The following is a 70,507-nucleotide window of genomic DNA, read 5'->3' as shown; positions in this document are numbered from 1 at the left end:
GAGAATTCTACCAAACATTTAATGAAAAATTAACACCAATATTATGATGCAATCTCTTCCTGAAATAGTAGAGAAGAGAATACTTCTCAAATCATTTTATGAGGCCAGTATTGCCCTGATATAAAAACCAAAGGCAGCATGAAAAAAAGAAAACTACAGACCAATATATTTCACAAACATAGAGAAATCCTCATCAAAATGTTAACAAATCAAATTTATAACAAATATAAAAAAGAATTATATACCACAATCAAGCAGAACACATTCTACGTATGCAAGGGTGTCTCAATATTCAAAAATCAATTAATGTAACCCACCATATCAATAGGCTAGAGAAGAAAAATTATACAATCATATCAATTAATGCAGAAAAAGCATTTGACAAAATCCAACATCCATTCATGATTTTAAAATAACCCAGGACTTCCCTGGTGGTCCAGTGGTTAAGAATCCGCCTTCCAACACAGGGTACCTGGGTTCAATCCCTGGTCGCGGAACTAAGATCCCACACACCACAGGGCAACTAAGCCCGAGCGCCACTACTACTGAGCCTGAAGTCTGCAACTAAGACCCGACACAGCCAAAAACAAACAAACAAACAAACAAATAAATAATTTAAAAAAATAAAATAACCAAAAACTCTCAGCAAACTGGGAATAGACGAGAATTTCTTCAACTTGATAAAGAGCATCTGCAAAATATCTATAGCTAATAGTCCCACAAATTTTGACATGTTGTGTTTTCTTTTTTAGTCAGTTCAAAATACTTTCAAATTTCTGTTTTGACTTCTTTTTTGACCCATGGGTTATTTAGAAGTGTGTTATTTTCCAAATACTTGGACATTTTCAGAGATCTTCCTTTTATTAATTTCTAATTTAATTCCACTCTGATAAGAGAGCATACTTTGTGTGACTTCAATTCTTTTAAATGCAATGAGACTTTTTTAATAGCCCAGAATATTGTCTATCTAGGTAAATGTTCTGTGTGAACTTGAGAAGGATGTGTATTCTGCTATCATTGGGAAAAGTGCTTTATAAATGTCAGGTCAAGTTAGCTGATAATGTTTTTCAAGTCTTCTAAGTACTTATGGATTTTTTGTCTAGTTGTTCTATCAATTATTGAAAGAAGGGTATTGAAATCTTCAACTATAGTTGTCAACTTGTCTATTTCTCTTTGTAGGTCTCTCAGTTTTTGCTTCAAGCATCTTGAAGCTCTGTTATTAGGTGCATAAATATTTAGGATTGTTATGTCTTCTTGATGAATTGACTCCTTTGTCATTATTATATACCTTCTTTATCCCTGGTAACATCTTTTGCTCCAAAATCTACTTTGTCTGATCTTAATATAGTCATTCCAGCTTCTAAAATTTTGATTAGTGATAGCAAGGTGTATCTTTTTCCATCCTTTTACTTTTTAATCTACTTGTGTCTTTATATTTGAAATGTGTTTCTTATAAAAAGCATATAGCTGGATCTTGCTTTTTTATCCAATCTGACAATCTCTGCCATTAAATTTGGATATATAAACCATTTATATTTAAGGTGACCATTAATATGGTTAGGTTTAAATCTACCATCTTGCTATTCATATTCTATTTGTCCTATCTGTTTTTTATTTCCCTTTTCCTCTTTTTGTGCCTTCTTTTGGCATCATTGAATATTTTTAGCATTCTATTATATCTCATTTATTGGTTTATTAGTTATAAGACTTATTATTTTAATGTTTGCTTTAGGGTTTGTAGTACAACTTCAATTAATTAGAGTTTACCTTTAAGTGATAATATACCACTTCATGGAAAGTGTAAGAACCTTACCATAGTGTGTTTCCATTTCTCCCCTCCCATCTATTAAGACACCATGAGTTCCCAGCATTGCCTGCGATTCTAGTCTAGTACTACAGGGCTCATTCTAGCTTTCCCACTTTCCATATTTGTATCTCCACTCTCTGGCCGAGAGAAACTGGGCTCCTGTTGTTTCATGCCCTCTGTTTGACACCAGTCTCCTCTCTCTGTGGGCTGCCATTCACCTTGAGTGTGGGGCCTGACACCTCCCGCCCCCCCCAACCTAATTAGGGTCTGCAGGCTCCCAGCAACCTACCTTGTTCACATCTGCCCAGTGGATTTGGATGAAAAAAGGAAGGAAAAATCCAGTAAATATTGTATAAAGATGGGAAGGGAAGAGGAAGAGCTGGAGTAGTCTGTGAAACCTTTCTAGTGTGAGCAACTGTTACAGGCTCATCTTGTCCTTTCTTTTTACCCAGATTTGGAATCAAGCAAAGAGCCCTACCTCCTTTTAGTGACAAATGGTGTTTAGAGACTGCAATCTGGGAGCTGAATACTTTGCTACTTGTTGCTTATTAGTTTCTAGGTTTTTTAGTAGACAGACCTGGGAAATACCTTTTGTTTTAAAAAGAAAATGCATAATGAGTTTATATTTATTTATATAAATATAAATGCTTATATTTCTAGCTTAAATTTAGGGTGATTGGGTTTTTACTTATCTTTTTTTGATTTTATATTTGTTTCTTTTTTCTTTCATCCTGAAAATCTTGGCTCCTAAAAACATTACCATAATTACTTATTAGTTTTATCCATATATATAATTATATGTAACATATTTTATAATATGTATTATAATATAGAATATAGTATATTTTATTTATATTATGTATTTCAGAAAAATACCAATATTATTGCTAACAATATGATTACTGGAAACAATTTAAGATTTATTTGCTCTTTTTTTTTAAATCTTTGGGGTATTTTATCTGGGATGTACGGTCAAATTACTTTCTCTTGAAATAGTTCCTGAGTGGTTAAGCCATCAACTTTATACACAGTTACATCTATTCATTTCCTTTTGCTTTTTTTAAATTTTTTTAAAAATTTTACTTATTTAGTTTTGGCTGCGTTGGGTCTTCCATGCTGCGTGTGTGCTTTCTCTAGTTGCGGCGAGCGGGGGCTACTCTTCGTTGCGGTGCGCGGGCTTCTCATTGCGGTGGCTTTTTTCTTGCGGAGCATGGGCTCTAGGCGCCCGGGCTTCAGTAGCTGTGGCTCGCGGGCTCTAGAGCACAGGCTCAGTAGTTGTGGTGCACGGGCTTCGTTGCTCCACGGCATGTGAGAACTTCCCGGACCAGGGCTTCAACCCTTGTGCCCTGCATCGGCAGGCGGATTCTTAACCAGTGCGCCACCAGGGAAGCCCATCCTTTTGCTTTTGTTTTTTTAGGGGATTCCTTTCATTTCAATTTAATTTATTTATAATTAAATAAGGCAGTTACATGGTTCCAGAGTCAAAACTACAAAACAAGGTATGTTTAGAGAGGTCCAGTTCTACCCCTATCATCTCTACACTGTTCCCTCTCTCCCACTTTGTGTGATCCCATTTTTTAGGTTTTCTTTCTTTCTTTTTTTTTTTTAAAGAGCTAGCATTTTATTTATTTATTTATTTATGGCTGCGTTGGGCCTTCGTTGCTGCATGCGGGCTTTCTCTAGTTGCGGCGAGCGGGGGCTCCTCTGTTGCAGTGCGCGGGCTTCTCATTGTGGTGGCTTCTCTTGTTGTGGAGCACGGGCTCTAGGCGTGTGGGCTTCAGTAGTCGTGGCACGTGGGCTCAGTAGTTGTAGCTCGCAGGCTGTAGAGTGCAGGTTCAGTAGTTGTGGTGCATGGGCTTAGTTGCTCTGCAGCATGTGGGATCGTCCTGTACCAGGGCTCAAACCCATGTCCCCTGCATTGGCAGGTGGATTCTTAACCACTGCACCACCAGGGAAGTCCTTGGTTGTTTTCTTCTTAAGAAGGAGAAGTTACAGTGTATTTGCACGTTTGTACACTGATGGAAATGACCCAACAGCAAGCGGGGAATGATGCAGGAGCCAGGGAGAATTTCCAAAGCAGTGGCTTGAGTTGTCAAGAAGGACAGGATACGGCCCCAGGAGAGGTCCCGGGCGGGCGTGGGCAGCGTAGGAGAGCAGAAACTTATTGAGTTCCTGCTATGTGCCAGGCATTGCGATAGTGCTGGGAACTCAGCAGGGGGTAAATGACAACTCACTGCTCTCGTGGAGCTCACGTTACAGTAAAGGGAGATGGACAGCAAACAAGGTAAAAAAAGATTAAAAAAAAGACACTGCAGTAGTGCCAAAGAAGAACACAGGCAGGGAGGGAGATGCAGCTTGGAGAAGGTGCCATTTTAGATGGGGTGGCCTGCAAAGACCTCCCTAGGAGGGGAACATTTTAGTGAAGCTGGGAAAACGGTGACAGGAGGGACTGTCATGGATATTGGTGGGGCAGGGGGGCAAGGCTCAAGGCAGAGGAATCAGCAAGTACCAAGGCTCAGAGGGGAGCGAGTTTGGCTGGAGAACCAGCAAGGAGGCCAGTGTGGTGAGTGGGTGAGCCTGAGAGAGAAGGGGAGGAGGCTGGTCAGAAAGTAACAGGTGGGGTGGCAGCAGGTCCTAGAGAGCCTGTGAGGGCTCAAGCACGCTGGCTTTGACCCCGAGTGACACGAAGGGTGTGCAGGTGTGATGCAACCCGGCTTAGCCCTCTGCCGCTGAGCACAAGCTGGGGAAGGACACGTAGGCAGAGGCGGGTGCTTGGTGGGGAGGCTCCACGGTGAACCGGGTGGGAGACAAGGGCTCGGAGGGGGCTGGTGGCGTGGAGGGGACGTGAGGGTCTGTACTGTGGGGATACTTTCAGGTGGAGGGGTGGGGTGTGAGAGGAGGCGGGGATGTGGGGATGACCCCGAGGTTTTAGTCTGAACAAGCAGAAGGATGGAGACAAGGGATCTTGAGGGATCCTGAGTTCTTTGCTGGCTGGTTCTCCTTTTCCTCAGGAAAGTACAGCAGGTGGGCGAAGCAGAGACGGGGAGGTGGGGATATTCCCCAAGGAGCGGGGGCAGGGACTGGACCAGGTGGCAGTGGGGCCCTTCAGGGTGGGCGGTCTGGATCGTGAGTGAGTGAGAGCGGTTCGTGGGGATGTGTGTTGGCCTCCAGCCACCTTGGGGAAAGTGGGCGTCTGCACAGGTGCATGGAGGGTGGGATGTAACCAGAGCCGGGCTCTCCCCAGGCAAGTAGGATGAGGGTGGAGAGGGGTGTCCAGGGGTCAGAGCGACTGTGATACTGAGTGAGGATGGGGTGAGGGTAAGATCATGGCTCGTAGGTCCTGAGGTAGGCAAGGACTGTTGGAAGCAGGAATCCAGAAGCAGGAAATGGATGGTAAGAGGTGGTGACAAAGAAGTGCTGGACGTTGAGGGGCTGAAGGATCTGGGCACAGGTGCAAGGTCTAGAGCGTGCCTTGGGTCCTTGGGCTTCGAGGAGGACAGAGCCATTGCAGGAGAGAAAGTGAAGGACTGAGAGGCCTAAGGACTATTGACACGAATTCTGGAATCCCTGAGAAGACAGGAGCAGTGGGTGAATGGGACAGTAGGCCATGCGCTAGGATCTTCAAGGACCGGGGGCGGCGTGGCCTGGAGGTCTGGGTGCCTGCCGCAAGGAGAGGTAACAGGTGACATGTAAGAAGAGCTGAGGACGGGAGGCGCAGAGGGAGGCTTTGTAAGGAAGAGGGAGGAGAATAGTCCAGAAACAGCCGCGAGAGTAAGGATGGCACAGACCCACCTGCAGGCCCAGTAGCACCAGAACTAAACAGAGCTGCTTCCACCTCCCCACCCCAGAGGGCTGCAGCGGAACATGTGGATTATACCATAAAACTCGGTTTAGTCCCAGGGGCCTTCGCTGGCCACCCTCCTCCCCACCCTGGCCTGGTCGTTCCAAGAGAAGGGAAGCAGATCTGGAGGAGGCTGAAGTGACAGCAGCCTCAGTGTGCTCCTCGGTTGGTTGACCTTTGTCATCCCTGAGCTGCGACAGGGACCCAGATCTTCCCAGACTGTGATCCTCTCCCCACCCCACCTCTGAGCAGGTCTGACTCAGAGGCCATTAGAAACCTGATGGGAACCTGGAACCCCACTCTCAGGTGTTACCCAAGGGAAATGGAAACTCATGTTCACATGAAAACCCAGACATGAATGCTTATAGCAATTTTATTCATAGTCACTGAAATCGGAGAAGAGCCCGCATCCTTCACCTGGAGGGACCAGCCACTGCAGTCATCCACACAGGAGCACACTCGGCGGAAACCCCCCCACGATACGGGGGAAGCCAAGCGACAGCATGGACGGACCTCAGAAGCGTATGTCCAGTGAAAGAATCCAGACGCGATAGGCCATGTGCTTGCGATTCCACTTCTATGAACCTCTTTTTGGAAAAGACAAAAGGAGAACAGGCCAGTGGTTGCTGAAGGCTGTGGCGGGGGTCTGACCACAAAGGGGCTGCAGGAGGGAATTTGGGAGGTGATGGACTGTTTTGTTTTGTTTTGTTAATTATCTATTTATTTTGGCTGCGCTGGGTCTTGTCTTAGCCGAGGCACACGGTAGCAGTGTGCGGGATGCTTTTTTTTAGTCGGGCAGGCAGGCTCCTTAGTTGTGGCAGGCATGCAGGATCTAGCTCCCTAACCAGGGATTGAACCCCGGCCCCCTGCATTGGGAATGTGGAGTCTCACCCACTGGGCCACCAGGGAAGTCCCTGGAATGTTCTTTATATTGACTATGGTAGTGGTTACACGACTCTATGCACTTGTCAAAACCCAGAGAATTATATACCCAAGAGAGTGAATTTTACTGTATGTAAATTTAAAAATAAATCTTTCTAAAAGTTAGAAAGAAAAAAACTTCATTGTTTCCAAATAAAGGAAGAAGAAAGTTGTGATACATCCACATTTAGGGATTTTAAAACAAACCCAATCTCATCATTTTGGAGCTTTTTATCAGAGACGGGGAGGAACCAGTATTCAACAAGCATCTTACTAAGATTTGGTGAGTAGCCAGGCACATGCTAGGACCTCGTGTGTATTTTCTTGTTTAATTCTAACAAATTTGGGAGGGCAGGATTATTATCCCCACTTTACAGATGAATACACTGAGGCTCAGAGAAGTGAATTACGTTCAAGTCAAAAGGAAGATGGAGCAGGGATTTGAACCCAGGTCTGTAGACTCCAAAGGGTATCATGGGATAACAGGAAAATGTGCTTTTCTATTTTCGAGACTTTTCATAAGGTTATGTGGCTTTACAATAAAAGGTTACCTACTTCTCTCTTACTACTGCTTGTTGTAAAAAGGTTGCTCCCAAGTGGATTCAGAGGTGTTTAAAATCCCTTGCCTGCCTCTTCTTCAGGAGAGTCATCATCCTTCCTAATGATCCCTGCTTGGTTTCTTTATTCGGTGTATTCGTTTCCTGAGGCTGCTGTGACAAAGTACCACAAACTGAGTGGCTTCAGACAACAGACATTTGTTCTGGAGGTTAGTGCTCCAAAGTCGAGATGTCGGCAAGGTCATGCTCCTGCTGAAGTTTCTGGGGGAGAATCCTTCCTTTCCTCTCCCAGCTTCTGGTGGCCCCCAGCATCCCTTGGCTTGTAACTACATCACCCCAGTCTCTGCCTCCATCTTCATGTGGACTTCCTTCCTGTGTCTCTGTGTGTCCCCTCCTCTTCTTACAAGGACACCAGCCATTGGCTTTAGGGCTGACCCTAAATCCAAGATGATTTCATCTCGAGATGAAAGGAACTAATTATATCTGCAAAGACCCTATTTCCAAATAAAGTCACATTCACAGGGGGTTAGTCTTTGAACATATCTTTTGGGTAACACAGTTCAACCGACTACATTCAGTAAGACTGTCTCAGAGAGGGCAGAGGGAAGCTGGAGTCCTGGTGCTCGCTGGTGGCCCTGTAGCCTTCGCTGTCCTCTGCTGTCACTCCCAGACCTCGGGCTGGGGCTGCGCCTCACCCTCCCCATCTCCTCTGTCCGGCAGGTGGGGGGAGGGCAGCTAGCGTTGCCACTTAGCAGCAGAAAATCACAAAGTCACCATTCCTAATAAACCCTGTTGCTTCTCCCTCCTTCCTTCTCCCAGCAATTTCCCCAGTGGTGTCCGTGGTGAAACAAGGCGACCGGGAGAAATGGGGGGGAGGGGAGTATGGATCAGAAAAGAGCCTGACGAAAACATATCCTTTTATGATGGGGGCGGTTCTGCCAGTTTTTGCTGGGCCTCCCCTGTTACCCCTGCCACCCCACCCCACCCTAGGAACAGCCTTGATTGTCCTGTGGGGATTCCTGCCCTCTCCAGGTCATTTAATCGGGCAGGGCTGTCCCCACCCGCAGCTGGCTTCTTTCAGTTCCCTGCCCTCTGCCTCTTTCCCCAGGGCCAGTCCCCCCAACCCCACCCCGGGCAGAGCAGATCAGCAGATCTTTGCTTTTCTGCAGCCTTGCCTGGCCCTCCCTCCTGATTCAGCTGACTGGCCAGGCGCAGGCTGGAGCAGCCCACACCGGCCTGCCCACCAGCCCGAAGCAAGATGCATTCAGGTGAAAAGGGCGAGGATGGCCCTACCGCAGTAAAAACCAACAAACCCAGTTCCCTGGCTGTGTGTGGCTCTGTGCTTGATTTGTTTGCAGGTCAGAAGAGTGAGGAAGATTGCAGGTGAGCCTGAGGGTGTAGACCCCTGTGGGGGAGAGGGACTGAGGGGTGGGAGGGCAGGTGTGTTGAGCTTTGTCTTTATAGATCTTTGATTATTACACTTTCTGAGCTCTGATTTCACTCTGTCCCCCAGCATCCTCACTGGGTCCTTGTTTCTGCCCTGCTCTGTTCTCCCTCCTTCCTCACCCTTGGGATTTCAGAGCTTCCATCCTGAGCCCTGGTCCAAGTTCCACTGCCACCACCCACAACCCTGCCTGCCAGGCCCCTGGCTTCCTGCCCTGATGCCCACAGCTCCCAATCAGGGTACCCCTGGCCTTTCTGTTGCTGGATCGACCTATGAGCATCCTTGACAGTAACTCATGAACTTGCCACAGCTTCTCCGATGCCTGGCTCCCTTCTCTGAAAAGTTGGGGAGTTGCTACCTTACAGGGGTCTGTACACAAGGGAAAAAAATGGTTGAAAAAATGCTTTGTAAAACTGGGATTTGCTGTCAAATGAGAAAGCTTATTACTAAAGATGTGAGATGCAGAACACTTAACCAGCACTGAAACAATCTTTTTTTTTTTTTTTTTACTGTCACGAAGGCTGAGCAGAGGGGCCATGGAATCCAGGATGTCAGGACAGAGATGCCACCTTGTTCTATGCTACCCCAACGCCCCTCCCACCCCACCCCTCCCCTCCCATCTGACCTGGGGGGGGCGGGACAGAGGATCCCCACCCAGTGAGGACACGTTCACCACCTCTCAGACCCTCTGCTAAGAGCATCCAGCTGACCCTCTGTCCCTCACGGTGGCCCTGGCAAAGGGGAGAGAGCCAGGGGCTGTGGGGGCCATGGCGGGGGCCGTGAGGGGATGAAGGGGCTGTCAGAGAGCAGGGCATCCATCCAGTATCAGCTCTGGGGCTTCATCAATATCTTGCCAGGGTGCAACACGTACAGTTCTGCAAGATTCAGAATAGCCTCAAATCACCACATTTTCGGAAAACGGATGAAAAGCTGATCAAACAGACGTTTGGTGCCAGGATGAAGGGGAGCTGGGTCCTGCACGATCGAGTTGGAGGCAAAGTGCGGGCTGGAGTTCTCTACAGCTGGAGGAGGAGCCGTCAGTCATCCATCAGGTCTGAAAGGGAAAGGAAACGAGGCGAAGCATGACTGCCGAGGTGGCCGGGTGGGCCGGTCAGAGCGCCCCCGTGTGGAGGGCAGGCCCAGGCCAGGGCGGGAGGCTGGCGCCCCGCCTGTTGAGAAACCACAGCCTAGTTGGAACTGGTTCAGAATCCTGATCAGAGACATCACCCCTTCTCCATGCCTGGGGAGACAGAGGAGCTCCCAGAACCGGGCTCCTGGGCCCCCCTGCAGAGCCCCAGACACCAGGATCCCCGGACAGAAGTGAACAGCCCTGTGCGCATCCACGGGCTCTCACTCACAGGCACTCCTATTCCTTGTGGCTATTCTTCTCATCGGCCTCACGGAGGAGGAAGGGGAGGCTCAGAGGGCCCTCATGACTTGCCCAAGTTCCCGCAGGTAGGAAGAGGTCGGGCTGGGCCTTGAACCCAGATCTCCTGCCTCCAAGTCCAGACTCAGTTTCCTATAAGGCAGAGAGGCCACCTCTACCTGCAAGGGTTATTTCCAAGGCTGTGCCTTTTGAGAGAGACAGGAAACTAGCAGGAGTTTGGCTGCTGCATCCTCTTTGGGGCACTTTCTCTGGAACAGCCAAGGAGTGGCTTGGCTCCGCCGGCCTGGATGTACCTGCTCAGTCAGTGCCATTCAGTAAAAACACAGGCTTTATTTCGGCCACTGAATTGCAATATGTAATTGCATTGCGTTCACATGACCATAGGTTTCTGTAAGGTTTGCGGATGTGAGACATTTCAACCTCAGTTAGTTAAACCTCTTTCCCCTCGATTCCCTTCCCTTCTCTCTTCCAGGCAGCTGGTGCTAGACTGGCCCTGGGTTATGTGGCTCCCAGTTACCTCCACGTGGAGGCCAGTTCTTGGTCTGTTGAGGGTCCAGATGGCTTCCAGGAATTCTCCCACCGATGAATGAAGAAGAGGGCATCCGATGAACACGATGGAATAAGATTTAAATTTCCTGGTGATTTGACATGAAATATTGACATCAATGAACATAACACATAACTCACAATAGGTCCCTGCAGAGAGGACATCACAGCCACACTGGGTATCGAGGGTCGTCCATCCAGGGAGCAGGGTAGTCCCTGCGTGAGGAAACTGGACATGCCCTGAATTCTTCCTGCTCATCTATGAAGGAAACTTGGTCGAAGTTTATATTCTCTCGATAGAATATGATGTTCCAGAATCCTTGTCCAACAAAGAGGTGATCAGTGTACAGAATCACAGGGAATGCATTATAGAGGTGGTCGGGCAGTTAATACAGAATATTCTATGTTACTGAGTTGCTTGATGTTTATGGTTTTGTCAGCCTTTTAGAACTTGTAACTTGTGAGTTCTGTTCTCACAAGAAAGGGAAGTTAATATTCACAGTCATACCTAAAATTGGCTTTGCAACTGTAGGGATTTTTTCCAGTGAAAATCCCCTTGAAACTGTAAGCCTCAGACCCCAGGTTCCTCTGTGCTGAGAGCAGGTGGTTTACAGAGAAGAGAGGGGCCTGGTCCTATCACTGCCTCGCTCTGGATCCTGGCTGGCTGGGTTCCCTGGCTCGGTTCTTTCTCTGTCAATAGGGGGATCGTGTCCCTCCTGGGGGGCTGTGACATCACGTGTGTAAAGTGCCTTCAGGCCTCCTGCGTCCGTAACAGATGCCAGTTCTTAGCCCCTTCCCTCCGTCTTTTCCTGGTGCATGTCTCACAAAGATGGTTTCAGTTCCTCCCATGGGCCCCACTGAGTGGGTGAGTATTACCTTTGCCTTTTCTCTGAACCTCCGCATAGAGAGTGGATCCCAAGAGTCTGAGAAAGCCTTTTTCTAAATCAAAATGGCCTGTGAACAATCTCAGCCAATGATGCAAGGGGTTGGGATCAGACTGTCGGGACAAGGAGGGGGTCTTCTGAGGCAGTGCCTTTCCCTTGGGGCCGCCCTGATGGGCCTCTTCAGGGAAGGGCAGGCTTTGCCACGTGAGAGGCAAACGTCAGTCAACATCCTGAGTTACTTCAAAAGAGGACCCATGTGGGGGGTGGCCTCTGCATAGAGGAGGCACAGCAGAGGGTCGACCAGCAGCTCAGGGGAAACAGGGGACCCAGAAGGAGGTAGGGGATTCTCAGGAGGCATCTGTCCAGAATGTGGGCGGGGCCATGGTCCCATTGACCTCAGCCCTGGTCAGACCCCAACTGGTCACCAGGGAGATGCAGGCTGGAGGAGCCCTCTATGGGGAAGGGTCTGGAAGCCGGGTGGGGGGAATGATCAGGACCAGGGATGTCCTGGCCTGAAGAGGGGGACGCAGGGGACCACACCCCCCTGTCCTCACCTGTGAGAAGGAAAGAGACCTGCTCGGGAAATGGAAGAAGAAGGACCTGGAAGTGAAAACTCTGAGGGAAAGGGCTTCCCTGGTGGCGCAGTGGTTAAGAATCCGCCTGCCAGTGCAGGGGACATGGGTTCGAGTCCTGGTCTGGGAAGATCCCACATGCCGCGGAGCAATTAAACCCCTGTGCCACAACTACTGAACCTGCGCTCTAGAGCCCATGAGCCACAGCTACTGAGCCTGCATGTTGCAACTACTGAAGCTGGCGTCCCTAGAGCCTGTGCTCCACAGCAAGAGAAGCCACTGCAATGAGAAGCCCACGCACCGCAACGAAGAGCAGCCCCCGCTCGCTGCAACTAGAGAAAGCCCGTGTGCAGCAACGAAGACCCGACGCAGCCAAAATTAAATAAATTAAAAGAAAAAAATAAAAAGGAGGACTTGTATCCTTCTTAAAAAAAAAAAAACTCCGAGGGAAAGACTTTTCATCCAGGGCAGGGGCAGCTGTGTGAGCCTGAGAGCCTCCCATCACAGGTGGAACACAAGCAGAGGGAGGGGTGGGGAAGGGAGGGAGCAAAGCCACAAGGGCTCCAGGGAGAGGTGGCAGGAGCCCCAGGCCACCTGCAGACCCCAGGAAGCCCACTGAACCCATCCCCCCTCACCTCCTCCTCCCCCAGTATGTTCTGCAAACAGCCAAGGCCTCCTGCTCTCACCCCTGCTCCCACCCTTCCCACCTGACCCCAAGCACAGCTGTCCCCTCAGCTGCCCGGACCCCAGCACCATTTGTTAGTCTCCTCCCCTCCCCCTCTGGGGGGGAGGGGGCAGGATGGTGTTAAGAGGGGACCCTTGCCTGGGTCCAGGCCCTGGGCCGGGTGACAAAGGGCCTCCTGCCTACTCTGAGGTCAGCTGCATCTGGCAAGGAGCCCAGCCCCGGTCCCACGGGCAGCTCAGGGATGGCCACGGCCTGCGCATGGCTCATCTTCCAGAAGGTGGTGACACAAAGATCAGCAGATAGACTCAGGGAGGGAAGAAAGGAAAAGAAGTGGCCAGCAGGGCGCAGGGATGCGGTGACTCAGGCCCAGGCTCCCGGCCAGGCTGGGCCGCTGGTTAGGAATCCTTGCCCCCAAGTCCAATGAAAGAAGCCTGAAAATACTTTCCTTTGGGCTCCGTGGGGGTGGGGGAATTTCCTGGGGAGGAGGTTTCTGGGTGAGTGAAATCTTTGGGCTCTCAGGCTGCTGCCCATCTGCTGTGACCTGGTGGAAATTTCATGGCGCAGCATCCAAAGGTCTAGACTCAGCTGACTTTTCCGTTTCTTTTTCTACCTGGACGAAGGGCAGACTGTGGTTCTTCTCGATCAGCACGCCCCATGACGATTTCTGATCCTAAAAAGCCCACAGCCTCTCCTCAGTGTTGCAGGCGGTTTTGTAAAGAACGGGATTTTCACTCCAGTGAATGCAGGAAATCTCTTTACTTCCAAATGAGCTGTCTTCTGGAGAAAGTCTTTCCACTCAGAGACCGTGTCATAAATGATGCCGGGCTTCCAGGAACAGTTAAGCAGGAATCTGCTTAACTCAGAGTGTGGCTGAAAATCTGTATATGTGAAATGAAAACCGTAGGAATCTATACTAGTTGCAATACCAGTAATTTTTTAATAGAAAAATAAATGATTTCATTCATCTGACTGCTGACACTGGAGAGAGAAAGTAGCTTCATCAGAGGATGGGGGAGGAGGGAGTCCGTCCCAGTCTGGCTCCCCTGGACCCCTCTCCTGTCTCAGCTTCTTAGCCTGGACCTGACGTCCCAGCCCCTCCTGCCAGCCCTCTCTCTTCTACTCCTGGAGCATCTTACCAAGACTCTGTGAATGCTGTAGCCTTGGTTTCCATGGCAGGCTCAGCCTGATCTGGGCTTGTGTCCCCTTCACACTGGGTTCCCACTGGGTTGTGACTTAGATGTGTGGGTGTCAAGCTCTGTCTAGATGGAAGGTGCCCAGAACAGGGCCTGGCCCAGAGCAATGCCCTGGAGATGTTTGCTGAATGAATGAATAAGCGAACCAAAGTTCTTTGTGGGTCATTGGAGGAACTTCTGGACTCCTGTAGGAACTAGAAGCGCTGGCCCACGTTCTTTTTTTTTTTTTTTTTTTTTTGCGGTACGTGGGCCTCTCACTGTTGCGGCCTCTCCAGCTGTGGAGCACAGGCTCCGGACGCACAGGCTCAGCGGCCATGGCTCACGGGCCTAGCCACTCCACGGCACGTGGGATCTTCCCGGACCAGGGCACGAACCCGTGTCCCCTGCATCAGCAGGCGGACTCTCAACCACTGCGCCACCAGGGAAGCCCTGGCCCGCGTTCTTTGATGTCTGTGGACCTAAGGCCTTCTGACCTTGACCCAGGTCTCCCCAGGCAGAGGGTATGAGGGAGTGGGCCTAGACACAGTTCGATGGGAAGAGAAGTGAGCTGAAATGTACCTCTGGGCAGGGAGGAGAGGGGAGAGCAGAGCTTTCCTGAGGGGTCAGCTGGTGGGAGAGTCACCTGATGCTGCCCAGCCCCCTGCACCCTGCTTTGGAACCTACCAGGGGCCAGCTCGAGGACTCCAGGCTGCCTGGAAGGCCTCCCGTCCTGTTCCCACTCCCCACCCTTCCCACGTGTCTCCCTGCTGCCCCCAGACCCGCCCCCCCAGGCAGAGTTCCTCATCCATAACCGCACACCTTTGGGGGCTACACCTGCCTCATCTCCTGATGCTGGACCCTTGCTGTTCTCTGCAGAACCTGCTCCCCTCCGAGCCGCCGGCCCACCTCTTGTAAAGAGACCTACGCGAGAGAGGCTCAAAGGCTTAAGGCAAAACAGCTACTTTCAACCAACATCTCATTCTCTGCCAAGCACTCTCACCTCTGTTACCACAACTTCATCCAATCCGTGCAAGGTGGGTATTTTACCCCCATAGTGTAGGTGAGGAAACTGCTCCCACTGGCTTAGGAGGTAAGGTTGGGATGCAAATGGAGGGGGCGTGTTCCAGTTCCACCACACCGGCCTTCCAAGGGGGAGGGAGAAGGGAGGGACGGCAAGTGGAGGAGAAGGAGGGAGAAGGAAGGAAGGAGGGACGACCCAGCCTCTTTGAAGGGCTCCTCCTGGCCAGTGGCCCCTTCAGAGCAGGCCCCCTGGAGAGCTGCCCATCACCCTACCCACAGCCCCTTGGAAATCTGCCTTGGGAAGCACTTCGGGCAGTTTCTCAAGTGTGAGAACCAGCATCTGTTAAAACACAGGTCCTCTGGCCTCCCAAAGCCTTGTGGAGCCGGATCGCTGGGATGGGACCAGGAATCTTTGTAAGGAGTGACTGCCACACACCCCCCTCTGCCCACAGGGAACTGAGGCCCTCTGTCCCAAAGAACCATAAAACTGTGTGAGGTGACAATGCATGAATTAGCCTCAGCGGAGGCTAATTGCTTCCTTAATTGGCTGAACTCTCTATGGGGAGCCCTGCCGGGAAAGTCCCTGGTTGTCCCTGCAAAGCCATGAACTGGTTTTCCTGGCGCCCAATAACTGGCTCCTATGAAGCTTTCCCAAGGGGAATTTCTAAGGTGTTCCCAGCCGAAGCAGCTGTTAGGACAGAGTGGGGCGGGCTCTGAAGGAGGCTCCTGTGGGTGCCCAGAAAAAGCATCAGGGAGGCAGGCGGGCTGGGGCCCTACAGCCGCGTGCCCTGCCCTCTGTTCCCACAGGCCCCCAGCACATGCCTGGTCCTGCCTGCCCTGTCCACCCCCTGCCCCCTGCGACTTTATCATGTGGCCTCTCAAGTCCTGCTCTGACCTTGCTGAGCAGTGGCCTCTGGGCAGCCCAAGACCCCAGAGAGGGAAGAAGTGACCTGGAGAGGAAAACATCACAGGTGAGAGCCACATGTGCCACCAGGTGGCGCCATCAGCACAGGACAACCCAGGGGCTGTCCTCGTGGCTGGAGGGGCTGGCAGCTTGAGTACGGGACCTTCAAGCTCTCTCTGGTCCCCGCCGCCCAAGGACCTCCAGTGATTAGCCTCCTGGTCGGTGCTTGTCTCTCCTGGTGACACAGTTGTACCAAGAGCCTAAACCTAACAAGGCCTTGGTGCATGGTGAGCATGGAATAAAGGTTGAAAAATGATGCCACCTTTGTTTTTCAGATCTTCAGGATTATTTTCAGTGTGGCAGGGGCTGGGGAGGGGGCACTAGCTCCTTGCTGCCTCCCCCCAACAGAGTTAGCAAGGAAGGTCTTATCTAACTCTGGGTATATGTCCAATAGGAAAACCCTGCACTCTGGTCCCCTCTGTGACCCCCAAGCAGGCCACTTACTCTATTTTTCTCCATCACTAAATGAGGGTTGTAATACTAGCCCCCCCTGGGAGAATCAAATGAATTGCAGAGCATAGTGATTAAAAGCGCAGCCGAGGAGCTCAAGTCCTTGTTCCACTGCTTACTAGTTTGTGGCCTTAGGTTAAGTGGCTTACAGTCTTTGAACTTCAGTTTCCTCATCTGTAAAATAGGGGCAATAATAACACCTACCCACATGAGGTTTCTGTGAGGACTGAAGTACTCAATACAGGTTAAGCCTTTAGAATGGTGTCTGGCGTGAAACAAATACTTCATAAACAGGCCAAAATCGGAGCAGCTTGAACGGAGAAGGGACTATGGAGATGGGCCAGGTCAGCATTCCAGGCCAGGCAGGCATCTTCCAGCAGCGTGCAGGGTGGATGGTTTGCACAGCTACAGTAACAGAGAGCTCATTCCCTCCTGAGAAAGTTCACAATTAGATGGGTCTCGTTCGACTGAGTTATAGCCAGTTCTCAGGCCTCCTGGGCTTGGTGGTCAGGTCCACTCTCAGAGTGAGGTCAGCAGTGGGGGGTCCGTCAGCACCACCTACCTGCAGGCTGCTACATGGTGCAGAAAGGGGGCCTCCAAGGCGAACCTGAGTATTGCTAGGAGAGGAGGGAGGCTGCCCTCCACACCACTCTCTCCAGTGCGGGGGTGCATGAGGGAGAGGATGGAAGGAAACAAGGAGCCGACTCAGCTGCCCCTGGTACCCCGGGCAGTGGGGACGTGGAGGCCTGACAGAGGGGGACATTCTCCATCTCGACCATCAGGCCAATTCAGAGGGTGTTCTCAGGGGGCCCCTCCAACTGGTGGGCTCCTCTGGTGCTGGCGTCTATACGGAGGAAGGAAGTGACTTCCTGCAGGCGGGAAAGGGAGGAGAGTGGTCCCCTCCGGCTTCCCGTGCACCCGCTGCCCGTGCACAGTGCAGCCTGGGGAGCAAATGCAGAAAAGACACAGCAGATCCTGAGCATTGGAGCCAAACGCGGCTCCAGGGGCCTCACCTCACTCGATCACTCACCCTCACTCACTTGGGGCAGTTGGGAATCCTGTCTGGGGGTTCTCTTTTCCTCCCTAGACAGGGAGCACCCTAAGGGCAAAACTATGATTTATGTTTTGTACTCCCACTGCCTGGCATACAGTAGGCACTTAATATGTGTATGGAGGCCAGCAATTGTGGTCCAGTTTGGAAAGCTTTAGTCTTTGTGTGGACAAGGCACCTTAGGACTGCAGGGGATGTGTGTGCTCCCCCATTTCCTCTTCCTTCACAGCTGCCACCTCCTCCATGAAGTCCTCCTGGGTAGCCCGTCCTCCCTCCACCCCGAGTAGTTCACTTCTTCCCCTGCCTCCCTCTTTGCTCTGTACACACTTCTGCCATTGAGGCAGGCTGGAGCAGTGGTTAGGAGCAGAGGCTGGGTCATTTCCCCTGGACACATTTCTTAGCTGTGTGACCTTGAGCAAATTTTATTTTAACCTCCTTGTGCCTCAGTGTCCTTATCTGTAAAATGGTAGTGATTATAGTACTTGCCTCGGAATTGCAGTGAGGATTAAATTGATGTGTAGATTAAAATCATTTTGGATGGTGTATGGCATTGAGTAACTGCTCTGAACTGCCATGTGATTGTATAATTGTGTTGATTATAGTTCTCCTCCTGCCCCGACACATGGGCTCCTCGAAGCTGGGGTCTTTCACTTCTGTATCCTTCTGTTGAGGCCAGTGCCTGGTGAAGAACAGGTGCTCAGCAAAATGTGAAGGGATGGATGGATGGATATGTGGACAGGCAGACAGATGACTGGACAAGAGCAGGAGCTGAGTACGCCGGCCCCAGGGCCCTCGCCTGCAGACTCAGCTGTGGAGGCCTGGCCCAAAGGCCGCGAAGCTCCTGGCTGCCCACTGGAGAGGCCAACAGAGCCTCATGTCCTCTGCTCTTCCGTTCACCCACTTATTTGAAGCTGCCACCAAGGGCAGGGGAGAGGAGAAGCCTATGGCCCAAAGTCCAGCAAGTTCATTGCTCGGTGGCCACTTCAGTGAGAGGAGGTGGAGAGTCTTGAAGAAAATGAGGTTTCTGAATGTGCTGTGGTTTCTCTTCCATCACCCTTTTTCCTGAGGCCCAGACAGTACAGCCTGGGCCCTCTGGCTCCCCACCCAAGGTCCATGCCTGCCTCTTCCCAGGAGACTGGGTGGCTTCAGAGCATCTAGGAAACTCAACAATGACCCAAGACCCCCAGCCACTTCTTTTCAAGTCACATCTGCCCGGGGAGGGCATGGCCCTCCTCCCGCCCCACCCTGGAGTCCAGCCATCCCACGGGGGCCTGAAGGGAGCCTACTATGTGCCAGGCTCGATGTTAGGCACCCACCTTCAGAGCAAGCCTGGGAGGGAGGCACTTTACCCCCATCTTATGCTCATTCATCCATCATTCATGCACCAATATTTATCGAGCACATACTAGGTGCCGGCACTGTGCTAGGCTCAGGGTGGGGTCAGAGGTAAAGAAGACAAACAGGAGGCCCCAGGCAGGCAAGAGGCCGTGGGCTGGACTTGGGCTCAGAGGTGGCAAAGCTCCTGGGGCTCCGAGCGTGCAGATCTGGAGGCGGGCTGCACCGTTAGGGGGCCCAGGGCCTTGTGTTGGTGGCCGGGGGAAGGTAGAGCAGCCCCGGAGTGGACAGGCAGGTGTGGAGGCAGAGCCCGGGTCCGTGTTGCGAGGCTGCCTGGCGCTCGGCTGCTTCCCGATGCCGACTCATGAAGAGACCCCAGAGGCACAGACTGATGCCTTTACAGTGCTCCCTGCGTGCATGGAGGCATTAACATGACGTCTATCACCATGGCATCGAGGTGCTTAGACAACCTGCTCCCCCCAGGAGCTCGGAAGCAGCGTGAAGCAGATTATCTGTGTCTCACTGTGACATATGCTATCATGTATCACTGTGATGGATCAACAGTCAATACCACTGGGGTCCCCGCCGCCCCCCCGCCAGCAGGAAATGTCTTGTGTTCATACGTCTTCCTCACCTGGTGGGCGGGCCCTGCTGCTTGCCCTCCTCCTGGCACTCCTGGAGTTGGTGGGAAACGGCTTCTGGTTTTCATTGTTTGTGTGCTAAGTGGCTGAGGGGAAAGCACTCAGACGAAGGGAGGAAACTGGACCCCGTCCTGCCATCCCTGGGGGCTGCGTCAGGGGTGGGGAGAGAGGTTCTGGCTTCACACAGCTGGGCGCTGAATGCCGGCCCCAGGTACCCGCCCTGATCTCGGCAAGTTGCTTTACCTCTCGGGGGCGTAGTTTGTCAAATTGGGATAAAAACCTTTATCTTGAAGGTTGATGGGCACTGATCGGGAAAGGAGGGGAAGCGCTCACTTTGTGCTGAAACGCGTCACCTTCCACTCAGCCCGCCTTCCTCCCGTGCCAGCTGGCTCCTCACCACCACCCCAGACCCCTTCCCTCTGCCACTCCGGACACGCGGCAGACCTCTGTCGCCCCACATTCGGCTCTGCCTGGTGCTGGGCTCCAGAAGGCCAGGCCAAGCGGCTCCCAGTCTGCGGGGAAAAGGGGCCCAGGCAGCAAAGAATTACCTGTGCTGGGGCCTGTGGAGGGGAGGACAGGGGCTGTTGTTCTGGCTGGGTGGGGAAGAAATTCACATGTCTCCTGCTGGAGAAGGGGTGGCTCAAGTTTAGGGAAGCTGCAGGGAGGGAAGACATCTCATGTGAGGTCGGTCAGAGGGGAGGCGTTGGCTGGGCCTCTGCAGGGGACCCAGGGTGGCCTTCGCTGGGCTAATGACAGGCTCTTTGGCCCCGTGGAAGGCTGGGAACTTGTGGCTCCTGCCCTCCCCCTGACGGCCTGCCCCATCTCATCCTCCCGACCGCTTCCACCCCCTGCTCCCACACCCAAAACCCTACTCTTGGAGGAGCACCTTAATCCAATGGGCTCCTGGACTATTTCCGAGGGGAACTTTCTGTGAATGGGGTTGGTTTTTTTGTTTTTTTAAAAACAGTTTTTATTTTATTTTATTATTCATTCATTCATTCGTTCATTTTGGGCTGCCTTGGGTCTTCGTTGCTGCACGCAGACTCTCTCCAGTTGCGGCTAGTGGGGGCTTCTCATTGCGGTGGCTTCTCTTGTTGCAGAGTACGGGCTCTAGGCACGCACAGGCTTCAGTAGTTGTGGCTAGCAGGCTGTAGAGCGCAGGCTCAGCAGTTGTGGCACACGGGCCCAGCTGCTCCACGGCATGTGGGATCCTCCCGGACCAGGGCTCGAACCCGTGTCCCCTGCATTGGCAGGCGGACCCTTAACCACTGCACCACCAGGGAAGTCCTGGTTTTTTTGTTTTAAAGAGTTTCAGGCGTGAGCAGCTAAACCAGCCCTGGAAATCCTGTGCCCGCCTCTGTCACCAGTGTCTTCAGGAGAGGCCACCAGCTGGAAAGGGGCTGAGGAGGGGAGAAGCCCACCACCCCGGGGGGATTGGGAGTCCTAGCCCCTCCCAGCTTTTCCCCTGGACAAGTGTGAGCCCCAGATCCTCACCTGGAGGCCAGCCACCTGGCCTGGGGCTGTTCGCACTAGTTGAGTGGAAATTCTGGGGTTATTGAGAGGACAAGGGGGCCAACTGAGTCCTTGAGGAAGTGGAAGGGCGGCCAGGGAGGAGCTTGTTGGCTACGTGAAGGGGAACTGCGGTTGCCAGCAGGCTGTCCGCTCGTGTGAGCTAAAGAGGAAGGAGAGACACTGACCCGGAGGCCCTGATGGAGAGGGGGCCTCCTTGGTGGCGGGCCCCGCCGGGCCCCATCCCAGCCCCCCGGCTCCTGGGCTTGTTCCTGCTCCCCTGGACCCTGCAGCTCGCAGGCACAGGTACGCCATTCTCCTTCTCACGTGCTCCTCTCTGGCTCGTGTTGCCCCGCGGCTAATTCCTGGGACCTGTCTCGGGGGATTTGCTGGTTGCGTTTGAACACTGCAGACTTCACAGGGGAAGCTTTCAGGGACCAGGAGATGTTTAGCTAAGGCCTTGCCAAGGTGGCTTTTGAAGAGGCGGGGGCAGCGTTCACCCCCACTCGCTGCTGGAACAGCCTCCCTCCCAGCACAGCCTGACCTCCTGGCCCTTCAAAGAGGTGGGTGGGCGTTGCTGCGGCCTGGGGGCATCCAGTTGGGTGCCCGATCCCTGGGGAGGGACAGCTCACTCCCAAGGCAGCTTACAGTGGAGCCACGGCATGGAACCTGCCCAGGTGTGGCCCCTCTTAGCCGGGGGAGGAGGGAGGCAGCTGCTGGCCATGGGAGCACAGTGCCTGGGGCACAGACTTGCCACTGTTGCCAGAAAGGAGGGCACCTCCCACTTCCTGAAATACAACCAGAGGCCACATCATTACTTTCCGGAGGTTGACACTGTGCCCCTTTCCTGGTCCCAGGTTCCCTCAGAAGCTGGGTGGCCTGGATCCAAGCCAGGCCCTGGGATGAGTGGCTTTGGGGCGAGTTCATCCAGGCCAGGGAACTCCCAGGAGCGTCCCTGGCCAGGACTGCCCACCCCGGGGTCCCTGAGCTGGTCACCTAGGCAGTGCCGACCTTCTTGTAGCCCCAGGATTCCTCCCCCCGACGCCGTGCAGGCTGGGTGCTTTCCTTCCCATTCACCTTGACTTTTTTTTTTTTTGCAGTATGTGGGCCTCTCGCTGTTGTGGCCTCTCCCGTTGCGGAGCACAGGCTCCGGACGCACAGGCTCAGCGGCCATGGTTCACAGGCCCAGCCGCTCCGCGGCATGTGGGATCTTCCCGGACCGGGGCACGAGCCCATGTCCCCTGCATCGGCAGGCGGACTCTCAACCACTGCGCCACCAGGGAAGCCCCACCTTGACTTTTCTGAGCCTTCCAGGAGCTGCTCCCCCCCTTCTACTTCATCCTCTGCCTTTCGGTTATATCATAAACAATAACAGCTATCCTTATTATCATGAATTAGCCTCTTTGAGCACATAAGCTGGGCTTCACACGCATACTCAGGCCCCCTCGAGGCTCCCTTGGGGTGCTGTCCCCACTGGCACCATTTAGGAACCGGGAAATTGAGGCCCAGGGAGGCCAGGTAGCTTGCCCACGGCCTGGAGGGTAAGTAGAGGCCAGGTTCAGCCCCGAGCCAGGACCCTTGGCAGTGGGTTCTGGGGGTCCTCTTACCTTTCTTTGTAAAGAACATTCTTCACAGAAAAATCTACCCCCCTGGGGAGGCAAGACTTGACTCTGTGGTACCTACTGCAGGCCTCGAGGCCCAGCCCCCTGCGAGGTCATCTCCTTTCATCTGGGCACCTCACACCGCCCCCACTCACCCACCCATGGACAGATGCAAAGATGGCCTGAGGAAATGGAGCTTGTTGGTGACAATGTGTTGGAACTCCTACTTTTTCATTTTTAACTTAATTTCCCCCCAATTCCCATCATTTCTCTTTGTGTGGTCCCTCCTCCCCAAAAGGGACCTGGTACATCCTAGTACCTGAGTGGAAGAGACTTTTCGGGGTGCTGCTGTGAAAAGCATTTTTGTAACTCTCTTGACTGAAAAGAAACAACAGATTTTTTCCCCGTTATTGCAGCAAACATACAAAAGAGAAACTCTGTTCTTTCGCAAGAGGTGGAAACACCTTGTGGTCTCCTAGAAACTCTCTTAGTTTGGGGCAGCGCCTTGCAGCATGCGGGATCTGGGACCTTAGTTCCTCGACCAGGGACCAAACCCGTGCCCCCTGCATTGGGAGAGTGGAGTCTTAACCACTGGACCACCAGGGAAGTCCCTTCTAGAACTTCTTGGAGCAGCAGACAGCACCCCATTATTCCTGGTCCTTCCCCTGTGGGCGCCTGGCTCTGTCGCTCTGCTGTGCCACACCCCTTCCTCACCCTCTTGTCTCTGAGCTTTGAGGGTTTGGTGGAGGGAATCCTACCTCTCCCACGTCCCCCAAACCTCCCCTGACCTCACCCATCAGCCTGGTGCAAACAGCTCCAACAACTGCCAGCACCAAGACCCAGCCTGTGGCCTCAACTGTGTCCACCGGGGGCCTTGCAGAGCCTTGTCCATGAAGCTTTGGCTCAGTGCACCGTTTCCCTGAACCGCCTGATGCAGCGTTGAGTGCAGGCCAGGGGCGTTCAGCCTGAGTTTGGGTCTGAGCTCTGCAACTCATCCTGGGCCCCTGGGCAGGTTCTTAACGTTGCTGTGCCTCGATGGCCTCATCTGTCAAGTGGGTGCGACAGTAGTGCTTGCTGGTGGCACACCCCCAGACTGAGGTTAGGGCATGTGGTTAGGGCTCAGAGAATGTCAGCCACCTGCCAGCCTAGAGGAGCCAATGGAAATGCAAGATTCAGTTGGCTGGCTCTACATCTTGGGGAGCCCACGGGTTCCTTGGGGTCACTTCGACTTTTCCAGGGGTCTCCAGCACACCCTCGGATGGCATCTCAGGACCTCTGTTGCTCCCAACCCTCCTCCTCCTGCTCTCCTCTGGTCTCTTGAGCCCTCGGCAAATTCTCCTTTTCTCAAAGGGTTTAGCAGCCACCTCTGGTCTCGTGGGTACCTGCTCTCCTCAGAGGTGAATCATCTGAGTCTGAGGTTCAGCTTTCCTGGGAGCAGCTGCACACCTGCTCTAGCCCTGCTTCCACCAAGCCTCAAGTCTCCTCCAAGGGCTCTGAGGCCAGACAGACCATGTTCAAGTCCTGCCTTCTTATATTGACTGCTGTGTGACCTCAGGCAAGTTACTTAACCTTTCTGAGCCTCAGTGTCCTCAAAAAAGTCAGTCCTCTTTCTCTCCCTGGCCTTTCCAGAGCTCTGGGCTGTATTTATGTCTCAAATATTCATTGGAGAGGACCAGTTCTAGGCACTGGGGGGACCTGGTGGTGAACAAGCCACAGCCCCCACCCCAAGCCTGGTGGAGTCCGTGAGACTCACCCGCAGAACAAGACCCAAGGCCAGAGTACCGATGCAGGCTTGCCTCCCCTCCCCTGTTTGCTCTGGGCTCAGGGTCACCGCTCCCTTTGTTGTCCACAAGATGCCTGCTGCCTCCCTTCCCGCAGCTCTGGGCCTCTGTCAGGACTGGCCTCTGCTTTTCATCTTCGTCTAATCCCAATAAAGAGCTTTCAAGGCAGGCGGACGAGAAGCACCTCTCTGCTGGAGGTGGGGCAGGGGGAGTGTTGGAAGGGGAGACAGGGAGGAGACAGAGCAGGTGGGTGGGTGGCAGGCACAGCATGAATAAAGGCTGGGAGGCCAGAAGGCAGAGCCAGGGCGAGGGAATGGTGAGAGGTTCAGTTGGACCGGGGAGGAGGGTCTCTTAGCAGAGCTGTGGGCTACAACTCCCACTGAGATACGATTCCAGGTGGATTATAAATGCTCATCAGGTAGGGGTTCAGATGCCATTCCAGTTGGTCCTGTTGTCATTGCTTTCTTTTTTAAAAGTGTGAAATAGCATACATACACAGGACAGTAAAATAAATATTATAAAACAAAATCCTGTGTGTCTACCACCCAGGTCAAGAAAGAGAACATTCTAGTGCCCCAAAGCCTCTGGACACCCCCAGGACAACGCCTCTCCCCTCAGAGGCACCACGATCCTGAATTTGGGGCAATAGCTTCCTGGCATTTCTTTATACTTTTATCCTTTACTTTGCGTCCCTGAGTATTATAGATTAGTCTGGCTTGTTTTTGAACTTTGTATAATCAGAACGATACTGTGGGTGTTCTTTGCGACCTGCATCTTTCACTCAACATTATGGGTTTTTGTTTTGTTTTTTAAAATAATTTTATTTATTTATGTTAATTAATTAATTAATTTGGCTGCTCCAGGTCTTAGTTGAGATACGTGGATCTTCATTGTGGCGTGTGGGATCTTTAGTTGTGGCATGCGGACTTCCTAGTTGTGGCATGCGTGCAGGATCTAGTTCCCTGACCAGGGATCGAACCTGGGCCTGCTGCATTGGGAGCGTGGAGCCTTAGCCACTGGACCACCAGTGAAGTCCCTCAACATTATGTTTTGCTTTTTTTGTTTTTTTGTTTTTTTGTTTTTTTTTTTTGCGGTACGCGGGCCTCTCACTGTTGTGGCCTCTCCCGTTGCAGAGCACAGGCTCTGGACGCGCAGGCTCAGCGGCCATGGCTCATGGGCCCAGCCGCTCCGCGGCATGTGGGATCTTCCCGGACCAGGGCATGAACCCGTGTCCCCTGCATCGGCAGGCGGACTCTCAATCATTGCGCCACCAGGGAAGCCCAACATTATGTTTTTTAAGATATATCCAGTTGACGGTCTATGCCACTTTATGAATCCTATGCCATTATATCATGAAAAATAATACAGACACAGAAAAGTACAATACATATTAAATAAATAGTCCTGTGTGTCTACCACCCAGCTCAAAAAAGAGAACATTCTAGTGTCCCAAAGCCCCTGTACCCCTCAACCCGCACAAGATACCCCCTCTCTCTTGAGCATCTGTGGATTTTAGTATCCATGATGGGTCCTGGAACCAATCCCCCGTGGATACCGAGTGATGACGGTATCCCTTTTTCCATGTCCATAAGTAAAGTCTTATTGGAACAGAGCCATGCGTAGCCATTCACGGCTCATCTATGGCTGCTTTTGCCCCACGGCAGCAGAGCTGAGTAGCTGTGATAGAGACCATATGGCTCGCAAAGTGTAAAGTATTTAGTACTTGGCCCTTTACAGGACATGTTTGTCAAGCCCTGCTGTGGAGCGGCCCATTGAATGAATATACTGCGATCTATTTAGTTAGGATTGACGTTCCAGGTGTTCCTGTCTGTGGCTGTGAATACTCACGTGTGGTCTCCAGGCACACGTGTATTCGGTGCCTCCAGGGGGTATATTCCCATGAAGGCTGCTTCTCTCTGCGCCGTCCGCCTCCTTGTATGGACCGTGAGCTTCGAGAGGGCAGAACACGTGTGGACTTACTTGGCTTCGAATCCTTGACTCCCAGCATGGCGCCTGGCACCCAGAGGATGCCCAGGAAATACTAACAGTAACAGGATGAATTCAACTGGCAGCCAGACAACCCCTGGAGTTCTGAGCAGGGTGGAGGTGTGATGCCACCAGGAGAGGAGTGACAAAACCCTCCTGATTCGTGAATGAGGGAGTGGATGTCGGGGTGCTGGGTAAACATAAGCCGGGAAACAGGATTTGACCCTCCACCTGAGTGCTTGCTTGTTAAGGATCTAGGTGGGGCCTCACAGTAGTGGGAGTGCGGGTGTCAGGCACTGGGGTAGGGGCCAAAGCCAGAGGAAGGGAAGGGGGTGATTGAAATGAGCCTGGAGAGGGGGAGGGAGAGGAAGTAGGTGTGATATTGGCAGATGGAGCACCTACCTGGCTTCCCGGCAAGGACAGTGTGACCTACCTGGGTTTGAGTCCTGGAAGACTTTGGCCAAGTCACCTGACCACTCTGAGCTCCTATTTCCCTGTCATGGCACTCAGTACCCTCCTATGCAGGCCTCTTGCCAGTGGCAAGGGGCGGGCACATTCAGGACCACTGATGGCCCCAGGGCTGGCACCTGGGACCCCTCAGGGAAGGTTCGTGGGTCTCCATCGTGGGGATAGGCTGCCTGGAGGAGGGGGTGGGCCTGGTGAGTATCTGGTCCCCCGTCAACACACACAGCCACCCCAAGACTGCGTGGGCTGTGGGGGAGACAGGGTAGGGCCGGAGCTGGCGCCCTCTTGAGGCTCTAGGCCTGGTCCCTGCTTGCTGCTCATGGGCAGGTTGTGGGGTAGGGGTGGGGGCAGGAAGGAGGCACCAAATGGGTGCAACCCAAGCTCAAGTGCAGGTTTGGCCTCCTCCCATCAGGCAGCCCATCCTCAGACAGTCAGGCGAGGCACTTGCTACAGCGTTGGTCATAGGGTCCAAGGGTACGTTTCCGAAGGCAAGTTCATACTTGGCAACACGTACCAAAATTTAAAACATGCATACCCTTTAAATCAGAACCTCCCCTTCTCAGACCTGTCCTATGGAGCTAGGGGCCCAAGAGAGAGTGTGTATATATAAAGACGATCACCCCTGGGTCCATGGAGCACAGCTGCAGACAGCCTCATTGCCATCAGCTGGTTCTTGCTATGGAGAATTTCGAAAGAACCCTCCCCCTCCCCTGTCCACCCCCACCCCGGCCCTGGGCTAGCCTTTCCTCCCAGGTTCCTGCGCCCCTTCCCCACACCCCACTTTGAGTCGTGCTGATGACTGTCTGCCCCTGAGCTTTCGTTCCTGCTGCTCCCTTGGCCTGGGAGGTGTCCTCTCACTTGCCTACCTGGTGACTCCAGCCTGTCGGTCAAGGTCAAACTCTGGTACTTTCTTACTTTCTCTGTGGTGCCCTTTCTGGTCGACTCTCCCAGTCACTGACAAACCAGCCTTGCTCCCCAGGGTGTTCACCTGTGGTTCTGAATGTGCCGGAGCTCAGAGGTGTGGAGCATGACTGAGCTTACCTGGGGCAGGTGAGGGTACAGACAGCCGAGGAACAAGTACCCAACCTAAGGAGGTGGCTGTGTAAGAAAGAGAGAAGGGGAAGGCTGGAGAGGAAGGGGTCTATGGGGCCAGGGTCAAGGCCAGAAAGAACAGGAGCCACAGCTTAGCCGCCAGGGTCTTTGCTGACCTCCTGGGTGGAAAGCATCAGATGTTGGGAGGGGAGGGGACGGGACAAGAGGGAAGGACCAGGCTGGCAGACTGGAGGATGTGGAAGGGGTGGGAGAGGAAGATGGAGGGCAGTTGAGTGATTTTGTGCCCAGAGGGTATAGGATCTTTGGGGAGGGGGAGATTTAAGAGAAGTCAGGATAAAAGTGTGATCTGGTGGCGCAGTGGTTGAGAGTCCGCCTGCCGATGCAGGGGACACGGGTTCGAGCCCCGGTCCGGGAAGATCCCACATGTCGCGGAGTGGCTGGGCCCATGAGCCATGGCCGCTGAGCCTGAGCGTCCGGAGCCTGTGCTCCACAACGGGAGAGGCCACAACAGTGAGAGGCCCGCGTACCGCAAAAAAAAAAAAAAAAAAAAAAAAGTGTGATCTGGCGGATGCATCCGCAGGAAGGAGTTAGTATGTTGTCAGCCAGAAGCATTTATATTTTAAAAGGAGGCTGGAGGTGGGGGCGCCGAATCCCACAGAACGAGTCACTAACGCAAGGGTTTTAGGCGGCTGAGGAAGGCTGTTTGGAGCTCTGTAGTAAGTATTTCTCTTGTCATTTCCCTAACTTCAAGTGTGATCATGTCACTTCCCGATTTTGAGGCCCACAGAGGCTCCCCAGGTTTCCAGGACAACATTCAACCCCCCACCTTCCCCCTGGCCCCCACTCAAACCCTTTCTTTCAACTCCACCACGGCTCTGGAGTCCCCCAACTCCTTGGCCTGTTTCAAGCCTTGTAGAAACTTCACCCAGGAGCTTTCCTGTGCTTAAACCCCCTCGCGCGGCCCCTCCCCTCTAAACCTGGCTGCCTCCGATGACTCTTTCTCCAAAGCTCAGCTCGGTAAAGAGATGGGAAAGAAAGACCAAAATGCTCACAGCTGTGATGTCACGGGGGGGCGGGGGGGAGAACTGCACACAAGCTTGACGTCCTTTTTGATCCTTCGCTGTGGTTTCTAGAATTTATACAGTGAGCATGTTGCGCTTTTATAATGCAGGTGTGGGGGGAGGGGGTGTGCCCTAAAGAGTTATAATTTAAAAAACAAAGTGCCAGCTCCAAGGGTCGCCTCTCCAGGAAGCCCCTGCCCCTTCTGTCGGGGCTGGGTCTCCTCCACTGGGTTTCTGCCATCCCTGAGACTCCCCTTTATCTCATCACTTTCAGCTTCGTCAGGCAGGTCCCTTCCCAGTGGCAGAGGGACTCTGGGGGGGACACACATTCCTTGCTGAAGGATGCATCCTGGTGGGGTCTATCCCCCTTGCTCCATTTCTCCCCTTTCAGAGGCAAGGAGCAGAACCTCACTCCAGCCGTTGGCTCTATCATACCTCCACCACATCCTGACCCCCTACTTTAAGGGTAAAGCTGGTTGTAAAGGGAGAAACAGAGTCCCCAGGCCACACCCTCAAACGAGCTCCAAAGTTTGAGCAACTTGCCTTTCAAAACAGGCAAAAAGGGAGGTGACTGCTATAAAAATACCAGTTAACACCGGTGAAGCTTGTACATTTCTGGGACTAAACATTTGACATTCTGCACTTGGTTTGTGTCCCCGTGTGGGCACTGTGCACCCAGGGTCCAGAGTCTGGAGGTGTGAGAACAGCATGCAGGCAGGCGTGGAAATGCCCTCCCCCCACCCCCAGGCAAGCCACATCCGTGAGCATCTTTGTCATTCGGAGGTGTTGAAAGATGTGACAGCCAGTCTGATGGCAGTGTTCCGAGGGCATCAGCGCTAAAAGCTCCAGGATACACACGCTCTGTTCAAAGATTGCCTTCCAACGCCTGCTCTGTGCTTCTCCCTAATCAGCTGCTTGGCCACGCACCGTCATGTTTGATGCATGTGTCCTGAAGGACTCACCTGTTTTTCTGTGGCATCCTGGGATTCATGCTCAGGCAAATGGCCAGAGCTCTGTGATAAAACCAGCAGCCCCGCATCTGTGTCTTCCTAGCAGCCCATCAGCAGGGCCTTGAAAAAAAGGCATGGCTCTGAGAGATGCCAGAATTAAATTGGAGGGCAAAACTCCATGCCTAAAATAAAGACCGTGGGAACTGCTTTCTTCTGTAGCTGGACAAAGCGTTTTCATTTAAAATCGACCTAAGTTGGAACTGATACCTTTGATCACCACCTCTGGGCTCTCATACCCTTGGCTCGCTGCCCTGGAAGGGATTGAGTTCCAGGCAGAGGGGGAAGCTGGGGCCAGGGCCTGGCTCTGGGGTTGGATTGTGAGAGGAACAGTGAGTGGCCCAGGACAGCTGGAGAGATGGGGAGGGAGGGGCGTGCGGGGGAGAGTGCCAGATTCCAGGGGTGAGAGGATGTCAGTGCTGCTGTGAGGGAGGGACTCTGGCTGGCCCTGCCACAGCACCAGTCTGTACAGGGCTCATGGGACCACTGGTTTCTGCTCTGGGAGCCACAGGCTCTCTTGAGCTGGGCAACAGTATCGGTCCCCCTAATGCTGCAGGGTTAGTCACCAACCTCAGACCCCCTTCAGGCTGTCAGATGTGTTTCCCTATTAGATGACCCACATTTAGGGGAAAGGCCTCTGAATTTTTGTCTCCCTTTAAAAGAGGGCAGTTCTTTCATTTGAAACGTTTTTTCTTTTGCTTGCTTTGAGATTTTAACATTGTAGCCCAGAGTAGTGGATAAGAGTGTGGGTTTATCTGCTCAAAGAGACACAGCTTAAAATCCCATTTCCTCCACTAGTAACTACTGTGCCGATTGGGCAAACCTCCTCCCTTCTCTGAGCCTCAGTTTTCTCATCTGCAAAAGGGAACACGCCCAATGGAGGTCAGTCCTTATCATCGGAGGCTTGACAGCAAAGGCTGAGGGTCTGTGCTCTACGGGCAGGGCCATGCACCCAGGAGTGGCTCAGGGAGGAGGTGAGCGAGTCCTGCAGACTGAGAGGGTGACTCCACAGCCTGGGGAGAGGAGGGGAACAGAAGGGCATTCTGAGCAGCTGGAATAGTGTGGGCAAAGGCTCAAGAGCCTGGTAGACTTGGCGTCTGTCGGGGAGCGAGTGAGTGAGGACCGAGGGCAGCTGAGTGGGGCTGCACAGGGCCTGAGGGAATGAACTGGATCCGCCAGGACAAGGACTTAAAAGAAATTTTTTTAACAGTGGTCCAAAGTTAAGGGATGCACGTTATAGCGTGACCCTGTCTGAATCCAGTTGTAGGAATATAACAAGCCAGAAGGTCACAAATAGCGTCCTTACTACAAACGAGATGCTCCATGTTCTATTTTTTTTAATTGCACGTCTTGACCCTGTAAATTGATTTCAGACTCCTTCCTGGGCCTCCTCTGGTGAGGCGTCCAGGCAGGGCCAGGCAGGGCCAGGCAGGGCAGGAGCAGGATGGCTGGTGGATCCCCCCTCGAGGGCAATGCCCGGCAAGCCTGGCTGGGGAGAAGAGAAGGATGGATGCTGGAGCTGCCAAGGTGGAAGAGGGGGCTGCTGTGCTGGGGATGGAAAGGTCTGATGGCGTGGGCACCCCTCCCACACCCAGTCAAGTTCCTTGATTACAGATCCCTCCCCCAGAGACTCAGCATGGAGTCCCTGGGCTGGAGTGGGGAGTGAGGCACCGACTGCCAGCCAGCTCTCAAACCCACAGTTCAAGCGCCCACAGATTCAAAAGAAGAACCGGAAAAGGGAGGAATCGGGCGCCAGCGGGTGGTAGATAAAGTCTTTCCCAACAGGGGCAGCAGACAAGCAGGCAGGATGGGGGAAGAGCAGCTGGAGGCTGCTGGTGGGGAGGCTCTCCCGGCTCAGAGCCCCTGCACACACACTGCTCACCCAGGCAGGCGAGCCTCGAGGGCCAGGCCAGGGTCCACGCCCCATGGTGTCGCCTACCACTGGTATCTGGCCCAGCACAGGGCCTGAGGTGTTAGACAGGCTTGGGGCAGGAGGCAGGGAGTCCTTGGGGGTCCTGTCATGCCCAGAGGCCACCCTGTGCTGCAGTGCCCTGTGCTGTGGGCTTCTCACTTACATGGGCAGAAGAGTCAGGCTGGCATTTGCCTTTCCACATTCACAGTGAGGACTTAGGATTGGTCTGGCTTCTCTGCCTCCTTGTCACTGGGGAAAGGCAGCCTGACCCTGTGGCAGGCATGCCGTATTCTTGGACCCATTTTTTCCTCATGACAACCCTGCAAGTTTGGCATTGTTTTTCTCCTCTTGCTGCAGGGAGGATACCGAGGTTCAGAGAAGTAAAGTCACTTGCCTAAGGTTGCACAGGTTTTTTTTTTTTTTTGCGGTATGCAGGCCTCTCACTGTTGTGGCCTCTCCCGCTGCCGAGCACTGGCTCCAGACGCGCAGGCTCAGCGGCCATGGCTCACGGGCCCAGCCGCTCCGCGGCATGTGGGATCCTCCCGGACCGGGGCACGAACCCGTGTCCCCTGCATCGGCAGGCGGACTCTCAACCACTGCGCCACCAGGGAAGCCCCTGCACAGTTTTTAATGGCAGAGCCAGGATCCAAACCCAGGCCTGCTACCTCCGGAAACTGGTCTTCTCCCAGGCACCCCTCCCCCACCCCACCCCTCCCCCCCCCCACCTCCCCACCCCCCACCCCCGCCATTTCTGTTCAGGCCGCAGGCTTCCTAGCAGTCCCTGGAGCTGCCAATAAGTGAGGGATGGAGGATGTACCATCCCTGAAAACACCATCTCCTGCAAAGTAGGAGTGGGCAGGGCTTGGGGTGTAGCCGTGCTGCCCAGTGCAAGCTTCTGGGTGCTTGCAGGTGTGTGGGGCTGGGGTGGTGGCCCTGGGGAGTGGAGCCCTCCCAGACGCCCTGCTGCAACTCTTTCCCAATCCTTCTCTGGCCGGCCCTGCTCCCAGCCTCCTCCCACTCGCCATGGACCTCACCCAACAGGGCTGCACCCCCTCCCGGGTCCCGAACCATCCACATTGACACAGGCTCACCGTTCTCCCACCCAGAAAAACTCCCCCTGGACTCGACCTTCAAATTCTCCCTGCGCCTCCCGCCCCCTCTTTTCCTTTCAGACCTGCATCGGGAAGAACAGCCACCTCCAGCCCCTTCTCCCTTCGGCCACCAATCCGTCCCTCCTGCAGAAAACACACCAGGTTCCTTGACGTGCTTTCCTCCCGGTGCCTGTCTGGGTCTAGGCTGCACCGGGATGCACAGAATTATCCGAAAGCAACTTTGTGATGCTCCTGCAGCCCAGATCTCTTGGTGTGCGGAGATTCCTCCGTGCCTGGAGCTGCTCCAGCCGTTCTGAGCACGGCAGAGCCCTGGGGTCATTTACTGTCGCAAATGAGTTCTTCAAGCCTCCAAACCCGGGTCACAGCCAAGATTCAGAACTGACTGACACTGAACTCATTCCTGGTGCCATGGGGTGAGAGTAAGGGGTGAGGGCCCTCTCCCCTCTTTCTCTGCTCAGATCCCCTCTTCGAGCGTCCCCACGTGTCAACCGGGTGGAGCGGGAAGGGGCGAGAAGCCCTGCCCATCAGGTATTGCAGACATGGGGCCTGTCTCTGGGTGCTGGCAGGGTGTGGAGTGGACTCTCTTGGGCACTTTCGTGGCCACTCAGGGGCCCCCAACCAGGCTCCTGTGGTTCTCCCTCCTGCTACAGCCTCAGGAATCCAAGGTCCACCCCAGTCCTCCTCCCTGGGCCGTTTGCCCCTCTTGACAGCCCATGAATCTAAGAGAATCCCCAGGCTGGCTCACTCGGCCCTGGCCCACCTTGTCCCCTGGGAGACACACTCCCTTTGCTGAACTAGGGCCAAAGCGTGATGCAGCTGATACAGGGCTTGAGACAGACGCCAGCCAGTGCGCCATCCCTGTGGCACTCAGGGGGCACACCTTAAGCTCTGTGAGCATCCCAAGGAAGCCCCTCTGCATCTAGGGTGAGGCATAGGCCCCCGCAGGACAGCTTGGGTGCCCCAGTAGCTCTGTCCAAGCCCCCTCTTCACCCACACTGTCTGGTCCGTGGTTTCCATGTGATCTTGCAGCCATGCAGCCACCTGTCAGCCTCCAACTGTGAAAAAGTATGCCTCCTACCAGGGGTCTGACAAAGCCCTCTCTTAGCATCTGATGTCTCCTGTGCTTGGTGCCACCGCGAACGCTCACAGTCTGGCACCGGTCACACTTGGCTGGGTCTGACTCCGCTGCCTGGCCTGAGTGCTAGCTTTTCTTCCTTAAGCACAGCCAGACAAACTTGGGTTCAAATCCCAGCTCTACCATTTAGGAACTCTGTGGCTTTGGACATCTAAGACCTTCTGTTTTCTTTTCTTCTGCAAAATGGGGTTGCAATCGTTGCCTCATAGGATTGTCACCGTGTTTATTTTTATTTTATTTATTTATTTATTTACTTACTTATTGCTGCATTGGGTCTTCGCTGATGCGCGCGGGCTTTCTCTAGTTGCGGCGAGCGGGGGGCTCCTCTTCGTTGCGTTGTCCAGGCTTCTCATTGTGGTGACTTCTCTGGTTGCGGAGCACAGGCTCTAGGTGCACAGGTCTCAGTAGTTGCGGCACGCGGGCTCAGTAGTTGTGGCTCACGGGCGGCATGTGGGATCTTCCTGGACCAGGGCTTGAACCCGTGTCTCCTACATTGGCAGGAGGATTCTTAACCCCTGCGCCACCAGGGAAGTCCTGTCGCGGTGTTTAGTTGACATAGGGTCTGTGTCACACTGAGCCAGAATACGTTTTCTATACGTTTTCTTTCCCCTCTTTCCTTGGGCCAGTTCTGGCCTCACTGTACACGTGTGTTCCTGCTTCCAGATCCCGAGGGCATCACCACCCCTTCGTCTCCTCCCTAGTCACAGTTAGTGGTTCCCTCCCCACCAGGCTTCCCACTCCAGGCTCCCTCCCGTCCCTGTTAGACTGGGGACATTGCCAGGGCAGGGAGCCCCTCTGGACCTCAAACGGGGCCTGTGATCTAACTGATACTCTTAAATGTTTGTTGGAGCTGCAAACAACTGGTAGCTGGAAAGCATCTGTGGACTCAGAAATTACTCTGAACCTGTCTGTAGCATGGAGCCTTAACTGGCGGATGCTTCTAGGTGGCAGCCAGTTGGAGCAGCCTGGACCCCAGAGGGGCTTCTTGGAGGCACAGGTCCAGGAGAGGAGGTGGGAGCTGCCACGGTCCAGGCTCTGGGGTGCTGACACCCAGTAAAAAGAAGGGGCCCTGGAAGCAGTTAGCTACATCATCAGGTCAGAACCCAATCGCCTTTGCTGCAAGAGCAGGCCTCCTGTCCTCCTCCTTGTTTTTGGCCTGCTGTCTCCTGATTGGCTGACCTTACTGGTCCACAGAGGTGGCCTCATCCCTTCACTTTTTGGAGACAGCAGTTTCACCTGAGGTCTGAGATTCTCTCTGTGACAGACCTGAGCCAAGACCATACACTTCCACAGTCCTGTCCCTCTGACCTTAAAATAACAAATCCCAGAAGAATACAGAACAATGGTCATCTATTTTTATAGATTTCCCCAGAAATGTAAAAGATTAGCTTAATTGCACTAGCAGATTCCTTCATTTTCTAGAAAGATACCTCAAATGGGGATAATTTTTTAAGACAGTTGGATGAATGTCTTCCTGCCAGGACAGACAGGAAGGTGGCCTGCCGTGCTGACAGCATGTCCAGCCTCCCCGGGCCTCTTAGATACTGGAGAGAAGGAGCAGGCGGCCCTGGGGGAGGGGGAGAGGCCTCGGCGTAGCCACTTTCCCGGTGGTTTTGGTTGGGTTCCAACCTGCCGACCCTCATGAGGAAACACCAGCCTGTTGCTGGCTCTTGACTGGCTGCCTCGCAGGGTCACCATGAGAACCAAATGAGAGTAGGTACGTAAGAGCTGGCAAGTGGTTCCTGAGTTGAGTTTGGGGGACTAACTAGGAGTTGGCCAGGTGAGGATGTGGCGGTCCCAGGCAGAGGGGACAGCAGAGGTGGCTGCAGAGGGGGGCGGTGGCCTGTGCGCAGGAAGGACACAGCATGGGCTGGCGAGCACTGCTCATCTCGCCTCCTGTCCTTCTTGGCCCACCTGGGACCCTGGGGGGTCATGCACAAGCCCCCTCCCGCCGGCTCTGCACCCCTATCCTGCCCCTGCCACACCTCCAACCTCAGCCCTGAATCGAGGCTCCTTGTTTTATGACAAAATGAATATATCATTCTAGCTAAACGGCAACCATTAGCAGCCCAGAGATCTACAGTGCGGTGTGAAGTCCTCTCCCCGCCACTCACCGGAGGGGCGCCCCCGGGGCTGGCTCAGTGGCGTCTCCATGCATGAGCATCACATAGGACAAAGTCAACCCACTGTGACGTCCAGACACGCCAGTCGATTCCCTGGAACTGGCTTGAGTTCTTCGGGGGAGGGGGGTGTCTCTTTAGTTGCTCCCCAGGAAGCTCAAAATATCAGTTTGGCCCAAGCTTTGTGGGATTGACGGGTGTGGAGGGCCATCTCCGCCCCTGTCCCCGAGTCTCCCAGAGGGCCTGGCCTCACCTCCCTTGAGGATCCGGCCCAGGGCTGAGCTGAAAAGACCCAAGAAGAAACCAAAGAAACCGGCCTGGCCTCTCTCCAGAGTCACAACCACCGCAGTGGGGAGGCCCACGCCCCACTTCCCCAGCCCGATAAACCGCGCTGCTCCGTGCGGGTGACTCCAACGCAGCATCTTCTCCCGATTGGCAGCCTGGCCAGCATGTCCTTGGCTGCTCGATGCCGACCTCAGTTTAGAACTGTCTGTCGTTCAGCTGGAGGAGAGGGAAGGTGCTGGGGGACAGGGCATGTTGAAGCTGGGCGTGGCTTGTGCAGCTGAAGTCCGGGGTTGCGGGGGAGTTGGCAGCTGCTGACCCAGCAGAAGATCTGACCAGCGCCTCAGAGCCTGCGGGAGGGCGGGACGCCCAGCCGGGCAGGCTGCTGCTTTGGAGGCTTTCAAACTGTTTTCCTAGGTGCCTCTGATGAGAGGGGGGTGGTACGTGGGGGTGGGGGAGAAGACAGCTCCCAGAGAACTGTTTTCGTCATGCTCATGGCCAAATGGCTGCATAGGGAACACCTCTGCGTTGTTGGAAAACTGCTTCTGGGACGTCGCTTGTTATAGTCCAGAAAAACTTGACAAATTCTTTTTTTTTTTTTTTTTTTTTTTTTTTTGCATTACGTGGGCTTCTCACTGCTGTGGCCTCTCCCGTTGCGGAGCACAGGCTCTGGACATGCAGGCCCAGCAGCCATGGCTCACGGGCCTAGCCGCTCTGCAGCATGTGGGATCTTCCCAGACTGGGGCACGAACCCGCGTCCCCTGCATCGGCAGGCGGACTCTCAACCACTGCGCCACCAGGGAAGCCCTTGACAAATTCTTGACAATTCTTCTCCAAGCTCCGATTCAGGGAAAGGTTTGTCTCTCCTGATTGTTGCCTGGCATGCCTCCCCCTCAGGCTGGGGAGAGCCCTGGGCAGACCTGCCTCCCTCTGTGTGTCTGTCTGTGCCAGCAAGTGCTTCTTCCTGCCAAGAAGGGTTTCGTTGTTTTGTTTCCTTCCTCTTTCCTCTTTACTTCTCATCCTTCACCAGCTTCGGGTTGTCTCAGACCTGTGCTTTTATCCAACATGGCTTCTTGACCTTTGGGAGGGAGAGTGGTTGGAAGCGTGGGGTCTGGGGTCATCCAGCCCGGGGTCAGGGGGCGGCAGCTCCGCTCCATACCTGCAGAGAAACTGAAAGCTAGCGGCTTGACCTCCCTGACCCCAGACTCTTCCTCTCTGTAAAATGGAGCCTTTACACACTTGTGCCTTGGATGTGTTGGGAAGTATAGAGTCATAACGTGTAAAGCACTTGGACACCCCCTGCACACACTGAAGGCGTGGGACGTGTGAGTGTGAACCACGGTCCTCAAGGGGAAGCAGGGGATGGAAGCTACCACTCTCTCCTTTTCCTTCCCCTGCAGGAGGGCAGTCAGTGACCCACACCGGCCTCCCCATTGTGGTATCTCTGGCCAACAAGGCCGTTTTCTTCAGCTGCAGGATTACCTACCCATACACCCCCGAGTTCAAGGACTTCACAGTCAGCTACTTTCATGTGGACCTCCAGGGCCAGATGAGCTCTGAGGAGAAGACCAGCTGCAAATCTGGTCCAGGCACAGAGAACCAGACCCACACTGAAGAGTGTCAGATCACCCCCAAGCTACCTGACGCATCTGCCACTGGCACCTACTACTGCTCCGTCCACTGGCCGCACTCCAGGGTGATAGGCAACGGCACTTTCATCCTGGTCAGAGGTGAGCTTCCTCCGCGTCTCTTCCCAGGGCAAAGGGCCCAGAGGTTTCACCCAGCAGACTTTGGGGCACAGGAGCCAAAGTGGGGAACGTTTGCCTCATTGTTCACCTTTGGCAAAACAGAACAGAGCAGCCTCGGGGAGCCCCTGGCCACACAGGTGTGCCGAGACGCCCATCTTTGTGTGGCAAGGGCAGAGGCCTGGGGTGTGGATCTGGTTACCTCTGGCAGGCCCTTTTCTCAGTGTCCCTTTGGCACTGTTAGTTGGGTGAGCACAGAATGGGGCATGTGCATGCGTGTTTGTAGAGACCTGTGAACAAAGGCACGGCTCGTGTATATCTTTCTGGGGGCAGATTCCTCGTTTTCATCACATTCTCAAAAGAGTAATGACTCCAAAAGGTTAAGAACAGCCCATCCTGAAGTCGAGATTCTCTGAGGCACCCCTGCGACCCCCACTGGTAGGGGCCAGGGTTACAGAATCCCACGGACCTGAGTTTGGCCCTCAGTCCTGCTGCTTGCCAGGATGTCACCTTGGACCTACTCTTCATGGCAATACCCTGCCTGTCAGAGGCTTTTCCTGGGATGAGTGAGATCCTGAATGCAAGGGCTGGCGCCCGGTAGCAGGATGTGCTAGTTAAATAACAGACGCTCATGTGCCTGGCATGTGGCTAGCACTCCGCAATTTTTGGCCAACCAGCTAGACAGAGGGGTGGACAGAGACATGGAAGGAGAAGGGGGTGGATGAAAGGCTGGATGGCTCAAGGGAAAGGGCTGGGCTATGCTCTCACCTACCCCTGCTGCTGGCAGCACCTGCTAAGCCTTGTACAAGCCCACCCCCTTCACCCACACCACTCCTGCCCGTATGATCACTGCTTCACGTGTGGAAAGGAGGAGGCCCCAGGAGGCGAAATGACTCACCCAGGTCCCATAAGCACCTCTCGGTGGAGCCAAGGCACCGAAGCAGGGGCACCTAAGAAGCAAAGGATGTAGTCCTTACTCTTAACAAGAATCAAGGCGGCAAATATAGAAACACAGCCAAGGCGAGTGTGGGAAGGAGGACCTCAGCAGAGGTGGGGTCTCGGGAGTCCTGGTGGGGGAGAGTTGTAAGTAGGGTTGGGGGGTGGGGTGTGTCTCTCCCAGGCAACTAATGTCTCTGCTTCCCTGCCCTCCACCCAGACACAGGGTACCGAGAGCCCCCGCAGGGCCCCCAGAAGCTCCTGCTTTTTTGCTTCATCGGCATCTTGACTGTCCTGAGCATCCTGGCCACGGCCCTGCTGCTCTGGAAGAAGGTAGGGGCTGCAGGCACATGGCAACGCTGCCCCCACCCCACTCACTATGGCTTAGGGATGCCACTCCATGAGGGGGTGCCTGGAATAGGTGTTCCTCGTGGCCTCTTGCACCAGGGCCCCCTCCCTTGCCCTGCCCTGTGGCTGGGCCTGTGCTGCCAACTCATCGCCACCAGGTCCTTTTTGATCTTGTTGCAAGAAATCAGGGCTCTTGAGCCTTTTCCGGGTCACGGGTCCCTCTGAGTGTCTGATGGAAGCCATGAGCCCGCGTGCTTACCATTTCTAGCCCTCCAGATTAGGAAACCTTACCTCAGATTTTCTGGATCCCCAGCAGCCCAGAAGGAAGGAAGAAGCATTTCCTCAAGGCCGCTGGGTGCCAGGCACCCTCCCAGGCGTGCTCTGGTTCGCGTCCCAGTGTCACTCGGTGAGAGAGTTTTCTTCCCATTTTACAGCTCTGAAAAGTGAGCTGGTGGTGACTGGCCCTTAATATATTTCCTCCCCACCCTGCTGCTCCTCCAAGGATGGGTACAGGCAGGACAGCTCTTGTTTGCCCTCACTGAGCAGCTCCCAGGCTTCAACCTGGGTGTGGACACAGTAACTGGGCTTCAGGCAGGGGTGCTGAGGGACTCATACTCCGTCTGTGGACACCCCCGCCCCCCGTACTTGGCTTACTGTGTGACCACACAAACGCCTCCCATGAAGTGTGAAGCACAGCCGTTGAGGGCAGAGCAGGGTCAGGGCAAGACCTTGACCCTGAGCCCTCACTTCAGCCCCTGCTCTGCAAAAAGAGGATTTTTTTTTTTTTTTTTTTTGTGGTACGCAGGCCTCTCACTGCTGTGGCCTCTCCCGTTGCGGAGCACAGGCTCCGGACGCACAGGCTCAGAGGCCATGGCTCACGGGCCCAGCCGCTCCGCGGCATGTGGGATCTTCCTGGACCGGGGCACAAACCTGTGTCCCCTGCATCGGCAAGCGGACTCAACCACTGCACCACCAGGGAAGCCCTAAAAAGAGGATTTTAATGACTGGATCTCAGTGTCCTGACAGGCCAGGGAGACAGTGGTACAGAGTAGGTGCTCAATAAAGTCTCGAAGGGAGGACAGGAGAGCGTGAACCTCGAAGCCTCAGCTTGACTTCAGATCCCAGCCCCTCCTCCTGCCACACGGCCTCGGAGACCCTGCCTCCTTCATCCCTCTCCCTCTCGCCTTCCCTCCTGTCCTTCCAGGAATAGCTGTTGAGTGTCTAGTGTGTGCCAGGCACTGGGCTAAGTGCCAGACACAGTGGAAAGCAAGACAGATGCAGCCCCTGTCCTCTTGTCAAGTTTCGACCCTCTCCGAGTCTGTTTTCTCCTCCAGAAATGGGGATAAGGATGGATCCCCACCGTTACCCGAAAAGGGTGGAGGAGACCACATTTGTGACTCACCAGCTGGTGCCTGACCCCTGGTGGGAGCACAGTGCATGGACACTTCCTGCTGTCCCTCCCTGCACTTGAGAGAGGAGGGGCTGCTGTGAGAACCTGGTCTTGAAGGAGAGAGAACTCGGGAGGCCAGAAGCTGCTGCTGGGTTTGTGTTGCCAGAGAAGCTCCCAGAGCTGCCCGGAGCTGGATCCAAATTCGGATGTGGCCCCTGTAGGTGCTGCCCCAGAACTGGATGGCCAGCGTTTGAACCAAGAGCTGAGCGCAGGAACAAAGCGTGCAGTGGGGGCCCCGGCCAGAGACAGGGCCGGCAGCCAGCCACGGGGACCGGGAGGACAGGGCCGAGGAGGGAGAGGCATGGAGGACGCCAGCAGCACATCTGATAAATGAATCAAAGCCGGAAGCCACTGACTCAGAAGAGGCAGATGATTCCTGTCCTGAGAGCAGGTTCGAGGGCTCACACTCAGCCTGGGGTCAAGGCTGGCTCCCCAGAGCAGGCAGCCTCCGATGCTAATCCGTCCTCATCCTCGCAGGGCATCAGACAAAGCAGGTCTCCCTCCCCCATGGCACACTCCTTCCTTGGTCCTAGGATCCCCCGGTGGCCCCGTGCTGGGTCACCCACATCTTCGTGGCCTCTGAACATTGGCACCTCCCAGGCCCCTTCCTCAGAGATCTCCTCGTCTGTCTACGCTCCTCCGTGACTGCTCCGCTCCCGGGATTACAGTCCCACCTGATGTGGCTGCTCAGAGCCCCTCCTATCCCCCCACCCCGAGCTCCAGGTCACGTCCACTCCGTGCGGGCACCCATGGGCGTCTGCACCCACCTGGTCAGGAACAGCACTCCTTAGTCCCCCCAGGTCGGCCCCAGCTCAGCACATGGCACCAGGCCCCCAGATGCTCAGGCCAGAAGGCGTGGTGCTGTGCTCGCCCCCTCCCTCCCCCTACGGCTGATCCCTTGGCAAGTCCTGCCCCACAGTCTGTCCAGGATCCAGCCCCTTCTCTCCTGCCCCAACCCCCAGCCCCGGCTTCCATCACCCCTTGCCCAGAATGTGGGTCTCCCTGCTTCTCGCTTGGTTCTTCTTGCTTTGCTCCCCACACCCTTGCTTCTGTGTCATTACCGTCTCCCCCACCAGAGCATAAGCCCCAGAAAGAAGGGACTTGGTGTCCCCAGTGTCTGGGGGACCCTGACACATAGTGCTTATGGAAGGAGTGATGGAGTAAATGAGAGTGAGACCTGAAAGATGAGTCAGAGGTGGCCAGGCTGTGAGGTGGGCAAGGTGATGGTATCGCTCCCATTTTACAGATGGGGAAACAGAGGCTCTACTGGTTTCCTGAACTGCCGATTGGTTTATTCATTTGAAAATCACAATTGGAAAGGTAAATGTTGATGGTCTGGGACAGGACACCCAGATGGGGCAAGGCTGGCTCCAAGGAGCATCACTACCCCAGTAATAACACTGCACTGTTTCCATGGCCTGGGACACATCCTCAGACTCCTGTCCTATGTTCAGGGCACAAGCAAGCCCTGAGAGGTCTGCCCCAGCCCCTGGCAGACACGGACTCCTTCTCACGAACCCACAGTGGCACTTACCTCCCTGGCGGCCCCACCAGCCTCAATAGGAATGCCACGAGGCCAGGCCTGGGTCTTGCTCACCATGGGGTCCAGGAGAGCCCCTGCCCATGAGCCCACACTACCAGCCTTGGCAGTGAAGTAGGTGGTGCAGGGGAGGGCCACTAGATTTGAGAACAGGGCATCTGGGTTTGATCCAAGGGCAGTCAATGACTAGCCGGACAAACCTGTTTCCCCTTCTGGCAAGTGGGAAGTCCATGCCCACCTCCTTAGGCTACTATGAGAATTAAATGACAATAAGTCCCAGAGTTCTTTGTAAACTGTAAAGTGCTGCCCGGATGCCTGCACCGATCTGTCTGTGAGACCTACACTTTCAAACAAAACAGGGGAGTGAAAACTCCAGGTACTGTCAGATCAGCATCTTGGTGAATCACACAGACCTGGGTTCCAATCCTGCCCCTGCCACTTCTGGCTCTGTGACCTCGGGCAAGTTGTCTGCCCTCTCTGAGCCTTCACAGCCTCATGGGTGGAACAGGGATGATATGAAGACTGGTCTTGCAGGTTTGTTGAGAGGCGCAGGAGATAAGGCATGTGATGCATTTAGAGCCCCACCTGGCACCCAGTGAGGCTCCATGTACGCCTGAGCCATTATTATGCTGTGACTGGGGGTGGCGCTGGCTTCTGCCTGAGTGTTAAGTAGCTCTCGAGGGCTAATCCCAAGTAAATGGTCTGGGGATTGGCAGGCGGCTAGGGTTTTTAATTAGGTCCTGCCCCGAGATGAGGCTGTGTTGCTTCACTGTTGGCAGTGTGGTGTGCCTGAGATGAGGGGGGCGTCCGGACAGCCTCCCTCTGCCTTGGAAGGAGCTGAGCCCTCAGCCTCCCGAAGGCCCAATGCCCCAGCCTCCATGACCATTAGCGCTTCACACAGCAACCAGCGTGAGCTTTCTGAAACCACTTTCTGACCCTGGCGTCTCCTGCTTAAAGCCCTCAGATGTTTTCCACCGTCCACCCTCTTCTCGAAGCCCAGCATGGCCATCCTGACCCAACCAGGGCAGGTTCGCCTCTCTGGCCGCACTGACCGTCTTTAAATTCTTCCAGACCTGCTCCCTCTCTCTGCCTCTCCTCCCTCTCTTCCAAATGAACTTCTCAGCCTTAAACAGCCTTCCTCTCAGCCTTCCTGCCAGGCGAGGCATTTTTTCCCTCCCGTGCGCCAGAGGCTCTGTCCCTGTCGGTCAGCGCGTGAACACGTGGTAAAACTGCTGGTTCATGGTCCGTCTCCCCACCGGGTCTTAAGCTCTGGGAGGGCAGGGATGGTGTCCCCTTCTTCACGCTGCCTGGCTAACCAGAGTGTGTGTGGTTGGCCAAGGGCCACATAAGTGGCACACAAGTGTCAAGAGTGCTTGACTTACTCATCACCTCCCTGAGTCTGTGCAGCAATCTCACAAAGGAGGGTGATGGCCAAAGAAGCTGAGGTCCAGAGAGACTAAGTGCTTGAGTGAGGCCGCAGAGCCAGTGAGGGGCAGAGAGGGACTGGACACCTGGTCTGGCCTGCGCTGGCTCACTCAGCAACACCCACAGTAATCAGCTGCAGCCGGGGACCCTGTCACACTGCTGGCACTGTGCTCTGGCACTGGGTGGCACCCAGAGCCAGGCACTGGGTGGTGGGCAGTGGCCTCGCCGGGATCTTTATTGTTTCCGGTGTCCCTGGGCAGAGGAGTGGTTTGATGTAGGTCTTGCAGGTATTTGCCCCATTTCCCTGGAGAGGGTGAATGGAAGGTGCTGAGTGATGCACTTCTGAGTGGCCTCATGACAATCCGCCATCCTTTCCTCTGGTGGGGTCTGGTCGGGGGTGGGGAAAAGAAGAGCCTCTGGTCCCCAGCCCTGACTCCTTTCCCCACAGAGACAGATGCAGGCTCCACGGAAGCACACTGCCCAGAAGTGCCCGGGCCCCAGCGCTGCCAGCAGCCGGGAGCAGCCTCCACCCGAATCCGTCTACACAGTGAGTCCTCTGCCCTCTGAGACCTGGCTCGGGGTCTGGTTCCCTGGCTCGGCCAGTGTACCAGCTGGGTGACCTCTCTGTGAGCCTCCACTTCCTCACCTGTAAACTGGGGACAAGAATTCCTGCCTGGAGGGATTTCTGTGAAGGTGAACCGAGGTTACAAGTGTGTGGCCCTGGCCCCTGGAAGGAGTGTAGGTGTGAGGTGCCACTGGGGTCCCCTCCTTGGCGTGCCCCTCCACTTCTGGAATGAGGGCCAGTGAGGGCACAGTTGGTGAGGAATGAAGAAAGTCCCTTCATCTGACCAAATGACGTTGACCCGCTCACCAATTCCTTCCTGTTTTTATTGCACAAACAACATCGAATCAACAACAACAAGAATCACAAAAAGAGGAAAAAGTCAGGCAGTGTCCCATGCTCTAAACACACCAACGATTTTCAATTCTTCACACTCCCCCTTCCCCACCACACACACACACGCACACGCACACGCACACACGCACACACACGCACACTGTTTTATGTCCTTACAGTCAAGCAGAGACACGGCTGAGATGCTGTTAGTTCCCCCAGCCTGGCTTGCCCATCTGGTCAACACGTGGTCACTCTGCCCGGTGGCTGGGATGGTGACAGACATTCTTTTTTCAGTTACATCTATTTTAGTTGAACAAGTAACATATGCTCATTGTGGAGAAAGTGAAGAATAAATGCCACCCAGTGTCAGCTGGGGTCTCAACTCCACGGGGCCTCCAGCCGCCAGGTAGCAGTCTTGACTCCGCACCTGGGAGGTGCACAGCCATGTCTGGGTCCTGCAGGTCCTCCAAGGGCATGTTCTGGGACTCTGCCTGTATGTGCTGTAGCTGTTCCTGTCCCCACCACCCTGACTCATACATGAAACTCAGGTCCTTCCTCGATGTCCATAAAACCCCGCACAGAGTGTGCTCAGAATATGGCCCGGTTTACTGAGGATGAGGCAGGTGGGGACGAGGCAAAGGCAGCGTTCCTACAGGGCAGCGCTGATAACCCCAAATAGAACGTAACACAGCCACCTCTCATGGGGCCTTCAGCCCCTCCGCCCCAGGGAATTTCCAGCAGCCACTGCTTCCCACGTGGCCCCAAACTTCCCCATATTCTCTCTTCTCTCCCAGCAACTTATCGTGGTATTTTCCTTAGGAGGAATTCTGGTGTCAACTGTTAAATAAAAACATTTCTCTCTCTCCGTACACACACACACACACGAGAACTTTCTATATATATCAAAAAGAAGAAAATAACCATCATCCTAAGCCTGTCTTCTTCCAGTATAAACACTAGTGACATTGACCTCTATACCTTCCAGTCTTTTCTATAAACACATACAAAGAGACCCATACACACACTCACACATACTTTTTAAAAAAAAATTGGAGTAGTATAGCTATTTTTGTTCATGTTACAATATCTCATGAACATCTTTTCACATGAATAAATATCTTTCTCCAAGATTACTTTTAATGGAGGAGACTCACTTTTGCATGGAACATCTTTCTTGCCTGTGTTTAGACTTCTCTGAGGCTCAGGCTGACTTCTCTGGAGTGTGAGGAAGAGGCCCAAAGGCCCTGCCAGGTTGCAGGGTGGCTTCAGAAGGTTTTAGGGCTGGAAAGGAGATGTGAAGGGAGGCCGCACACTCTGCTAACCCTTGAGACCAGTCCCTAGCTGCTGGGGTTGGACCTGGGCAGATAAGAATGACGTTAACAAGAGAGATGATGATGTCATGAAGTCATTTGTTGAGCACCTACTACGTGCCAGGTACCGTTGTAGGATTTTATACCTGTTATCTCATTAATACTCATAATAGGGCTTCAGGGTACAGGTGTTGTCCCCATTTTAATTTACTTTTCTTTTTTTAAAATTTTTTTCATTTATTTTTGGCTGTGCTGGGTCTTAGATGCAGCATGCACGCTTCTTATTCGCGGCATGCGGACTCCTTAGTTGCGGCATGAGGGCTTATTAGTTGCGGCATGCACGTGGGATCTAGTTCCCCGACTAGGGATCGAACCTGGGCCGCCTGCATTAGGAGTGTGGAGTCTTACCCACTGGACCACCAGGGGAGTCCCTAATTTTATTTTCTAATTGTCTATTGCTGGTATGTAGGAATACGATTGATTTTTGTATATTGACTTTATATAGAGAGTAACCTTGCTGAATTCACTAATTAATTCTAATAGTTTCTCTGTACATTCCTTTGGATTTTCTATGAACCCAGTCATGTCATCTATGAATAATGGAAGTTTCATTTCTTCCTTGTTAATCTTCATGCCTTTTATTTCTTTTTTTTTTTTTTTTTTTTTTGCTTTATCGCACTGCCTCAGACGGTGATGGTGAACAAGAGTGGTGACAGTGGACAACATCCAGGGAAGGATTTTTTTTTTTTTTTTTTTCCCAGTACGCGGGCCTCTCACTGTTGTGGCCTCTCCCGTCGCAGAGCACAGGCTCCGGACGCGCAGGCTCAGCGGCCATGGCTCACGGGCCCAGCCGCTGCGCGGCATGTGGGATCTTCCAGGACCAGGGCACGAACCTGCGTCCCCTGAATCGGCAGGTGGATTCCCAACCACTGCACCACCAGGGAAGCCCAGGGAAGGAGTTTTGTATACTTCTCCTCTATTTTCCTTGGATGGATACTTAGATAACTGATTTTCAATCTTTCTTTTTTCCTAATTTATGCACTTAAGGCTATGAACTTCCCTTTAAGTATGGCTTTAATTGTACCCCACAAGTTTAAATATGTCATAGTTTTGTTGTCTTTCAGTTTAAATTTCCCACTTGCCCCATGAGTTATTTAAAAGTCTTTTGCTTAATTTTCAAACATTTGTTTTTTAGTTATCATTCTGTTTTTTTGTTTCTCACGAATTCCACTGTGATCAGAGAATACATACGGTAGGATTTTAATCCTTTGAAGTCTTTTGAGACTTGCTTTATCGTTGGCTTATATTTCGTGTGCATTGTGCGTGGCTGAGTGAGTGTTCTATATGTGTCAGTGAGGTCAAGTTTATTGATTGTGTTGCTAAAGTATGCCATATCCTTATTGATTATTTTGTCTATCAGATGTTGAGTGAATTGAGTTAAAATCTGCCCATTTGCTTGTAGATTGTATATTTCTCCTTCTGATTATGTCAATTTTTGCTTTTTATTCATGTGGAAAAATGCTCGTGATATATTGTGACAGGAAAGAAAAGCTGTACTACTTCACTTTTTGTGTGAAAAGTTGACCTATTAAGGAGCATGGATTTGGAGTAAGCCAGACAGACTGGGGTTCAAAGCCTAGTTCTTTTGCTCACGGGTTCTGCTACTTAAACTTTCTGAGTCTTGGTTTCAAAACCTTTAATATAGGGCTAATGATACAGTATTACATTTACAGTTTGCAAACATGCTGTGATTTCTTCCATTTTAAATTCCTTATCTTGAGCTCACAGCCACCTCCAGTGACCCTGTCCTTTCTCGACGACTCCTTATAACAGATCTGTCAAAATTCCCTGTCTTCAGTTTCTCTCTCTCCTTTCCAACCCACTCAGTCAGGCTTTCTGCACACCTCTTCTTTCTGCCCACCAAAGCCTTCCTTCTCAAGGTCACCGTTGACCTCCACATTGTTAAACCCAGTGGTCAGTTCCCAGTCCTCATTTTTCTTGGTTAGCAGCAGCATCTGACACCACCGAGCTCTCCCTCCTCCTAGACACACTTCCTTTACTTGCTTCTGGAACATTCCACTCTCTCCTAATGCCCCTCTGACTCACTACCATGCCTCCTCAGCCTGCATCCCTGGTTCCTTCTTAGGAACCAGAGAAATCCTGACCTCCAAACATTAGAGTCCAGACCTGGGGCCCTTTCTCTTTGATCTTCACTCCCCTCCTTGGGAGTGAAGAAGCCTCAAGGTTCTGAGACCCTCTACACTCTGACAACTCCCAAATTTAAATGTCCAGCCCAGGCACCTCCTCTGAACACCAGAAGCAACTGCATTTGGACCCCTTATCGGCTTCTCTCTCAGACCGATCTCCAATTCTTTACCCACCGAAGTGCCTCTTCCCACAGTCCTCCTCATGCAGTGAATGGTTGCTCCCTCCTTCCTGATGCTCAGGCTAAGCATTTTGAAATTGCCCTTTCCTTCTCTCCTTCCATCACTGCTCATATCGGATCCATCAGCACATCTTATTTCGAACATATCCAGAATCTGACCCTTCTCACCTCTCCAGGGCTGACGCTGGTGGGAGCCACCACCATTTCGTGCCTGGAGTCCTGCAATTGGTTTCTAATCAGCTGGCCCATTATTATCCTTGCCCCACAGTCTGTGCTCCACCCAGCAGCAGCAGAGTGATCCCATCCAAACATAGATCACATCTCGCTCTGCTCAGAGCCCTTGGTGAGTCTAGGTCCCCCGAGAAGCAGACACCAAGACGGGGATAAATGTGTGATAGTTTTATTAGGGAAACCACCTGTGAGAGAAAATGGAGAAAACTGGGAGAGTCATCAGACTCTTGCAGATCTCATCCTGGGTAAAGGAAAGGGTGAAGGAAGGCAGAGAGGATGCACCGACCACCGCACCATCTAGGGAAGCTTCAGCAGGCCATGGGGAGCCCAGTCAGAGGAGTCCCAGGTCTCCCAGGGCGGGAGGCTGTGACAGCATCCCGGCTGAGCTCAGCCATTGGCTGGCGGTAGCCCACGGTGTGTGTGTAGGGGCCTCTGTGCACATGTAATGATGGGTTTCAGAGCCCAGCAGCTGGGGCCCCGGGTCGATGCTGGTCCCTGGAGCTGGTCCCTGGAGTTGGAGGTCTGCGGATCACGTTCTCATGACCGCCTCGGCCGTCTAGTGAGATAGATTCTGTCTCACTCAGAGTCAACACCGGAGCCCTGACAGTGGTCTCTGAGAGCTCTGCCCACAGGCCCTCCCACTGTCTCTCCCCTCACTCACTCGCTTCAGGCACACTGGCCTCCTTGATGTTCTCCAGATGCACCAGGCTTGCCCCCCATGCCCACCCCGCAGGGGGGCCTTGGTGTTGGCTGCACCCTCCCCTCCAGAGTGTCCTTTCTGGAGCCGTCCAGGGGCTGCTCCCTCACCCCCCAGCTCTCTGCTCAGAGGGCACCTTTGCAGGGGGGCCTTTCTGACCTCCCCACCCTCTCCATGAGCCAACATCCCCATCTTCCTTCTCTGGGTCTCTCCATGGCCCTTACAGCCACCGATTTCTTTCTGATTGTGGTCTGCCTGGCGCCCTCCCCCGCACCAGCCCAGTGCCTGGCACATAGTAGGTGCTCAGCGATCAGCTGAGTGGAGGCCTGTTCTTAACTCCCAGCTGGCTGGGGTTCCCTGGGGCTCGGTGCTGGGTACAGAGTAGGTGCTCCATGGCGAATGTGGGACATCAGCATTGTAGTTTCACGCTCCCCAGAAGCATCTGGCCACTGCCCCCCCTCGGCTGTGTTCCAGCCTCTGCCTGGCCCAGCGCCTCATTCTTGCTCTCAGCCTCCAGCCCTCCCGCGCCTCACGGCAGCAGGAGGGGCCTTTCCAACACACCACTGATGCTGTCGCTTCCCACTCAGAAACCTCCAGGGACTCCCCATTGCCAGCTCCTCAGCCTGGCACGAGAGGCCTTCATTGGAGGCCAAACCCAGCCCTGCCCCACCGGACTCCTGTCACTGCCGTGGGCCATTTACTTCAGACGTGCCAGGACCTTGACCTAGAGCAGAGGTGCTCCGTCTCTCCTGAGTACCACTCCTTGCTGAACAAGGCCCCCGGATCCCACCCGTCTGCCCCGCAGAGGGCATCATGCAAATCTCAACATGCAGGTGTCCATGAGACCACAGCTCTTGTGTTTCCTTGGTGACAGGGGTGGGTATTACAGGGGGACCAACGTCCAGGACCCTCAGATTAGGTCCTGGCCCGGGGCAGCTGACTTCAGCTCTGGCCTCAGCCCACCTGGACAAAGGCCTTGGCACAGACTTCACACCTCTGCCAGGGCTGGTGACCACTCGGCCCAGCATCACTGCCCATACTGCGCAGCAGCAGGCAAAGGGCTCAGAGGGCCTGGATCCCAGACCCGTATCCCAGCCCAGCCCAGCCCAGCCCAACCCAGCCCGTTCAGAGGCCTGGCCTTCTCCCCATAGGCATACCCTGAGGGAGGCAGTCCCCATCACCAGCAAGGAAGGCCAAGAAGGTATCCTGTTGACAAAGCTGCCCTGCATTTCACAGCCTAGTGATGCAGGTCACTCCCTGCATGCAAATGCAGCCCAGCAGGTCAGGACTTGTCAGAGGCTTCACTCAGCAGCTGCTAATTGGCAGCAACTTCTGCAGCCTCCCCTGCCCTCAGCCCTGCAGCTGCTCCCACCCACAGCATGACCCCCCGCAGTGTGGGGCCCAGGCCTGTGGGGTCCCAGGTCAGGATGCTCTTCTCTGGCTTGCAAATCACTTAGCTGTGTGCCCAGGCCAGTGGGAGCACACGGAGCGGAGGGCGGGAGGGGCTGTGTGACCTGAGACATCTCTGGGCCTCTCTGGGCTAATGCGTGGTGGGCAGCCCGCGTGGACTGGACACGAGGGAGAAGGGAACCATCTGTGGGACCCAAGATCTGCTCTCCTGATGACATGTCAGCCAGGAGGCCCTTTTTCTCCCTTCACTCTGTGACCAGAAACATCCAGCTTGGGGGGCTGTCAGATTGTGGATCCAGGTCTGGGCGGACAGGCGGTAGAGGCCCAGGGCTGCTGAGGAGCAGATTCCCATCCCGTGTGCCAGGCTTGCCGGCAGTGGTTGGTGCTCTGGGCAAGCATGAAAGCCCAACAGGCCAGAGCAGGCCTTGGAAAATGCCTTTCACCGGAATTTGGGCTCCTCCCTGGGACAGCCTTGCCCCCTTCCTTACCCAGAGGCAGGTTGGAAGCACCCCTTCCAAGACCCTCCCTCTTTCTTTTTCTTTTTTAAAAAATTTTAATTTATGTTTGGCTGCATTGGGTCTTCATTGCTGCACGCGGGCTTTTTCTCTAGTTGCGGCGAGCGGGGGCTACTCTTGGTTGTGGTGCGCAGGCTTCTCATTGCAGTGGCCTCTCTTGCTGTGGAGCACAGGCTCTAGGCACATGGGCTTCAGTAGTTGTGGCACGTGGGCTCAGTCGTGGCTTGTGGGCTCTAGAGTGCAGGCTCAGTAGTTGTGGCTCACAGGCTTAGTTGCTCCGCGGCATGTGGGATCTTCCCGGACCAGAGCTCGAACCCGTGTCCCCTGCACTGGCAGGTGGATTCTTAACCACTGTGCCACCACGGAAGTCCCGACCCTCCCTCTTTCTGATGCAGAGGTCCCTAGGGCAGCCTTGCCATCCCTGTGTGTGATGCCCTTGAAGTGAGGGTCTCCCAAGTGCCAAATGGTTTATTACACAGGTTTTCATGCCCCGCTGCCTCTCGGAGCCTCCTTCCCCCCACCCCACCTCCCCTCCCTTCTCTTGCCTCAGAGCACCACCTGTCTCTCCAGCCTGCCTCGGCAACCCCTGCTTGCCTGTTGCCAGGGAAACCACCTCCTTGGCAAGCAGCCGGCATCCATATGACATGTACACGTGGGAAGGAAAGGTTCCTGCCTCTTGCTTAGGCTGTTGGTAGCTCTGTTCCGACATCCCCCAAGGAGCAGCATCTGCCCCTTGCCTGGGACCCCGGTGCCCATCAGAGTCTGAGGAAAGGTCCAGGCTGTGACCGCAGAGAGGGGAGGGAGGCATCAAGCCTCCCCTGATGATCATTCAACAGTTATTAAGCACCTGTGATTCGCCAGACCCTCTGTTGGGCCCTTTATGTACAGTATCTCATTTAATCATCCATTGAGCCTGAAAGAGAGATACAATTATTCCCATTTTACAGATGAGGAAACTGAGGCACAGGGAGGTTCTGGGGTTGCCCATAGCTGGCAGGTGTCAGAGCTGAGAGTTGAACCTAGGCTTGTCTGATTTCAAAGCTCCGTCTCTTTCTACCATCCTGAGGCTTCTGGTCAGGCTGTTCATAGCTGGGCCAAGAGTGAGCGTGGCCCTAAGACACGCATCTAGCTGAGCAAGGAGCCCCCTCATCATAGCTCATTTGGTGCTGTTCCCCAAGTGTGCCAACCACAGCTACAGTGACCCAGCAACAAACCAAGCACAGCTGTGGGAAAGGAGTGTGACTCCAGTGGGTACCTAGGTCATCTGTGAGCACAGGCTGGGGTGAGGGGTGAAGGGAGACCTAGAGGGGTGGATGCGTGGGTGGGACCCTCACAGGGACAGGGCTTTGGCCCAGGGGAGTGAGGGGGGATGCCAGGAGAGCATCCTATTGAAGTCTTGGCCATGGGAGTCACATCTGGGGGCTGCTGGCTGCACCAAAGGACCTAAGGACAGGCAGGGACGGTGGGAGGGGGCCTGGGCCCTTCCTCTTGCCAGCTACGTGGGGGCCTGGAGAGCCCACCGGGCTGAGCACAGGCTCTGCTAGAGCCTTGAGGTGATGTGAGGGGGTGGCAAGGGGCACAGAGAGGACTGGCACTGTACCAGCGGGGAAGGGGTAAGATGGCTCCGAGAGGGAATAGCAGGCGCACAGGTGCAGCCGTGTGACTGCGAGTGGCAAGGCGGGGGGTGGTGGGTGTCCCCTCACAGGTCTGCCCGGCCCCTGGGCTCCCTCAGGCAGCGGGGAGGTACAGCAGGCCGCTGCAGCCGGGGTCCTGCCCCTCTGTTCACCCTTCTCTGACCCTCCCATGTCTCCTGCAGGACCTGCAGCGCCGAGAGACCGAGGTCTACGACCGCATCCAGAGTGAGGCCAGCAGCCCGCCCTCCACCCAGGACCTGCTCTCCCAGGTATGCAGGGGCCGGGCAGCAAGCCTCGTCTTACACCATTTGTCCTGCTCCTCATCTGGGAAATGGGTAAATAGGACCAGAGGAGTGAGCCACCTGCTGCTGAATCAGAGCCTTCTCTCCGAGGCAGCTGGCCTAGTGGTTAGGAGGTCTGGTAGATTTGAACCCCTGCTCCACCCCTTACCAGCTGTGCAGCCCTGGCCAAGGGGCTAACCTCTTTGCCTGATTCTCCTCGGCTGTAAACTGAGGAGCCTAACAGCACTCACCTCCTAGATTTGCCATGAGGATCAAATGTTGTACTGGGACCCCGTAGGCGCCGTGCCAGATGAGCAATTGTAACTACCACTGGGCACGGTATAGTGTCTACACTGGCCAGTAAAGCAGGGGTGTTTGGCTTCTAGCTGTCCCCAGACTGAAGGTGGCTAAAGCTGGGAGCTGGAGTCCACACTGATGCCAGCCTGGGAGGGTCTGGACAGGGCTTCGTTATTATCACGATGGGGACTAAGGCATATCACTTGATCATGATTCTCTTTCTCTCTCTCTTTTTTTAATACATTTATTTATTTATTTATTTATGGGTGCGATGGGTCTTCGTTGCTGCGTGCTGGCTTTCTCTAGTTGCGGCGAGCAGGGGCTACTCTTCATTGCAGTGCGCAGGCTTCTCACTGCGGTGGCTTGTTGTGGAGCACGGGCTCCAGGAGCGCAGGCTTCAGTAGTTGTGGCACACGGGCCTAGTTACTCCGCGGCATGTGGGGTCTTCCCGGACCAGGGCTCACACCTGTGTCCCCTGCACTGGCCGGCGGATTCTTAACCACTGAGCCACCAGGGAAGTCCCGATCATGATTCTCTCTTAAACCTCAGTCTGCTCATCTGTAAAGTGGATGAGTGACACTTTACTGCAAAATCAACTGCCCCTGAATTCAAATGAGTTCTAAGTTAAGTAGCATCTACACCAGAGCTTTGGACACCGTCAAGTGCAAGGTTGGATTCAGGAGCTCAAGGGCTGTGGGTAGGCACCTTGGAAAAGCCATCAGGAAGTGAGGGAAGTAAGTGCTTGGCCCCGCTGGCCCAGGCTGACTCTGTTTGTTGAATCTCCTATTCTCAAAGCCCTTTCTATACTCATCCCTGAACTAGGCTCTGATTGGAGGCAGGGCTTCTCCAAGGATGTCTGGGCCGTCCCAGGCAGTGCCCACCATGTGCCAGGCCCTGAAGTCCTGGCAGGATGACTAGAAATGTTCCGGCCCTCCAGGATCCTCAGGTCTGCAGGAACAGGGTCACTGATCTTACAAACACACAGAGACATTTGTAGCCCCCTGTGAAGGGTGGGCTCTGGGGAAGGACTAGCCCAGAGCTGGGAAGGGGGCTCTTGGGGGTGCAGAGTGAGGAGGAGGTAGCCAGGGAACAGGTAGGATGGAGGGAGCACCCCAGGCAGAGGGTAGAGCAGCTGGGGAGGCCCAAGGCAGGAAAGAAGAGGTCTGTGGGGTTGGAGGGCAGAGCGCAGGCATGGGCTGGAATGATGGGAGAAGAGGCTGGTGAGGTGGGCTTGGGGACAAGGACAGGTCTCCCTGTCAAAGCTACTTGGGAAGCCATCTGTTTGTCTGCCTCTGCCTCAAACTAAAGTTGTGCAAGTTTGTTCTTTTCCCTCCCTACTCTTTTTTATTTCTTTTTTTATTTTTATTTTTTCCAGGAGAAACAACATAGATTTGAGGGTGACAGTGAATTTAACCTGGTCTATGAAAATCTCTAGGACAAGCTCTGCCTGCCCATGGGTCTTGCCCTGGATCAGAGGCCCTGGGGCAGCCTCTCCCTCCAAAGGACTTGATCTGTACCAGGAGCGAGGCCCCAGGGGTGCCCCATCACCTCACCGCCATATTTAAGAGGGTGCCCTCTTGCCTTGGCTGCCCCCCCCCGTTCTGCAGCCCAGCCACACCCACCGAGTGTGCCACATCTCCGGACCTTTGCCCAAGCTGTTCCCTCTGCCAGGTGGGCCCTCGCTCCCTCCCCCACCAAGGGCTCTCCTGAACACCACCCAGAGCCCTTCTTACCCCCTCTAGACACACGGGCTCTCTTGCACCAGCCTGAACCACCAGGAGGTTCCAGCCAGGGACCCTTGTCAGTACTGTGTGCACAGGGGTCCCAGCGTAGATGAATAAAGGAGCAACTAGGCAAATGGCCCCCGCCTCCCTGCCCCCTGCCCAACTAGGCCAAAGGCACAAGGCGACCACACAAAGTAGATCAAGGGGATGGTGTGGGGGGTATGGGGTGTGGGCAAGAATGAACCATGCAGAGGCTGGGCTGGGCTCAGGGACAGAGCTGGAGGCCGGGGAGGTGGCTCAGTGGTGGTCGTCATTCTGGGGGCCTGGGACTGCGAGGGTCCAGGTACACGCAGGGAGCTCTCTGCCTCCCCCAGCAAGGACCCCAAGGTTGTTTCCCATCAGCCTGGCCCCCTACACTCTGTGTGCCAACTGCTTCCTCACCGCGCCCTGCTCACCACCACCTCAAACCTTCCCCAGCCTCAGGGCCCCGCTGCCCCTCGTCTACTCTACAGCCCAGTTCCCCAGAGCGCCTCCACCTGGCCTATCTTGACCCCTCCCACCTCCTCTGTCTTTGTCTGCCTTATGTCCCAGCCCTGGCCCATGGGGATCGAGGCCAGCTCAGCCCCTTCCCTCCTTGCCCTGGGCCGGTCCCAGCTGCCTGGAGGCCAGCCCTCTCCGTCGTGGTCCGGCTGCATGGCTCTGTTCTTGGGCCTTCCCCTGGGGTGGGCGGAGGGGTCCCTTTGTGCTGCAGAAGCTCAGGCCCCACGGCCCCTCAGTGTCTGACCCTGAGCCATTTCTGCTGCTCGAGTGTTCACGTTACCCCTCATTTCACCTCTCGGCAGCCCTGCACTGTAACCTACCTCACAGGCAGACCGGGGCTAAGGGTGGGCTCACCCAGGCTGTCAGGCCCTGAGCCCTCCCTCCCCTGCTCTCCCCACCCCTCCCCTGCTTTCCACTCTTTGGTCATTCGTGCAATGGGCGGGCCAGTCCTCCTTCCACACACCCAATGCTGCCCCCAGAGGTCCCTCACGTGCCCTCACACACAAACCCCAATGTGCCCGGGACGGTGTTGGCCCGAGGCGCAGGCCCCGGCCAGACCCCCGGCTGGTTTGTGGGTGGCACCTTCAGCCCTGCAGGTCGGGCCCCCTCAGGGTAAGGGCTGGGGCAGGCAGGGTGGGCCTGGGCTGACGTCAGAAAGAAGCCCCATGGGCTTCCCTGGTGGCGCAGTGGTTGAGAATCTGCCTGCCAATGCAGGGGACATGGGTTCGAGCCCTGGTCTGGGAAGATCCCACATGCCGCAGAGCAACTAAGTCCTCGTGCACCACAACTACTGAAGCCCATGAACCTAGAGCCCGTGCTCTGCAACAAGAGAAGCCACTGTACTGAGAAGCCTGTGCACCGCAACAAAGAGCCCCCGCTCTCTGCAACTAGAGAACGCCCGTGTGCAGCAACGAAGACTCAACACAGCCAAAAATAAAATAAATAAATTAATTTAAAAAAAAAAAAAAGAAAGAAAGAAAGAAGCCCCAGCCCCTCCGCTAGGGCTGTGTGGGGCCCCCTCGGGCCTCCGCGACGGTTCACAGCCTCTCAGCTTGGTTCTGAGCGTGGCCTTGGAGCACACAGTGAGGAGGGCTCTGAGCAGGATCACGGGGCTGCGGGGAGAGGTCCCCGCTCGCCAGAAGGCAGTTTAACGAACTCCTAGCCTGTTTAGGGAGGCGAAGCTGCCTGCAGCAGAGCTGTCTTCCGGGCCCCTGACTCCGTCAGCCTGAGGCAGAGGCCAGGGCTGGGGTCCGGGTGAGGGAGGCAGGCCGCTCAGCATGCAGCGGAGCCTCTCCAGGGAAGATCAAAGACAGCAAGACAGGAGGAGGCCGCCTCACTGGGCCCCGGAGCGTCCTCAGCCCCTGGCCCCAGATCCTCAGGCTGGGAATCAGCCTTTTCCAGTCGGCCCCTGGGGTAGTGCAGGGAGCCTGGAGAGACTGCGCCCCCCCGCCCTGGCCCAGCCCCCTGCAGTCCCCTCTCCACGAAGCCGCCAAAGGATCCTGATGAGACCTACACAGGACCATGGTCCTCCCCGTATGCAAAACCCCCCACCGTTCCCACCTCACTTGGAACAAAATCCCAACTCTTCCCTGTGGCCTGTGAGGCCCTCAGGGACGACGCGTCACCCCCCTTGTGGACACAGACGTTGTCAAGTGTGGTGACCAAACTCAGTTCAGGGCGAGACTGGGCAGGCGCTGAGGTCTTCAGTGAGCAAGGAGACAAGCAGGGAGGAGGGGCAAGGTGGAAGGGGGGACCCTCAGAGGAGAAGGTTTTGGGACACCCAGCATGGAGCCAAGAAGACTAAGCACCCCTCCTTCCCCAGCCCCCGGGACTGGGAGCCTGCAGAAATGGGCTGGTGCAGGGGTGAGGGGTGGCCGATGACTGCAGGGGGGTGCAGGCGGCCACGAGGGAGGAAGAGGGGGCAGAGGGGGCCTCGAACTGAGCTCCTGGAGGGCAGGTTTGCGTGGACTCTGAGTGGGCAGAGGAGAGAAGAGAGAGGAACCCCCTTGGGGGTCATCTGGGGCTGGGTGGCTGCTGGGGGGCCTCTCTCGAATCCCAGCTCCACCTCCCAGAAGCCATGTCCACCTGAGCATTGGCTTCAGTGACAATCAAGACACTGAGTGTTGCTCAGAGGGGACAGATGGGGAACTCCCTGCTCTGCAGAGGCTCAGCGGGTGCGTGTTTCCTTCTCCACTCATCCTTCAGGAAAAACAGGCTGCCACTGGGCGGTGCAGAGGGAATCTGCTAAATGAGGGGCAGGCCTTCCTGGAGGTGGGGACCCCTCTCTTTGGCCCCCTGCAGGGAGCACCTGGGGGTGGGGGCAAGGCAAGTAGAGAGGCGTGTGTGTGTGGTGTGTGTGTGGGTGTGTGTGTGTGTGTGTGTGGTGGTCTGGGCCCAGGAGGGGCCTTGAGAGGGCCGGAGGGGAAGAGGGGCTTAGCCAGCAGGGAAGGGAGGGGAGGGGCTGAGGAGCAACAGGTGAGACCCAGGTGAAGGGGAGCCTTAGACCAGCAGGGTGGATGGCAGCCATCCTGAGGGTGGACCCCTGGGCCTGGAGCTTGTAGCAGAAGCCCCTGGCAGCCCCTGACGGCCAGGCCTCGGGCACTGCTTTCTCCTGTCCAGACCCCGGCCCCAGCCTCACCACAGGGGGGCGGACATGTATGTCACGGTCTCAGCCGATGCTTCTTTCTGCCTGACCCGCTCTAGCTCTGACCTGGGATTTCCTACCATCTCTAGGTCACACCCCTGCCACCCTCTTCAAGGCCTCTGGGCATCTGAAACATCTCACCCACTGCTGACACCCTCAGCCTCCACTGGCCTCTCCAGGGTAGCGGCTTAGAAATGGCCATTCTGCCCCTTTGGGCAGGTTTCAGCCTCCAGCCCTCCCTTCTGCTCCTGCCCCTCTCAGCACTTGGAGAAAATCATCCCTGGAAACCAAACCCAGGAATGCAAAGTGGGTGTGGGAAGCGGTTCCCCCTCCTCGGAAACAATTTCCAAAGGATTCTGCAAAGCAGAGTTTCCATGGGAACACGTGCTGGTTACACTGGAAACCTCCGTGGGGCTGGGGTCCCCTTCACAGCACATGGCAGGACCTTGGCGTGGGGGCCACGGCCAGGCACAGCCGTTGCATTTTGGCCACTGGGCCTCACTCACCTGAAATCAAGTTACAGGCAAATCTGCCTTTTTTTCCCCATTCTAATTGAAAGGCTACACTCCGTTCTAAGGATGCCTCTCAGATTTCCAGGATGCATTTTTATGTAGTTCAAGAGTTTTCTTGGCAGAACGCTCAGCCAGGAGAGGCGGACTGTGGCCTCGGCCCAGCCAGGCTCACAGAGTGCATCATTCCCGCACGCCAGGGGATGTCATTGGCCCACCTGAGGGGCTTCCCCAGACCTGAATCCAGACTCTAAGAGCTGCGGACAGTGGCAGGAGGCACTGAGACACCTTCCTTCCTAGGTGCCTTCCTTGACCCGCAGTCAGAATTGTGGCCTCTGAGCCTTGATGGCGCGTGGGTCAGGCTAACCGTTACTAGTCTCTGCACTTGGTATTGGCGTGTGTTTTGTATGGGTGTATCTCCGCAGGGGACACAGGCATGTACTGCAGTAAAACACGTAGACACTACAGCAAAGCGAAATTCTCTTTGATGCTCCTGCCACCTCCCCGCCTCCATCCCAATCCCCCCAACCAGAGGCAACCCTGGGTCATTCGTGCATATTTTCTTCCGGGCTGTTCTTATTGCATCTACGTACATATATGCACATAGACAAACATAAAATATATAGTTTGTGTGGGGTCCTGAAAAGCTTAAATGGAATCATCTGTAGGTGTTCTTGCTTTGTTCATGCAGTCCCACGTGGTGGGGATCTGCCGGTGACAGCTCACAGGAACTGCCAGACTTTAATTACAGAAAAGGATTCCACAGGACTGGTGGATCCTAATTTAATCAGGCCCCTATTAATGCCCCTTTCAGTTGTTTATGATTTTCTAACCTCACAGAAGGTGCTGCAGGGAACACCCTTGGACGTGTCTGCAAAACTTTCTCTGCAGGAAATGGCGAGAAGAAATCGCTGGGGCCCAGGGCGTGGATGTTTACTATTTTAACAGACACTGCCAAATCGTGGTGCATGGAGGTTGTACTGGTTTCTGTTGTTCAGACTCTTTATCTACAAGATCTCATTTAATCCTGAAAACACACTGCGAAGTGGGGGGGGCTTGTCTCCGCATTTTACCAAAGCAGAGACTGCGATTCAGGAAAGCTGACTGGCTAAAGGTCATGTAGCACAGAAGAGGCAGCGCTGGGCTGGTTCCAACTGTGTGCAGGCAAAGGGCAGCGGGGGAGAGGCAGAAAGAGCCATGGAGGGACTCTGTGCCCCCCCAGGCCGGGGGACCCATGAAGGGACAAATTTCCTTAAGAATATTGCTCAGAATTGTGGGGACCTGGGGGGTGTCCTCCTGCCCCTCAGTGGTCTATTTTCTTGGGGAAATGAAGGTAGGTCAGTAGGAGTGACGGGGCCAGGCCTGCCCAGCTGCCCACACCCACTGTGGGGCCTGGCCTCAGGCAGCCTGGATGTTTGGATCCCAAGCCTCCCCTGGAAATTTCCAGGCACAGCATGCCTGGAGGTGTGAGCTGCTTCTTGGAAGCTTTATAATCTGGGGTAATGCTGCTGTAATTGGCATTGTTTTGCATTTACAATCCTCTCGTTACCTGAAAACCTACTCACATTGGCATATCTAGAGAGGGTTTAATTTTACCACTCTGGGGACGCTGAGGGGCTGAGTAGCACAGGCTTTTTCTCTGCCACCCCCTTACACGCCCCATCCCAGTGAGTGCCACAGGCCCCTGCCGGCACAGCCCTGTACCTGGCTCGCCACCATGCGCCCCGGCTGATCTGGGGACTGCTTTTCTCCCTAGTTCCCCCTTCCTTCCTCCCTCGAGCCCACCCATCTAGTCTCCAACCCCTCCTCTTTCCAGCCCTTCCCAGTTTCTGCCACCAAATTGATCTTCCTATAGCACAGATCTGACCATGTTACTCCCCTCTCAAAACCCTGCAGTAGTTTTACATTTATGGTCAATTCGTTTCAATAAACAGGCCAAGATAATTCAATGGGGAAAAACAGTCTTTTCAACTAATAGGGCTGGTAGAAATGGACATCCACATGTGAAAGGATGAAGCAGGACCCCTACCTTACAACCTGTACAAAACCTCATAGTGGCTTCCACTGTCCACAGGTTGGAGGCTTGACCCCTCAGCCCTGTATACAGGGCTCTTACAATCCCTTCATTCTTTCAACATTTGTTCAGCTCCAACTATGTGCCAGGCCCTGTGCTGGGGCTGGGATAAGAGACAGACAGTTCTGTCCTCATGGAGTCCATCAGCCTCCTTTCTGACCAGCTCCCACTGGCCCAAAGTCACCCCAAGTCCTGTCCATGCTCCAATCATGGCTGCATCTCCTCCTGGTGCCAAACTCCCCACCTCTGAACCTGAGCAGGAATTCCTGCTCAAAGGCCACCCCCTCCACGAAGCCTTGCCTAAAACTCCCTCCCCCCACCAAGCAGTTTCTTCATCTCTCTGACTGCTCTGACCTCCTTGCATTGAATCGGTTCGCACACATCCCCAGGAGGGTCTGAGCTCCCTGAGCATGGCAAATACCTTACTCGTCTCTCTTTCTGCCTGACTCATAGCAGGGACCCAAGAGCCATTTGTTTAAAGAATAAATTCAACTATTCCTTTGCTGGTGATTTAGTGCTGGTTCTTGCTGAAAAAGGGAGAATGATTTTTTCCCCAGATTTCCAGGAAGCGATCTCTAATTAGTAGGTGACCCATTTTACGTACGTGAAAATTGAGAAAGACATGTAGCTGCACCCACACCACCAGGATAGGCAAGGCCATGAAAGTGCAGGTGGTGAAAAGGCAGCCCCCTATCGCCTGATGGGAAGGGGCAAGCTCTGTGCTAGACTGTTGGAGGCCAAGCCCAGGCACATCAGACAGGCCAGCGGCGGCCCCTCGCTTCACCTCCGGGCCGTGGAGGCTGTCAGGGGCTCCGATCAGTCGATGATGCTGATGCGTGCCTGTGGAGCGCACATCAGGGGCCGTGAGCCCTATTAGGGTGGTCCTGCTAATTGATCCCAGAAGCCTCTGTCACTGCCAGGGGGATGTCTCAGCCGACTCAGCAATGTCCTGCCTCAGGGGTTTGTAGGCCAGGCCAGACAGCCCTGACCCTGTGGGGCCTGGGACCTTCCAAGCAGCCAGCAGGACTGAGCCCAGTGGGGAGTGCGGGGTGGGAACACTGACGAAGCCCTGTGGGTCCCTAGTGTCCAGGCTAGGTCACAACCACCCTGAGAGTGGCTGGCTTGGTAAAGAAGGCTCAGGGTGCTCAGGCCTTTAGAAGGTCCCCTACTCTGGCTTCCTGGGAACCAGTCAAGACCCAGCTTCAAATGCCCCCCACCTTCCTCCTGCAGCCCCACAGCCTACTGCTTCCTATGGGGAGGGGTGCCTTTTGGCGCGGGCGGGGCCAAGATTGTTGGTGGCCCCCTCGGATCTGTTAGAACAAGTCTGTGCGGTGAGTCCCCAGGGGAGGGAGATTCTGGAGCCAAGTGTCCAGGTCCAGAAAGAAAAATGGTAACTGTAGCGATACAAAGCAAGCCCTGAGCTCCCATGCCTCAGCCTCCCTCAGCCTGTGCCCGTGGGTGAGCCCAACTTCCCTGGATAAGGGCAGGAAGCTGGGAGGGGCCGAGGAGGGAGCTGACCCCAGGTTAGTCTGGCCCCTTGGCCTGCACTCCTACCCCACATCTCAGTGTTTCAGGACGCTGTTGTCTTCTTTCTGAGTTCAAGCCTAGAGCTGGAGACTAAAGAGAACCTTACGATGCTCCATCCTAAAACTGCCCTATGCGCGCGCACACACACAGACACACACAGACACACACACACACACACACACACACTCCTCCCTGGGACATGGCCCGGCTCCACCCTCATTCCTCCACCCCAGCTTGCCCTGCCTTGTTCCCTTTCCTGCCCTTCATCCCTTCTTTCTACAGAAGGGCCCTTCTGGGATCTCTCTTAACTTCCAGGCCCCGGCACATGCAGCTCCCTCAGACCAACAGATACTTAAATGCCTACTGAATTCTTGTCTGGAGCTAGGCACTATTTCCATTTTATAGACGAGGAAACAGTATCAGAGATGTAGCAACTTGCCCAAAGCCAGGCAGCTGGCAAATGGTGCCGCTGAGTTCAAGCCCCCAGAAATGGCTTCAGAGTCAGTGATCTGAACCGCTTCGCTTGGTTGCCTTCTGTGATAGGCTGAATAATGCCCCCCACCCCCTCACAAGATGTCCACCTCCTAATTCCTGGAACCTGTGAATATTTCCTTATATGGCAAAGACTTTGTACTTGTGATTAAGGATTTTAAAATGGGGAGATTATCCTGGATTATTACAATCACAAGTGTCTTTATAAGAGGGATGCAGAGGGAGATTACAGACAGAAGGCGGAAGGCAATGTGATGATGGAAGGAGAGAAAGAGATTTGAAGATGCTACCTTGCAGGCTTTGAAGCTGGACGTAGGGGCCATGAGCCAAGGAATGTAGCTCTAGAAGCTGGAAAGGGCAACAAAACAGGTTCTCCTCAAAGCCTCTGAAGTGGCATGGCCCTGCAGACACCTTGGTTTCAGCCCACTGAAACTGATTTTGGATTTCTGGCCTCCAGAACTGTAAGAGGAAAACTGTATACTGTTTTGAGCCACCAAGCTTGTGGCAATTGGTTATAGCAATCTAGGAGTCGGATATACTTTTCCTCCTGGAAGAGCCGATTCAGCCTCCTGGGCCCCCACCCCCACCCCGGTCAGTGGCTCACTCCCACTCTGTGCTCCTTGTGATGGCTCCTCATGGCTCTGACCCTGGAGGTTGCTGCAGCCACAGCTTCTTTGCTCACCCCAGCCTTGGCCTCTCCTCTCACTCCCAGCACTGACCTTACCAGGTTGGCATCATCCTCCAGTTGCCCAAGGACATGCACCAGCTCTAGAGCATGGCAGAGGAGGAAACTGAGGCTCAGAGAAGGGCAGTGAATGCCTGAGGTCACTTAGCTGGCAAGGGGCAAAGCCGGATTTGAATTTGGGCCTGTCTGATAGCAGAGCTCGTGCTGCCAACAACCCCTCTCCTGGTGGACACTTGGTAAATGTCCCTGAATGAGTGACAAGACAGGCAGACACAGTAACCCACGGAAAACACATCGTGGGAAGGGCTATGGGATCCTCAAGGAGGGTGGTAACTGTGCCGGAGCAAACCAAGGAAGGCTTCCTGGAAGAGGTACCCTTGAAGGATGAGGGCACTCCAGGTAGAGAATATTATGAGCAAAGGCCTGAAGAGGGAAGGAGTGAGATGGCAGGAAAAGTGAAGCACTGGGAGGAGCCTGGAGAGATGACACCAGGCCCAGGTCATGAAGGGCCTTGGATACCAGGCTGAGGCTGAGGAGCACACAGAGCTTGGGCAACAGGAGAGCGAAATCCCCTACATTAATCTTTAGGAGGCAACTCGATTGAGTGGCTCTGGGGAGGGTGGCCCATTCCATTTAGAGGCTGCTGCCTCCAAAAGCAAAAGCTTTGGCGCTGGGACTGAGAACGAGGAGGTAGAGGTTGGGGCAGGGAAGCAGACTCTAGAGCCACTTTGGAGAGGGGACAAGACCTGGTGACCTACTGGCCTCAAGGCATAAGGGTGAAGGGATGTCCATGCCCCCATCCAGTGGACAGAGGCTGGTTTCAGTAAACAGAACCAGATGTACAGGAGTAGAGAGGCAACGTGGGGGGAAATCCAGGTGGCAACCAAGGGGGAGGTGTCCCGAAGGCAGCCAAGAGAATGGGTCAGGACTCAGGAGACAGGTTGAGGCTGCAGACAGAGGATGGGGAGAAACTGGGAAGACTGTGGTGGCCACAGCGGCAGGAGGAATGAGGTAATCAGGGAAGGTGTGCTGAGAGGTGACCAGGGCACCCGTGGTGAAAGGCTCTTAAGAAAAGGCCTCTTTCCCTCCTCAGCTGCTGCTGCTGCCCCTGGGTGCCAACCCCAGCACTCATCTGGGTCCATATGGAATTGGACCTTTCCTGGTGGGCTCCACTTTAGGGAAACCTGATAGCAAATTCCAAACCAATAAGAGCAAATAAATGAGGGGTGATTGCTGACAGTAGGAGAGGGTACACCATGGGGTGCCTCCAAAAAGCATCTCCTCCAGTACATTTTAAGTGCTTTATAGGTCATTAACTACTTGACAGAGAGAGCCTGACACTTAGAGCAAAGAATTCTGCACCTCTGCCAGGGAAAATCAATCAGAAATGAAGATAGAGCATCACTGGCATTAACATGTACAGGGTGGGCAAACGGGATTCGATTTACACATAATTTTAAGGTCCTCTCCATTATGTAAAGTGAGGCAACATGTATTTGAGGCCATTTATAAATCCCAAACTGGAGTTTAGAAATATTTAACTTCCCCGCTGCTTTTTTTTTTTTTTTTTTTTTGGTTGTTGTTAATGAAATATTTCAAAGATGGGAAAGGCTTAAACATCTAAGCCCATCACCTGATTCTGTCAAATAAAACTATAGCTATATAGCTAAGACTGAAGCTTTTAAATGTTACTTGCTTTTTTAAAAAATGTTGTTTGTTTATTCTTCCTGGCTTTTCAAATTCGATCTTCTGGCCCCACCTCTTCAGGGAGACCTGAAGGCTGACCACCCACCCCTGCCTAAGACATCACTCCTTCCTCTGAAATCCGAGAGTAATTACTGCCTCTTTAATTAACTTGGCAATTAATCACCACCTGCTTGTGAAACAGCTTTTATTGTCCTTGTCCATCTTGCATGTGGGATGCGGGTGGGGGTGGGGACCAGGCAGGCAGGGGGAGGAGGGAAGGCAGGCTGGGCTCTCCTTAGGGTCCCAGGCTGAGCAGGGTCTGCTGGAAGGAGAGGCTTGATATCCAGGGGGTCAGCTCCCTCCTGGCTCTGTTCAGGCAGCTGCCAGTTACCAGGAACTGAGATGAGCTGGAGAGAAGCCCCAAAAGAGCAGTGGGCAGCCAGGAGGGTAACCTACCCTGTGCAGCTTCAGGGCCCCCGCTCTGCTTCCCTCTGACGAGAATGGTCTTTCCATATTGGGTCTGGTTGTGGGTTGCATTGTGACCCCCAAAAAGATATGTTGCAACTGTAACCACCAGTACCCGTGAATGTAACCTGATTTGGAAATAGGGTCTTTGCTGATGTAATGACGTTAAGATGAGGTCATACTGGATTAGAGTGCGCCCTAAATCCAATGACTGGCATCCTTATAAGAAGGGCATGTGAAGACAGAGACTCAGGGAGAACTCACTGTGCCACCAAGCTGGCTCCTCTGCACACCTGGATCTGACTGCCCAGGATCTCAGTATTTCTTTGGTCGATTAACCCTCCCCCACCCAACTCCAGGAGCAGCTCCTACATCCTCCTCTGTCAGAGGAAGCTCTCTCCCCTATCCCATATCAGAGACCACTCTGCAATCAAAACGACTCTCTTGGGAGGTGGAGGTTCCCAAGAACTGCCCTCCCCCCTGAACAGCATGCCTGCTCAAGTCAGTTTGCTTAATGATAACCCCTGTGGCTCCCCCAGGAAAATCTTCCCACATGCCCGCAAACCCTCAGAAGTGGGCAAGGTACACTGGTTTGAGCAGAGTGCTTTTAACTTCCGCTGTGATTGGGGTGGGGGGGGAATGGTCAGAGAGGGAGAGGGCGCTGCAGGCTACCAGGATTTTAACACGAAGGCAGGGCTGTCTCACTCGTACTGCCAAACACAGCGCTCGGTGCAGCCTGTTCATTGCAACGATTCACCTTCCAACCCATCTGATCTAATCCACTCCCTTTTGATAGATGGGGAACTCAGGCCCGGACACTCCACAGGGCATCTCTGTGTAGGGATCTGAGGTCCAGTGATGTAAGCATGTCCCAAGTGACAGCGTTTCTCTGCACCTCAGTCTCCCCATTCTAGAAGTAGAATAGTAATACCACCCTCTAGGGATGTTACCAGCCTTAAAGATAGCTCTAAAAACCTGTATGTACATTTTCCATGAATTCAATCAACATGTTCTGAGCGTTTCCTGGGTGCCAGGTCCTGGGGATACAGCGGTGAGAGGCACAAACCCGGTATCCTGACTTCAAGGTGCTACCTATTTGGTAGAAAAAGACAAAGAAACGCATTACCCTCGAGGTAGTTAAGTGTTATGATGGGGTGTACAGAAGCAGTGAGGAAAAGGATACAGATCTCAGGAGGACCCAAAAGAGTAGTGGCGGACACAGGGGAAAAGAAAAGGCAAAGATTGGATCCCGCAACCCCACACCCCCACTGTCTGAACCCCTTCTTTGCCTTAACCAATCAGGCGCCAGCATCGCCGGCCTGCCGACTAATCAGGAGCCGGAACAGGAGCTTGAGTCGCAGACCAAGGCTTCCCCAGGGAGGGCGGCCGGAGCCCGCGTGCCCCGCCCCTCCCGGCCCCGCCCACTCCCCGCCTAAGGCCCGCCCTGCCGCGGTCAGCGGCGCCTGCCTGGAGTTCCCTGGCCGGCGGACGGCCGCTGGGGCCCAGTATTGTCTTAAGGGCCGAAAAAAGAGGAAAGGGGGTAGGGTGGGGAACTGCCAAGTGACCGGCAGAGGATATACAACATTTTCTTTCACCATCGACAATCTTGTACCAATGTATGAAAGAGACGGTATCGCCTGGACAGGAGCGTGAGGCCGAGGGCAAGGTAAGCAGCCCCCCGCGGGCGTCTCCGGGCGTGGGGGGCACCCGGAGAAGATCGGGGCACCACCTCCCACGCTGAGCGGCTGTCGCGGGGTCTGTGTCCCAGTCCGCGCTCTGAAGGGTCCCGTGAGCCTTGAGCAGTGTGGACGCGGCCCCAGAGATGAGGCATCTCCGAGGCACTGTGGACGCGGCCTCTGAGCTGAGACGTGTTCAGTGACCTGGGGGCTGCCGAGGCGGTGTAGATGAGCGCAGGTGAGCGAGCTGAGGCGCCCCCGAGATCCCGAGGTAGTGGAGACTGATCCCGAAGGCTGGGGTTGACGGTCCTCGTAACTCGCGGCGGGTGAGACTGGAGACTCGGACTCTGACTGAGGCACCTTCCAGCGACCCGGGGGCAGGTGAGGCTGTGTGGACCCGCGCCGCAGAACCACGAGCAGGTGTACACGCGGGCGGGTGGCAGACGCGGAAAGTTTGAAGGAGCGCGCGGCGCGGACGGAGGCACCGCGCTGGGGCTGGGACCCCGCTCACCGCAGCCGCCCTCAGCCGCTTCCCCGGGCCAGAGGCGCCCTGGGGGAACCCCAGACCCCAGCCTCAGCTTCTGCAGCTGAGGCGGAAAAGGGAGTTGGGGAGGTAGTAACTGAACTGAGCCCTAGAGGAAAACCAGAGATTGATTTCGAGCCTCTCAGGCAGGTCCGCCCAGCACCTGATCTGTCCCCGCTGAAGCCTGGGGCATCTCCATTTCACCTGTGAGGGGCAGAGCCAGCTTGGTGTCCAGACACGCGCTGGTCATCAGCTGAGGGGACTCCAACCCGGTCTGGTCCAAGCCGGGAACCCTGCTCCTTCTCTCCTTCCACTTCTGCCTCAGGGAGGAGGAAGGGCTCCAGGATGGTGGGGGGGGGGGGCGGCGCAGATGAAACCTGGGGGTGGGGTGTCAGGAGGTCCTGGATCGGGACCCCCGGATCTGCCTCCCCCTGCCCCTTTGTGGCTCCCGGTGGCCTCACAGCATCAGGCAAGGGAATGAATGGAGAAGGGAAGGCGGGGGGAGAGTATGGGACAGGTGATGCTAGTGCTCACCTACCTCGACCCAGGGGAGCTGTGTCTGGCGCAGATCAAGTGGGGCAGGGTAGCTATGTGACACTCTTCTGTAGGAGAAGAAAGACACCCAACCCCAGTCCCTGCCACAGGGGAAAGGCAGAAGGGGGCCCAAAGGCTGGAGGGACACCTACAGGTCCAGGGTGCTTCTCGGGGTGGCCCCACCTCTCTGTGCCTTTTGGCCCCGTTCTTACTCTCACACACCCTCCTAGTCTCTGACTCCTCACAGGTCCTTTGCACATGTTATTTATTTTTTTGATCAACAAGTAGTCATCAAACATCGACTGTGTCCCAGGCACAGGCAACTCGGTGGTGAACAAGACAAACCCCGTCTCTGCCCTCACAGGACTTCCAGACCAGTGCAGGGACATAGCTGGTGGACAACAGTCAGGAAAGGAATGGGGACAGGAGGCAACCTTGAGTGGGCATGAGGAAAGGCTTCTCTGCAGAGGCGACAGTGAGTCAAAAGGGTTAAGGCCTCATCATCAGTTACTTCCTCCAGGAAGCCTTCCCTGACCTCTCTGACCTGACACTTTCCCTATGCCAGGCTCTCATAGCCAGGGAACCACTCCCTCCGTGGACATTCTTGGGTCATTATTGGGTTGATGTTTGTCTCCTCCCATCAACTGTAAGAGGCATGAAGGCAAGACCTGAATCTCTTCTGGGTAGAAGGTAGGCCAAGCGAATAAAGGATGAGTAGAATTTCCCCAGAAAAACAGGAGCTGCTCAGCCAGGTCAGGCATCCTGACGGCAGACATTTTTCTTTCCCCGTCCCCGGCCTGAGTCCTGGGCTCCACACCCCATTTGCTATTCAGAGATACAAAGTAAAAGAAACCAGCAGGCCCGGTGAGGAAGAGAGCAGGGAAAGGCTTGGCACAGTTGGCCCACTGGAGCGCCGAGCCTGGCCCTCAGGAAGGGAAGAGACCCTTCTGGGGGGAGGCCTGGGGACAGGTGACTGTCCTGTTCTCTGAGTTCAGATCAGCCTACTCCTCATTTTTCTGTCCCAGCTCTGGGAGGCTTGGTTTCCTTCAAATGCCACTCTGGGAGAAGGTGGTGGCCAGCAGGGTCCCCAGGATGGCCAGGGTACAGGGCCACCGTAACTCCCCTCCTCCCTCCACATCTTGGACAGACAGGCCCCTGGGCAGTGCCTCTCTGATCCGGAGTCAGACCTCTGGGCCACAAATAGCAGCCCAGGTGATCTACAGTTCATTTAAACTCCTGGCTGGAAAGTAGGAATCAGGCTTAGAGGGGCAACTCTTATTTTCATTTTTCATAGTTTCCGTACTCAGTGAATTCCTCCCTCCCCTGGCTCTGACAGACCTGAGCGCCTGGCAGCTTTCCTGTGGCAGATTATGCTCTCACAGGTGCCTGACAAAGCTTTTAGTGCCCCCCCATCCTCCCCACTTCAGGGGATTGAGCGGCCTCCATGCACAGCTAGAGAGTGTCTGCATGCTTTATTCAGGCTCTGGCAGCGAAGAAATAAAAACGGGCTCCCCACCCAGCCACCCAGCCACCAGCCAGCCCTCCTGACTGGAATTGCTTTAAAAAATTAACTTGCAGATATGGAGATATATGTATATGTGTAGCTGATCACTATGTTATAAAGCAGAAACTAACACACCATTGTAAAGCAATTATACTCCAATAAAGATGTTAAAAAATTAAAAAAAATTAATTTGCAATGATTTAATCCCTTTTGTTCTATGGGGATCACCAGCATTTTAAAAATGTGTATAAATCAGATTCACTGCTCCCAGTTAAACCTTAACTGCCTCCCCACACCGAGCAGAAAGAGCCCTGGATTTGGAGTCGGGCAGCGACTCAATGGTTCATGCCAAGTTCTGCTAATGACGAGCTGTGTGACCTTGGGCAAATTACTTAACCTCTCTGCGCCTCCATTGGCTCCTCTGGTAACTGAGGTTAATGATAATCCTTCCCTCACAGGGTGTTGTGAGGATTAAATTAGATAACGTTCAGGGAAGAGGCATGCAATGCCACGCCTGTGT

General features: G+C 54.4%; 1 protein-coding gene across 1 annotated transcript; it reads left to right on the top strand.

Moving 5' to 3' along the window:
• Positions 1–20,986: 20,986 nt before the first annotated feature.
• On the top strand, positions 20,987–54,839 carry NFAM1 (NFAT activating protein with ITAM motif 1; the record flags this gene model as incomplete). Its single annotated transcript, XM_079715330.1, has 6 exons — positions 20,987–21,092; positions 37,702–38,031; positions 39,203–39,315; positions 44,194–44,292; positions 53,009–53,095; positions 54,780–54,839. The coding sequence occupies 6 exons, from the start codon at positions 20,987–20,989 to the stop codon at positions 54,837–54,839; spliced, it is 795 nt and encodes a 264-aa protein (XP_079571456.1).
• Between the last annotated feature and the right edge of the window lie 15,668 nt (positions 54,840–70,507).

Source organism: Hyperoodon ampullatus (genome assembly GCF_949752795.1).
Source record: "Hyperoodon ampullatus genome assembly, chromosome: 11".
Classification (NCBI taxonomy): Eukaryota; Metazoa; Chordata; class Mammalia; order Artiodactyla; family Ziphiidae; genus Hyperoodon; species Hyperoodon ampullatus.
The sequence above is the reverse complement of the archived record's forward strand: the minus strand, read 5'-3'. Positions and strand labels throughout refer to the sequence as shown.